Genomic DNA, 72,089 nt, shown 5'->3' with positions numbered 1-72,089 from the left:
CCCACTAACCCTAACTCTAAACATAATCCTTACCCTCAACCTAACCCTAACCCTAAACCTCACCCATCTCACCTAAGCCTTACCCTCACCCTCACCCTCACCCTCACCGTAACTCTAACCCTAACCCTAACAATAACCCTAACCATAACCCTAACCCTAACCATAAATCTCACCCTCAGCCTCACCCTCACTGCAAACTTAAACCTAACACTAACCATAACACTAACATTAACCCTTAGCCTAACCCTAACCCTAAACCTAACCCTAACTCTAACCCTAACCCTAAACCTAATCCTCACGCCCAAGCTCAGCCTCATTCTAACCCTAAGCCTAACCCTAACATTAACCCTAACTTTAACCCTAAACCTCACACTCACCCTAACCCTATCTCTAAACCTAACCCTAAACCTCAGCTTAACCCTAACCCTAACCCTACGTGCACCCTCACCCTCACCTTAACTGTAACCCTAACCCTAGCAATAACACTAACCCTAACCCTAACCATCACCTTAACCCTAATACTCACCCCCAGCCCCACCCTCAGCCTAACCCTAAGCCTAAGCCTAACCCTAACCTTCACCTTCACCCTCACCCTAATTCTAACCCTAACCCTATCCCTAAACCTCAAACTAACCCTCACCCTCACGCTAATGGTAACACTAAACCTAACCCTAACCCTCACCGTAACCCTCCCCCTCACCCTAACTCTAACACTAAACCTCACAAGCACCCTAAACCTAACCTTAACCCTAACTCTAAACCTCACCCTAAACCTCACCATAACCCTCACCCTCACTCTCACCATGACCGTAACTCTAACCCTAACCCTAACAATAATACTAACCCTAACCCAAACCCTAACACTAACCATAACCCTCACCCTGAGCCTCACCCTCACCGCAAACTTAACACTAACCATAACACTAACAATAACCCTAACCCTAACCCTAATGCTAAACTTAACCCTAACCCTAAACCAAACCCTAACCCTAAACCTAACCCTAAACCTAACCCTAATCGTAACCCTAAAACTAAACCTAACCCTAACCATAACAACAAACATCATCCTAACAGTCACCCTAAACCTAACCCTAACCCTCACTCTAACCCTAACCCTAACCATCACTCCCACGCTCGGCCTAAGCCTAAGCCTAAGCCTAAACCGAACTCTAAACCTCACCCTAACCCTCACCCTAACACTCACCCTAAACCTAACCCTAACACTAACCCTAACTCTAACCCTAAACCTCACCCTCACCCTAACCCTAACACTAACCCTCACCCTAACCCTAAACCTCACCCTCACTGTAACCCTAACCCTAACCCTCACCCTAACCATAACCCTAACCCTAATCCTAAACCTCACCATAATGCTAACCCTAACCCTCACCCTCACACTTGCCCTCATCCTAACCCTAATCCTAACCTTAACCTCATCCTAAACCTCACCCTAATCCTAAACCTAACCCTTACCCTCACCCTCAGACTAACCCTAACCCTAACCCTCACACTCAACCTCACCCTAACCCTAATCCTAACACTAACCCTAACCCTAACCCTCACCCTAACCCTCCCCCAACACTAACTCTAAGCCTAAACCTCACCCTCACCCCAACTCAAACTCTAACCCTAACCCTATACCTAAACCTCAACCTAAACCTAAACCTTACCTTCACCCTCACCCTCACCGTAACCTTAACCCTAACCCTAACCCTAAAAATAACCCTAAACCTAACACTTAACCCTAACCCTAACCATAATCCTCAACCCAACACTAACCCTAACCCTAACACTAACCCTCACTTTAACCCTAACGATCACCCAAAACCTAACACCTAACCCTAACCCTAACCATCATCCTCACCCTAAATCTCACACTAACCCCAAAAACGAATCCTCAATCTAAACCACACCCTAACCCTAACCCTAAACCTAACCCTCACCCTAGCCCTAACCCTCACCCTTACAGTAATCCTCACTCTCAGCCTAACCCTCACCTTTACCCTTACTGTCACCTTCACCCTAATCCTCACACTATCCCTAACCCTCATCCTAACCCTCACCCTGACCATAAACCTTAGCATCAACCTAATCCTAACCCTTACCCACAACCTAACCCTAACACTCACTCTCACACTAACCCTCACACTAACACTAACTCTAACCTTAAACCTCACACTAACCCGCACCCTAACGCTAACCCTAACCCTAACCCTAAACCTAAACCTAACCCTCACCCTAACCGTCACCCTAACCCTAACGTTCAACATTACCATAACACTCAACCTCAGCCTAACCCTCACCTTAACCCTTACTGTCCCCCTCACCCTTACCCTCACCCTAACTGTAACCCTAACCATCACCCTAACCCTAACCCTCACCCTCACCTTCAGCCTCAGCCTAACCCTAAGCTTAAGCCTAACCTTAACCCTAAACATCAACCTCATCCTAGCCCTCACCCTAACCCTAATCCTAACCCTAACCCTCATCCTAACCCTCAACCTAACACTAAGTCTCAACCTCACCCTAACCCTAACGCAAACCCTCAACTGAACCCTCACCCTCACACTCACCATAACACTCAACCTCACCCTAAACATCACCCTAACCCTAACACTCACACTAGCCCTAACCCTCAAACTAACCCTAAACCTCACCCTAACCTAACCCTCAACCTAACCCTTACCCTCACCATCACAATAAGCCTAAACCTAACATGAAACCTCACAGTAACCCTAAACCTCACCCTAACCCTAACCCTCACACTATCCCTAACCCTCACCCTTACCCTAACCCTAACCCTCACCCTAACCCTAACACTCACCCTCATCCTAGCCCTCACCCTAACCCTAATCCCAACCCTAACCCTCATCCTAACCCTCAACCTAACCATAACCCTAACCATCACTCAAAAGCTAATCCTCATCCCCAAACTCACCCTCAGCCTAACTCTAACCCTCAGCCTAACCCACACCCTAAACCTAACCCTAATCCTAACCCTCACCCTCAGCCTCACCCTCACTGTAAACTTAACCCTAACCATAAAACTAACAATAAACCTAACCCTAAACCTAATCCTAACCCTCACCCTCACCCTAACCCTAAAACTAACCCTCACACTAATCGTAACCCTCACCCTCAAAGTAATCCTAACCCTAACCCTAAACCTCAAACTAACGCTAACCCTAACACTCACCCTCATCCTAACCTACACCCTAAACCTAAAACCCTAATCCTCATCCTAACCCTAACCCTCTCCCTCACACTCATGGTCGGCCTAAGCGTAAGCCTAAGACTAAGTCTAACCGTAAACCGCACACTCACCTTAACCCTCACCCTAACCCTAACACTAACCCTCACCCTCACCCTAGTCTATAATCTAACCCTAAGTCTAAGCCTAACCCTCACCCTAACCCTCACCCTCACCCTAAGTCTAAACATAACCCTAACCCTCACACTCACCCTCACCCTAACCCTAACTGTAACAGTAACCCTAACCCTAAAACTAACCCTCGCCCTAATGCTAACTCTAACCCTAAACCTCATCCTCACCCTAACCCTAACCCTCACCCTCACCCTCAACCTCCACCTAACACTAAGATTATCCCTAAACCCAAACCTAACCCTAACACTAACCCTAAACCTATCCCTCACACTAACCCTCACCCTAACCATGACCCTAAACCTCACCCTCAACCTAGCCCATAACTTAACCCTAAGCCTAATCCTAACCCTCACCCTGACCCTCTCTAACCCTAACCCCAACCCTCACCCTAACCCTAACCCTCACCCTGACCCTCACCCTCAACCTTAACCTAAGCCTAACCCTAACCCTAACCCTAAACATCACACTCACCCTAACCCTAATCCTAACCCTAAACTTAACACTCACCCTCACCCTAACCCTATCTCTAACACTAAGCCTAACCCTAACCCTCACACTCAGCCTCACCCTAACCCTAACCCTCACCCTCAACCTCACCCTCAGCCTAACTCTAAGCCTAACTCCAAACCTAACCCTAAACCACGCCCTCACCCTCACCCTAAGCCTAAACCTAAACCTAACCCTAGCCCTAACACTCCTCCTATGTCTCACCATAACCCTAACCCTAACACTAATAGGAACACTAACCCTTAACCTCATCCTAAACCTAACCATACTCCTCACCCTCACCATTATTCTAACCCTAAACCTAATGATAACACTAACCCTAACCCTCACCCTCAGTTTCACCCTAACCCTAACCCTCACACTCAAACTCACCCTCAGCCTAACCCTAAGCCTAACCTCAACCCTAACCCTAAACCACACCCTCACACTCACCCTAACCCTAATCCTAACCCTAACCCTAACCCTAACCCTCCTGCTGACTCTCACCCTAGCACTAACCCTAACCCTAACTCTAACCCTAACCCTAACCCTAACCCTAACACTAATACTCACCCTCACGATTATTCTAACCCTAACCCTAACCATAACACTAACCCTAACACTAACCCTAACCCTCACCTTCACCATAACCCAAACCCTCCTCCTAACCCTAAACCTAACCTTAACCCTAAACGTCACCCTAACAATAAGCCTAACCCTCACCCTCAGCCTCACCCTCAACATAAGATTAATGCTAAACATAACACTAACAATAAACCTAACCATATCCCTAATCCTAACCCTCACCATCACCCTAACCCTAACCCTCAACCTCACCCTCAATGTAACCCTAACCCTAACCCTAACTTCACCCTAATGTTAACCCTAACCCTCACCCTCACTCTAGCCCGCACTGTAACCCTAATCTTAACCATAAACCTCATCCTAACCCTCACCCAAACCCTAACACCCTAACCCTCACCCTTACCCTAACCCTCACCCTCACCCTTAAGCTCGGCCTAAGCCTAAGCCTAAGCCTAAGACTAACCCTAACCCTCACACTCACCTTCAGCCTAACCCTAACCCTAACACTAACCCTAACCCTATCCCTCACACTAACCCTAACTGTAAAACTCACCCTCATGCTCGGCCTAAGCCTAAGCCTAAGACTAAGTCTAACCCTAACCCTCACCCTAACCCTCACCCTAACCCTAACACTAACACTAACTCTAACCCTAAACCTCACCATTACCCTAATACTAACTCTAACCCTATTCCTAAAGCTAAGCCTCACCCTATCCCTAACCCTAACCCTCACCCTCACAGTAACTTTCAACCTAACCCTAATCCTTAACCCTAACCCTAACGCTAACCTTCACCCTGTGCATAACCCTAAACCTAACCCTAACCCTAAACCTCACACTTAGGCTCAGCCTAAACTTAAGCCTAAGCCTAAGACTAACCCTTACCCTCACACTCACCCTCACCCTAACCCTAAGAGTAATACTCACCCTAACCCTAACCCTCACACTAACCCTCACCCTAATTCTAACACTAACCCTAAACCTCACCCGCACCCTAACAATAACCCTCACCCGCACACTAACCCTAACCCTAACCCTCACCCTCACCCTCCGCCTAACACTAATCCTATCCCTAACCCCAACCCTAAACTTAACACTAACCCGGAACCTAACCCTCATCCTAAACCTCAACCTCACCCTAGCCCATACCCTAACCCTAAGCCTAATCCTAACCCTAACCCTAACCCTAACACTAAACCTAACCCTAAACCTAACCATAAACCTCACCCTCAGGCTCACCCTCATTGTAAACTTAACACTAACCTAACACTAACAATAACCTTAACCCTAACCCTAACCCTCACTGTAACCCTAATCTTAACCTTTAGTCTTACCCTCACCATAACCCTCACAATAACCCTAACCCTCAACCTAACCCTAACCCTAAGCGTAACTCTCACCCTCACGCTCACCCTCAGCCTAACTTTAAACCTAACGCTACTCCTAACACTAACCTTCAACTTCACCCTCACACTAACCCTAACCCTAACCCTAAGCCTAACCCTCACACTCACCCTCACCCACACCCTAAGCCTCACTGTCACCGTCACACTCATCCTCACCCTAACCCTAACCCTAACACTAAACCTAACTCTAACCCTAAACCTCACCCTTACCCTAACCCTAACTCTAACCCTATCCCTAAACCTAAACTTCACCCTAACCCTAACCCTAACCCTCACCCTCACAGTAACTTTCAACCTAACCCTAATCCTACCAATAACCCTAACCCTAACGCTAACCCTCACCCTGTCCATAACCCTCACCCTAACCCTAACCCTCACCCTCACCCTTAGGCTCAGCCTAAACCTAAGCCTAAGCCTAAGACTAAACCTTACCCTCACACTCACCCTCACCCTAACCCTAACAGTAACACTGTCCCTAACCCTAACCCTCACCCTCACCTTCACCCTCCGCCTATCACTAAGCCTATCCCTAACCCCAACCCTAAACTTAACACTAACCCGAAACCTAACCCTCACCCTAACCCTCACCTTCACCATAGCCCATAACTTAACCCTAAGCCTAATCCTAACCCTAACCCTAACCCTAACCCTAAACCTAACCATAAACCTCACCCTAAGCCTCATCCTCACCATAAAATTAACACTAACCTAACACTAACAATAACCCTAACCCTAAACCTAACCCTCACTGTAACCCTAAACTTAACCTTTAGACTTACCCTCACCATAACCCTCACAATAACCCTAACCCTCAACCTAACCCTAACCCTAACCGTCACCCTCACCCTCATGCTCACCCTCAGTCTAAATTTAAACCTAACGCTACTCCAAACACTAACCCTCAACTTCACCCTCACACTAACCCTAAACCTAACCCTAACCCTAACCCTCACACTCACCCTCACCCACACCCTAAGCCTCACTGTCATCCTCATGCTCACCCTCACCCTAACCCTAACCCTCACCCTCACCTCAAACCTATCTCTCACCCTAACCATAAACCTCACAATCACCCTCACCCTCACCTCACCCTAACCATAAACCTAACCCTAACCCTCACACTAATCCTCACCCTAACCCTAATGCTAACTGTAAACCTCACACTCATCTTAAGCCTCATGTTAAACCTTACTCTCACCATAAATCTAACACTAACCCTAACCCTCACCCTGACCCTAAACCTCACCCTAACCCTAACCCTAAACATAACCTTCACCCGAACCCTGACCCTAACCCTAACCCTAAACCTAACCCTCATCCTAAACCTCACCCTAACCTAATCCTATCCCTATCCCTAACGTTAACCCTAACGCTCATCTTAACCATAACCGTACCCCTCAAACTAACTCTCATCCTAAAGTTAACCCTAACAAAAACTCTCACCCTAACCCTAACCATAAAACTCAACCTAACCCTAATCCTCACCCAAATCCTCAGACTCATCCTCAGCCTAAACCTAACCCTAACCCTAATCTTAAACTAATTCTCACCCTCATCATAACCCTAACCTTCACTCTAAACCTCACCCCCACCCTCATCCGAAACCTAACCCGAACCCTAACCCAAACCCGAACCCTAACCCTCAAACCTAACCCTCTCCCAAACCCTCATCCTTACCCTAAACCTAACCCTTACCATAACCCTAAATCTCACCCACACCCTAAACCTAACCCTAACCCTAACACTCACACTCACCATAACCCTCATCCTAAAACTTACCCTCACCCTAAACCTCATCCCAACCCTCACACTCTCCCTAACCCTAACCCTCAAGCTAACCCTTACACTCACTCTAACACTAAGCCTAACCCAAACAATAACTCTCACACCAACCCTCACCCTAAATATCACCCTATCATTAACCCTAACCCTAAAACTCACCGTAACCCTAACCCTCACCCTCACCCTCAGCCTAAACTTCAGCCTAAAGCCTAACCCTAACCCTAACCCTCAGAGTCACCCTCACCCTCACCCTAACCCTAAGCCTCACCCTCACCCTCAACCTCACCCTAAACCTAACACAAACACTCAAACTAACCCTTACCCTCACCATAAACATCACCGTAACCCTAACACTCACCCTAATCTGCACCATAATCCTCCACCTCACCCTAACGCTAACCCTCACCCTCACCCTAACCCTAACCCTCACCCTAAACCTAACCCTAACCCTCATCTAACCCTCACCCTAAACCAAACCCTAACCCTCACCCTAACCGTCAACCACACCCTCACCCTAAACCTAACCCTAATGCTCACACTCAACATAAGCCTAAACCTCTCACTCACCCCCACCCTCAGCTTAAATCTAAGCCTAACAATAAACCTAACCCTAACCCTCACACTCAACCTCACCCTAAACCTAATAGTAACCCTAAACCTAACACTCTCACTCACCCTCACCCTCAACCTAACCCTAACCCAAACCCTGAACCGAAAATTCACCCTCACACTAACCCTAACCCTCACCCTCAACCTAAACATCACCCTAAACCTAACACTCACCCTAACCCTTTGCTTAACCCTCACCCTAAACCTAACCCTCACCCTCACCCTCACTCTCAGGCTCAACTTAATCCTAATCCTAACCCTAACCCTCACCCTCACCCTCAACTTAACCCTACCCCTAACGCTAACCCTCACCCTAACATTAACCTCCAAACTAACCCTAACCCTAAACCGAAACCTAACCCTGACCCAAACCCTAACACTCACCCCAACCCTTACGCTCACCCTAACCCCAAACATAATGCTCAACATAACCCTAACCCTCAAGCTCACAGTCACCCTCAGCCTAACCCTAAACCTAAGCCTAACCCTATCCCTAAACCTCACACTCACCCTCACCCTAACCCTAATCATAAACCTATCCCTAACCCTAACCCTCCTCCTAACTCTCACCCTAACTCTAACCCTAATACTATCACTAACATTATCCTAAAACTCACCCTAACCCTAACCTAATCCTCACCCTCACCCTGATTCTAACTCTAACCCTAACGATAACACTAACACTCATCCTAACCCTAAACCTCACCCTCACCCTAAACCTATCCCTAAGTCTCAAGCTCACCCTAACCCTAACCCAAACCCTCAACTGAACCCTCACACTCACCGTCACCCTAACGCTCACCCTCCCACTAAACATCACCCTAACCCTAACCCTCACCCTTACCCTCACCCTAGCCCTAACCCTCATAGTAACCCTAAACCTCACCCTAACCTAATCCTCAACCTAACGCTTACCCTCACCATAACACTAGGGCTAAACATAACATGAATCCTCACAGTAACCCTAAACCTCAGCCTAACCCTAACCCTCACACTCTCCCTAACCTTCACCCTAACCCTAACACTCACCCTAACCCTAACTCTCACCCTCACCCTAACCCTCACCCTAAACCTCAACCACACCCTCACCCTAAACCTAACCCTAATGCTCACACTCAACATAACCCTAAACCTCACACTCACCCTCACCCTCAGCTTAAACCTAAGCCTAACAATAAACCTAACCCTAACCCTCACACTCACCCTCACCCTAAACCTAATCCTAACCCTAAACCTAACCCTCTCACGCACCCTCACCCTCAACCTAAACCTAACCCAAACCCTCAACCGAACCTTCACCCTCACCCTAACCCTAACCCTCACCCTCAACCTAAACATCACCCTATACCTAACACTCACCCTAACCCTTAGCCTAACCCACCCACTAAACCTAACCCTCACCCTCACCCTCACACTCAGGCTCACCTTAAACCTAATCCTAACCCTAATCCTCAACCTCACCCTCAACTTAACCATACCCCTAACGCTAACCAGCACCCTAACACTAACCTCCTACCTAAACCTAACCCTAAACCTAACGCTAACCCTCACCCAAACCCTAACACTCACCCCAACCCTTACGCTCACCCTAACCCCAAACTTAATGCTCACCATAACCCTAACACTCAAGCTCACAGTCACCCTCAGCCTAACCCTAAACCTAATCCTAACCCTATCCCTAAACTTCACACTCACCCTCACCCTAACCCTAATCGTAACACTAACCCTAACCCTAACCCTCCTCCTAACTCTCACCCTAACTCTAACCCTAATACTATCACTAACATTATCCTAAAACTCACCCTAACCCTAACCTAATCCTCACCCTCACCCTGATTCTAACTCTAACCCTAACGATAACACTAACCCTCACCCTAACCCTAAACCTCACCCTCACCCTAAACCTATCCCTAAGTCTCAAGCTCACCCTAACCCTAACCCAAACCCTCAACTGAACCCTCACACTCACCGTCACCCTAACGCTCACCCTCACACTAAACATCACCCTAACCCTAACCCTCACCCTTACCCTCACCCTAGCTCTAACCCTCATACTAACCCTAAACCTCACCCTAACCTAATCCTCAACCTAACGCTTACCCTCACCCTAACACTAAGGCTAAACATAACATGAACCCTCACAGTAACCCTAAACCTCAGCCAAACCCTCACCCTCACACTCTCCCTAACCCTCACCTTAAACCTAACCCTAACACTCACCCTAAGCCTAACTATCACCCTCATATAACACTCACCCTAACCCTCACCCTAACCCTCAACCACACCCTCACCCTAAAACTAACCCTAATGCTCACACTCAACATAAACCTAAACCTCACACTCACCCTCAACCTCAGCTTAAACCTAAGCCTAACAATAAACCTAACCCTAACCCTCACACTCACCCTCACCCTAAACCTAATCCTAACCCTAAACCTAACCCTCTCACGCACCCTCAACCTCAACCTAAAACTAACCCAAACCCTCAACCGAACCTTCACCCTCACCCTAACCCTAACCCTCACCCTCAACCTAAACATCACCCTATACCTAACACTCACCCTAACCCTTAGCCTAACCCACCTCCTAAACCTAACCCTCACCCTCACCTTCACCCTCAGGCTCACCTTAAACCTAATCCTAACCCTAATCCTCAACCTCACCCTCAACTTAACCATACCCCTAACGCTAACCAGCACCCTAACACTAACCTCCTACCTAAACTTAACGCTAAACCTAAAGCTAATACTCACCCAAACCCTAACACTCACCCCAACCCTTACCCTCACCCTAACCCCAAACTTAATGCTCAACATAACCCTAACACTCAAGCTCACAGTCACCCTCAGCCTAACCCTAAACCTAATCCTAATCCTATCCCTAAACCTCACACTCACCCTCACCCTAACCCTAATCGTAACCCTAACCCTAACCCTTCTCCTAACTCTCACCCTAAACCTAACCCTAACACTATCACTAACCTTAACCGTGAACCTCACCCTAACCCTAACCCTAATCCTCACATTCACCGTTATTCTAAACCTAAAACTAACGATAACACTAACCCTAACCTTTACCCTAACCCTCACCCTCACCCTAACCCTAACGCTAAGTCTCAACCTCACCCTAACCCTAACCCAAACCCACAACTGAACCCTCACCCTAACCCTAACCCTAAACCTCAACCTCACCCTAAACCTAACCCTAAGTCTCAAGCTAACCCTAACCGTAACCCAATCCCTGAACTGAACCCTCACCCTCACCATCACCCTAACCCTCACCCTCACCCTAAACATCACCATAACCATAACCCTCACCCTTACCCTCAACCTAGCCCTAACCCTCATACTAACCCTAAACCTCACCCTAACCTAACCCTCAACCTAACCCTTACCCTCACCCTAACTCTAAGGCTAAACCTAACAGGAACCCTCACATTAACCCTAAACCTCACCCTAACCCTAACCCTCACCCTCAACCTCACCCTCTGCCTAACACTAAGACTATCCCTAATCCCAACCCTAACCCTAACACTAACCCTAAACCTAAGCCTCACACTTATCCTCACCCTAAACCTGACCCTAACCCTCACCCTCACCCTAGCCCATACCTTAACCCTAAACCTAATCCTAACCCTCACCCTAACCCTCACCCTCAGCCTAAACTTAAGCCTAACCCTAACACTAACCCTAAACCTCAACTCACACTAACCCTAATCCTAACCCTAATCTTAACCCTCACCCTCACCCTAACTCTAACTCTAACACTAAGCCTAACCCTAACCCTCACCCTCAGCCTCACCCTAACCCTAACCGTCACCCTCAACCTCACCCTCAGCCTAACCCTAAGCCTAACCCCAATCCTAACCCTAAACCACACCCTCACCCTCACCCTATCCCTAATCCTAACCCTAACCCTCCTCCTAACTCTCACCCTAACCCTAACCCTAACCTTAACACTAACACTAACCCTTAACTTCATCCTAACCCTAACCCTAATCCTCACCCTCACTGTTATTCTAACCCTAACCCTAACGATAACACTAACCCTAACCCTAACCCTAACCCTCACCCTCACCATAAACCAAACCCTCCTCCTAACCCTAACACTAACCCTAACCCTAAACGTCACCCTAACCCTAACCCTAATGCTCACCCTCAGCCTCACCCTCAACATAAGCTTAACCCTAACCATAACACTAACAATAAACCTAACCATATCCCTAATTCTAACCCTCACCATCACCCTAACCCTAACCCTAACCCTCACCCTAACCCTAAAACTCATCCTCAATGTAACCCTAACCCTAACTTCACCCTAATGCTAACCCTAATCCTCATCCTCACACTAGCCCTCACCCGAACCCTAATCCTAACCCTGAACCTCATCCTAACCCTCACCCAAATCCTAACACCCAAACCCTAACCCTAACCCTAACTATCACCCTCACCCTCACCCTCTGCTTAACACTAAGACTATCCCTAACCCCAACCTTAACCCTAACACTAACCTTAAACCTAACCCTCACACTAAACCTCACCCTAACCCTAACCCTGACCCTAACCCTAACCCTCACCCTCACCCATAGGCTCGGCCTAAGCCTAAGCCTAAGACTAACCCTAAAACTCACACTCAATTTCACCCTAACCCTAACCCTCACACTAACCCTAACCCTAAAACTCTCCCTCATGCTAGGCCTAAGCCTAAGCCTAAGCCTAACCCTAAAACTCACACTAACCCTCACCCTAACCCTAACCCTAACACTAACCCTAAATCTAACCCTAAACCTCACCCTTACCCTAACCCTAACTCTAACCCTATCCCTAAACCTAAACCTCACACTATCCATATCCCTAACCCTCACCGTCACAGTAACTTTAAACCTAAACCTAATCTTACCAATAACCCTAACCTTAACGCTAACCCTCACCTTGTCCATAACCCTCACCCTAACCTTAACCTTCACCCTCACTCTTAGGCTCAGCTTAAACCTAAGCTTAAGCCTAAGACTAACCCTTACCCTTACACTCACCCTCACCCTAACCCTAACAGTAACACTCACATTAACCCTAACCCTTACACTAACCCTCACCCTAATGCTAACACTAAACCTAAACCTCACCCGCACCCTAACCCTAACCCTCACCTTCAACCTCACCCACCGCTTAACACTAAGCCTATCCCTCACACCAACCCTAAACCTAACACTAACCCTAAACCTAACCCTCACCCTAACCCTCAACCTCACCCTAGCCCATACCCTAACCGTAAGCCTAATCCTAACCATCAACCTAACGCTAACTCTAACCCTAACACCAACACTCACCCTAAACATAACCCTCACCCTCACCTGCATCATAACACTAATCTTAACCCTAACCCTAAACCTCACCTTAAACCTCACCATAACCTTAACCCTAACAATAAACCTAACCCTAAACCTAACCATAAACTTCACCCTCAGCCTCACCCTCACCGCAAATGTAACACTAACCTACCACTAACAATAACCCTAACCCTAACCCTAACCCTCACTCTAACCCTAAACTTAACCTTTAGCCTTACCCTCATCATAACCCTCACACTAACCCTAACCCTCAACCTAGCCCGAACCCTAACCCTAACCGTCACCCTCACCCTCACGCCCACCCGCAGCCTAAATTTAAACCTAACGCTACGCCTAAAACTAACCCTCAAGTTCACGCTTACACTAACCCTAACCCTAAACCTAACCCTCACACTCACCCTCACCCACACCCTAAGCCTCAGTGTCACCCTTACGCTCACACTCACTGTAACCCTAACCCTAACCCTCACGCTAAACCTATCTCTCACCCTAACCATAAACCTAACAATCACCCTCACCTTCACCTCACCCTAACCCTAAACCTCACCCTAACCCTCACCCTAAACCTCACCCTAAGCCTAATGCTAACTCTAACCCTCACACTCACCCTGAACCTCACGCTAACCCTTACTCTCACCATAAAGCTAACACTAACCCCAACCCTCACACTGACCCTAAACCTCACCCTAACCCTAACCCTAATCATAACCCTAACGCTAACCCTAACGCTCAGCTTAACCATAACCATACCCTTCAAACTAACTCTCATCCTAAACTTAACCCTAAGCCAAACCCTCACCCTAACCCTAACACTAACTTTCAACCTAACCCTAATCCTCACCCACATCCTCAGCCTCATCCTCAGCCTAAACCTAACCCTAACCCTAATCCTAACCCTAAACTTCACCCTCATCCTAACTCTAACCCTAACCTTCACTCTCACCCTCACTCCCACCCTCACCCTAACCCTAACACGAACCCTAAACCGAACCCTCAACCTAACCCTCATCCTAACCCTCTCCCTAACCCTCATCCTAACCCTAACCCTAGCCCTTATCATAACCCTAAACCTCACCCTCACCCTGACCCTAAACCTAACCCTAACCCTCACCATAACCCTAAACTGAACCCCAACCCGAACCCTCACCCTAACTCTGATCCTAAACCTCTCCCTAACCCTCATCCTAACCCTAACCTTAGCCCTTACATGACCCTAAACCTCACCCTCACCCTAACCCTAACCCTAACCTTCACACTCACCATAATCCTCACCCTAAACCTTACCCTCACCCTAACCCTCATCCCAACCCTCACACTATCCCTAACCCTAACCCTCAAGCTAACCCTTACACTCACTCTAACACTAAGCCTAACCCAAACAATAACTCTCACACCAACCCTCACCCTAAATATCACCCTATCATTAACCCTAACCCTAATAATCACCGTAACCCTAACCCTCACCCTCACCCTCAGCCTAACCCTCAGCCTAAAGCCTAACCCTAACCCTAACCCTCAGATTCACCCTCACCCTAACCCTAACCCTAAGCCTCACCCTCACCCTCAACCTCACCCTAAACCTAACGCAAACCCTCAAACCAACCCTCACCCTCACCATAAACATCACCGTATCCCTAACACTCACCCTAATCCGTACCATAACCCTCACCCTCACCCTAACGCTAACCCTCAACCTCACCCTAACCCAAACCCTTACCCTAACCCTAACCCTCACCCTCATCTAACCCTCACCCTAACCCAAACACTACCCTCACCCTTACCCTCAACCACACCCTCACCATAATCCTAACCCTAATTCTCACAATCAACATAACCCTAAACCTCACACTCACCCTCAACCTCAGCTTAAACCTAAGCCTAACAATAAACCTAACCCTAACACTCACACTCAACCTCACCCTAAACCGAATGATAACCCTAAACCTAACCCTCTCACTCACCCTCACCCTCAACCTAACCCTAACCCAAACCCTCAACCGAAACTTCACCCTATCCCTAACCCTAACCCTCACGCTCAACCTAAACATCACCCTAAACATAACCCTCACCCTAAACCTTAGGCTAACCCTCACTCTAAACCTAACCCTCACTCTCACCCTCACCCTCAGGCTCACCTTAAACCTAATCCTAACCCTAACCTTCACCCTCACCCTCAACTTAAACCTACCCCTAACGTTAACCCTCACCCTAACACTAACCTCCAAACTAACCCTAACCCTAAACCTAACGCTAACCCTCACCCAAACCCTAACACTCACACCAACCCTTACCCTCACCCTAATCCCAAATCCAATGCTCACCATAACCCTAACACTCAAGCTCACAGTCACCCTCAGCATAACCCTAAACATAAGCCTAACCCTATCCCTAAACCTCACACTCACCCTCACCCTAACCCTAATCCTAACCCTAACCCTAACCTTCCTCCTAACTCTCACCCTAACCCTAACCCTAACACAATCACTAACATTAAGCCTAAATCTCACCCTAACCCTAACCCTAATCCTCACCCTCAACGTTATTCTAACCCTAACCCTAACGATAACACTAACCCTAACACTCACCCTCACCCTCAACCTAACCATAAGCATCAACCTCACCCTAAACCTAACCCAAATATTCAACTGAACCCTCACCCTCACCTTCTCCCTCACCCAAACCCTCACCGTAAACATCACCCTAACCCTAACCCTCAACCTTACCCTCACCCTAGCCCTAACCCTCATACTAACCCTAAACCTCACCCTAACGTAACCCTCAACCTAACCCTTACCCTCACCCTAACACTAAGCCTAAACCTAACATGAGCCCTTACAGTAACCCTAAACCTCACCCTAAACTTAACCATCACACTATGCCTAACCCTCACCCTAACCCTAACCTAACCCTCATCCTAACCCTAATCATCATCCTCACCCTCACTCTCACCCTAACCCTCTGCCTTAAGCCTAACCCTAACCCTCACAATCACCCTCACCCTAACCCTAACCATAAGCGTCACCCTCACTCTCAACCTCACGCTAAACCTAACGCAAACCCTCAAACCAACTCTCACCCTCACCATAAACATCACCGTAAACCTAACACTCACCCTAATTGGCACCAAAACACTAACCCTCACCCTAACGATAACCCTCACCCTCACCCTCACCCTAACCCTCACCCTAATTCTAACCCTCACCGTCATCTAACCCTCACCCTAACCCAAACCCTAAAACTCTCCCTAACCCTCAACCTCAACCTCACCATAAAAGTAACCGTAATGCTCACACTCAACATAACCCTAACCCTCACACTCACCCTAACCCTAAGCTTAAACCTAAGCCAAACAATAACCCTAACCCTAACCCTCACACTCACCCACACCTTAAACCTAACCCTAACCCTAATCCTAACACTCTCACTCACCCTGAGACTCACCCTAACCCAAACCCAAACCCTCAACCTAAACATCACCCTAAACCTAACCCTAACCCTAACCCTTAGCCTAACCCTCACCCTAACCCTAACCCACACCCTCACCCTCTTCAACAGGCTCACACTAAACCTATTCCTAACCCTAAAACTCACTCTCATCCTCAACCTAACCCTACCCCTAATGCTAACCCTCACTCTAAACCTAACCTCCAACCTAACCCTAAACCTCACAATTAACGTAACCCTCAACCTAACCCTAAACCTCACCCTAACCCTAAAACTTATGCTCACAGTCACCCTCCGCCTAACACTAAACCTAAGCCTAACCCTAACCCAAACCCTCAACTTAACCCTCACCCTCACCCTGAACCCAACCCTAAGTCTCACCCTCACCCTAACATCACCATAACCCTAACCCTCACCCATACCCTCACCCTAGCCCTAACCCTCATACTAACCCTAAACCTCACCCTAAACCTAACACTCAACCTAACACTTACCCTCACCCTAACACTAAGCCTAAACCTAACATGAACCCTCACACTATCCCTAAAACTCACCCTAAGCCTAAACCTCACTTTAACCCTAACCCTCACACTAACCCTAACCCTATCCCTCACCCTAACCCTCACTCTAACCCTAACCCTGACCCTAACCCTCACCCTGTCCATAACCCTCATCCTAACCCTAACCCTGACCCTACCCCTAACCCTCACCCTCTCCCTTAGGCTTGGATTAAGCCTAAGCCTAACACTAAAACTAACCCTTACACTTACACTGACCCTCACCCTAACCCTAAAAGTAACAGTCACCCTAACCCTAACCCTCACACTAACTCTCACCGTAACACTAACACTAACCATAAACCTCACCCAAACCCCAACCCTAACCCTCACCCTCACCCTCACCCTCCGCCTAACACTAAGACTATCCCTAACCCCAACCCTAACCCTAAAACTAACCCTAAACCTAACCCTCACCCTAACCCTCACTCTAACCCTGACCCCAACCCTCACCCTAACCCTAACCCTCACCTCACCCTCACCATAACTCTAATCCTAACCTTAACCCTAACCCTAACCCTCACACTCACCCTCACCTTAACCCTAATCTTAATCCTAACCCTAACCCTAACACTCACCCCCACCCTAAACCTCACGCTAACCCTAACCCTAACACTAACCATAACCCTAACACTCACCCTACACTAACTCTAACCCTAAACCTCACCTTAACCCTAAACCTCACCCTAACACTTACCTTCACACTAAAACTCACCATAACCCGAACACTAACCCTCACACTAACCCTAACCATCAACCTAAACTTAAAACTCACCCTAACCCTAACCCTAAACTTCAACCTTGCCCTAACCCTAACCATTACCCTAACCCTATCACTCACCCTAACCGTAACCCCCACCCTCAACCTCAAGCTGGGCCTAAGCCTAAGCATAAGCCTAAGACTAACCAGAACCCGAACCCTCACCCTCACCCTAATCGTAACTGTAACTCTAACTGTAACCCTCAAACTAACCCTCACCCTAACGCTAACAGTAACCCTATCCCTAACCCTCACCTAACCCTCACCCTAACCCTTAACCTTCACCATTACCATAACACTCACCCTCAGACTAACCCTCACCTTTACCCTTACTGTCACCCTCACCCTAACCCTCACCCTAACCGTAATCATCATTCTAACACTCACCCTAACTGTAACCCTAACCATCACCCTAACCGTAACCCTCACCCTCACCTTCAGCCTAGGCCTATCCCTAAGCCTAAGCCTAACCCTAACCCTAAACATCACCCTCATCCTAGCCCTCACCCTAACCCTAATCCTAACCCTAACCCTCATCCTAACCCTCAACCTAACCATAACCCTATCCATCACTCAAAACGAATTCTCATCCCCATTATCACCCTCAGCCTAATCCTAAACCTAAGCCTAATCCTAACCCTAATCCACACACTCACCCTCACTGTAACCCTAATCCTAAACCTAACCCTAACCCTAAACCTAATCCTAAACCTCACCCTCACCCTAACCCTAACCCTAACGCTCACCCTAACACTAACCCTCACCCTCATCGTAACCCTAACCCTAAACCTCAACCTAACGCTAACCCTAACCCTCACCCTCACTGTAGCCCTCACTTAACCCTAATCCTAACCCTAAACCTCATCCTAACCCTCACCCTAACCCTAAAACCCTGACCTTCATCCTAACCCTAACACTCTCCCCCTCACACTCATGCTCGGCCTAAGCCTAAGTTTAAGACTAAGACTAACCATAACCCTCACACTCATCCTATCCCTCACCCCAAACCTAACACTAACCCTCACCCTCACCTTAGCCAATACTCGAAACCTAATCCTAACCCTAACCCTCACACTCACCCTCATCCTAAACCTAATTGTAACACTAACCCTAACCCTAACACTAACCCTCACCCTAATGCTAATTCTAACCCTAAACCTCATCCTTACCCAAACCCTAACCCTCACCCTCACCTTCACCTTCTGCTTATCACTAAGCCTATCCCTAACCCCAGCCCTAACCCTAACACTAACCCTAAACCTAACTCTCACACTAACCCTCAAACTAAAACTCACCCTAACCCTCAATCTCACCCTCACCCTAAACCTAACCCTAATTCTCACACTCAACATAACCATAACGGTCTCACTCACACTCACCCTCAGCTTAAACATAAGCCTAAAAATAACCCTAACCCTAAACCTCACACTCACCTTCACCCTAAACCTAAACCTAACCATAAACTTAACCCTCACACTCTCCCTCACCCTCACTCTAACCCTAACCGAAACCCTCAACCGAACCCTCACTCTCACCCTCAACCTAAACCTAACCCTCACCCTAACCCTCAACCTAACCCTACCCCTAATGCTAACACACATCCTAACCCTAATCTCCAACCTAATCCGATCCCTAACCCTAACGCTAACACTCACCCTAACCCTAACCTCCAACCTAACGCTAACGCTCACCCTAACCCTAACGTGAACCCTCACCCTAACCCTAACACTCAACCCAACCATTACCTTCACCCTAACCCTAAACCTCACCCTAACCCTAACTCTCACGCTCACAGTCACCCTCAGCCTAACCCTAAACTTAAGCCTAACGCCATCCCAAACCCTCACACACATCCTCACACTAAACCTAACCCTACGACTCACCCTCACCCTCAACCTCACCCTAACGCTAACCCAAACCCTCAAATTAACCCTCACCCTCACACTAACCCTAACCCTCACCCTCACCCTGAACATCACCCTAACCCTAATACTCACCCTTTCCCTCACCCTAGCCCTAACCCTCATACTAACCCTAAACCTCACCCTAACCCTAAACCTCAACCTAACCCTAACCCTAACCCTAACACTAAGACTAAACCTAACATAAACCCTCAAAGTAACCCTAAACCTCACCCTAACCCTAACCCTCACACTAACCCTAACCCTCACCCTAACCCTAACACTAAACCTACCCTTCACCCTACCCCTCACTCTAACCCTAAACCCAACCCTAACCCTCACACTCACCGTCACCCTAACACTCACCCAACCCTAACACTCAACCAAACCCTAACCCTCATACTCTCCCGAACCCTAAGCCTCACACTATCACTCACACTCATCCTCAACCTAAACCTCACTCTAACCCTAACCCTCACCCTAACCTCATCCTTACCCTCAACCTAACCCTCACCCTCAACCTAACACTAACCGTAACCCTAACACTAAACCTCACCCTAATCCTCACCCTAACCCTATGCCTAACCCTCACCATCACGCTAACCTTTAACATTACCCTCAGCCTAAACCTCACACAAACCCTAACACTCAACCTAACCCTAACTCTAACCGTCACCCTCACCCTCACGCTCACCCTCAGCCTAACTGTAAACCTAACCCTACTCCTAACACTAACATTCACCTTCACCCTCACACTAACCCTAATCCTAAACCTAACCCTAAGTCTAAGCCTCACACTCACCCTCACAGTCACCCTGACCCTAAGCCTCACTTTCACACTCACACTCACCCTCACCCTAACCTTAACCATAACTCTAAGCCTAAACCTCACCCTAACCCTAACCCTAACACTCACCCTCAATCTAACCTTTAACCTTACCCACACCCTAACCCTCACACTAACCCTAACCCTCACACTAACCCTAACCCTCACCCTAACCCTCACCCTCACCATAGACCTCACCCTAACCCTAATCCTAACCCTAAACCTCACCCTAAACCTAACCCTCAACCTAACCCTAACCCTCACCCTCATCTAACCCTCACCCTAACCCAACCCTAACCCTCACCTTAACCCTCACCTTAACCCTAACCCTGACACTAAACAAACCCTAACACTCATCCTAACCCTCACACTAACCCTAATGCTAACCCTAATCCTAACCATAACCCTCACCCTAAACCTAAAGCTCAACCTAACCCTAACCCTCACACTCATCTAACCCTCACCCTAACCCAACCCTAACCCTCATCCTAACCCTCACCCTAACCCTACCCCTCACCCTAACCTAACCCTAACACTCACCCTAACCCTCACACTAGACCTAATGCTAACCGTAACCTTCACCCTCACACTAACCCTTCAACCTAACCCTTAAACTCACAGTAACCCTAACCCTAACACTAACCCTCAACCTCACCCTAAACCTCAGCCAAACCCTAACCCTCACCCCAACACTTACCCTCACCCTAACTCTCATCCTAACGCTAACCCTAACGCTAAACCTCACTTCACCCGCAACCTCACCTTAACCGTAACCCTAACACTAAACCTAACAATAACCCTCACACTAACCCTAACCCTCACACTAACCTTCACCCTCAACCTCACCCTCAACCTCATCCTCATCTTAACGCTAACCATAACCCTAACCCTGAACCTCACCCTAACCCTCACCCTAACCCTAAACCTAACCCTCACCCTCTCCCTAACCTTTAGCCTTAACCTCACCCTAACCCTCACACTAAACCTAACCCTCACCCTAACCCTAACCCTAACCGTCACCCTCATCCTCACTCTCACCCTCAGCCTAAATTTAAACCTAACGCTACTCCTAACACTAACCCTCAACTTCACCCTCACACTAACCCTAACCCTAACCCTAAGCCTAACCCTCACACTCACCCTCACCCACAACCTAAGCCTCACTGTCACCCTCACGCTCATCCTCACCCTAACCCTAACCCTAACCCTCACGCTAAGCCTATCTCTCACCCTAACCATAAACCTCACAATCACCCTCACCCTCACCTCACCCTAACCCTAAACCTAAACCTAACCCTCACTCTAAACATCACCCTAACCCAAATGCTAACTCTAACCCTCACACTCACCCTAAACCTCACGCTAACCCTTACTCTCACCGTAAATCTAAACCTAACCCTAACCCTCACTCTGACCGTAACCCTCACCCTAAACCTAATCCTAACCCTAGCCCTCACCCTCACACTCAACCTAACCCTACCCCTAACGCTAACCCTCACCCTAAACCTAAACTCCAACCTAACCCTAACCCTAACCCTACCACTAAGCCTCACCCTAAACCTAACCCTCATCCTAACCCTAACCCTCAACCTCACAGTCACCCTCAGCCTAACCCTAAAGCTAAGCCTAACCCTATCCCCAATCCTCACACTCACCATCACCCTAAACCTAACCCTAAGTCTTACCCTCACCCTCAACCTCACCCTAACCCTAACCCAATCCCTCAACTGAACCCTTACCCTCACCCTAACACTCACCCTAACCCTAACTCTCACACTCACCATAACCCTCACCTTAAACCTTACCCTCACCCTAACCCTGATCCCAACCCTCACCCTATCCCTAATCCTAACCCTCAACCTAACACTTACACTCACTCTAACACTAAGCCTAACCCTAACACTAACTCTCACACTAACCCTCACCCTAAATATCACCCTATCATTAACCCTAACCCTATCCCTAACTCTCACCCTCACCCTCAGCCTAACCCTCAGCCTAAAGCCTATCCCTAACCCTGACCCTCAGAGTCACCCTCACACTAACCCTAACCCTAAGCATCACCCTCACCCTCAAACTCAACCTACACCTAACGCAAACCGTCAAACCAACCCTCACCCTCACCATAAACATCACCGTAACACTAACACTCACCCTAATCCGCACCATAAACCTAACCCTCACCCTAACGCTAACCGTCACCTTCACCCTAACACTAATCCTCAAACTAACCCTCAACCTCACCCTCACCCTAAACCTAACCCTAATGCTCACACTCAACATAACCCTAACCCTCACTCTCCCCCTCACCCTCAGCTTAACCTTAAGCCTAACAATAACCCAAACCCTAACCCTCACACTCACCCTCACCCTAAACCTAAGCCTAACCCTAATCCTAACCCTCTCACTCACCCTCACACTCACCCTAACCCTAACCCAAACTCTCAACCTAAACATCACCCTAAACCTAACCTTCACACTAACCCTTAGCCTAACCCTCACCCTAACCTTAACCCTCACCCTCACCCTCACCCACAGGATCACCCTTAACCTACTCCTAACCCTAGCCCTCCCTCTCCCCCTCAACATAACCCTACCCCTAACGCTAACCCTCACCCTAAACCTAACCTCCAACCTAACCCTAACCCTAACCCTAACGCTAACCCTCAACCTAACCCTAACACTCAACAAAACCCTAACCCTCACGCTCACAGTCACCTTCAGCCTAACTCTAAACCTAAGCCTAACCCTATCCCTAATCCTCACACTCACCATCACCCTAAACCTAACCCTGAGTCTCACCCTCACCCTCAACCTCACCCTAACCCTAACACAAACCCTCAACTGAATCCTCACCCTCACCCTCACCCTAACCCTAACCCTAACCCTCACACTCACCATAACCCTCACCCTAAACCTTACCCTCACCCTAACTGTCATCACAACCCTCACCCAATCCCTAACCCTAACCCTCAACCTAACCCTTACACTCACTCTAACACTAAGCCTAACCCTAACACTAACTCTCACACTAATCCTCACCCTAAATATCACCCTATCATTAACCCTAATCCTAAAACTAACCTTCACCCTCAACCTAACCAACAGCTTAAGCCTAACCCTAACCTTAACCCTCAGAGTCACCCTCAAACTTACCCTAACCCTAAGCCTCACCTTCACCCCCAACCTCAACCTAAAACTAATGCAAACCCCCAAACCAACCCTCACCCTCACCATAAACATCAGAGTAACCCTAACACTCACCCTAATCTGCACCATAACCCTAACCCTCACCCTAACACTAACCCTCACCGTCACCCTAACCCGAACCATCTCCACAACCCTAACCCTCACCCTCATCTAACCTTCACCCTAACCCAAACCCTAACCCTCAAACACACCCTCACCCTAAACCTAACCCTAATGCTCACACTCAACATAACCCTAACCCTCACACTCACCCTCATCCTCAGCTTAAACCTAAGCCTAACAATAACCCTAACCCTAACCCTCACACTCACCCTCACCCTAAACCTAATCCTAACCCTAAACCTAACCCTCTCACTCACCCTCACCCTCAACCTAACCATAACCCTCAACCTAAACATCACCTTAAACCTAACCCTCACCCTAACCCTTAGCCTAACCCTCACCCTAACCCTAAACCTCACCCTCACCCTCACCCTCAGGCTCACCTTAAACCTAATCCTAACCCTCACCCTCAATCTCAAGCTCAACCTAACCCTACCTCTAACGCTAACCCTCACCCTAACCTAACCTCCAACCTAACCCTAACCCTAAACCTAACGCTAACCCTCACCCAAACCCTAACACTCACCCCAACACTTACCTCACCCTAACCCCAACCCTAATGCTCACCATAATACTAACACTCAAGCTCACAGTCACCCTCAGCCTAACCCGAAACTAAGCCTAACCCTATCCCTAAACCTCACACTCAACCTCACCCTAACACTAATCCAAACCCTCAACTGAACCCTCACCCTCACCCTCACCCTAAGCCTCACCCTCACCCTAAACATCACCCTCAACCAAACCATCACCCTTACCCTCAACTTAGCCCTAAACCTCATACTAACCCTAAACCTCACCCTAAACCTGACCTTCAACCTAACCCTTACCCTCACCCTAACACTAAGTCTAAACCTAACATGAACCCTCACAGTAGCCCTAAACCTCACCCTAAACCTAACCCTCACACTATCCCTAACCCTCACCCCAACCCTAACCCTAACCCTCACCCTAACTCTAAACATCACCCTCACCCTCAACTTCAGCCTAACCCTCAGCCTAAAGCCTAACCCTAACCCTCACAGTCACCCTCACCCTTACCCTAACTCTAAGCCTCACCCTCACCATCAACCTCACCCTAAACCTAATGCAAACCCTCAAACCAAACTCACGCTTACCCTAAACATCACCCTCACCCTAACCCTCACCCTAATCTGCACCAGAACCCTAACCCTCACCATAACGCTAATCCTCACCCTCAACCTAACCCTAACCCTCACCCTAACCCTAACCCTCACCCTCATCTAACCCTCACCCTAACCCAAACCCTAACCCTCACCCTAACCCTCAACCTCACCCTCACCCTAAACCTAACCCTAATGCTCACACTCAACATAACCCTAACCCTCACACTCACCCTCACCCTCAGCTTAAACCTAAGCCTAACAATAACACGAAACCTAACCCTCCCACTCACCCTCACCCTAAAACTAACCCTGACACTAATCCTAACCCTCTCACTCACCCTCACACTCACCCTAACCCTAACCCAAACCCTCAACCTAAACATCACCCTAAACCTAACACTCACCCTAACCCTTAGCTTAACCCTCACCCTAACCCTAACCCTCACCCTCACCCTCACCCTCAGGCTCACCTTAAACCTAATCCTAACCCTCACCCTCACGCTCAACCTAACCCTTATCCTAAAGCTAACCCTCACCCTAACATTAACCTCCAACCTAACCCTAACCCTAAACCTAACGCTAACACTCACCCAAACCCTAACACTCACCCGAACACTTACCCTCACCCGAACCCCAACCCTAATGCTCACCATAACCCTAAACCTCAGGCTCATAGTCACCCTCAGCCTAACCCTAAACCTAAGCCTAACCCTATCCCTAAACCTCACACTCACCCTCACCCTAAACCTAACCCTAAGTCTCAATCTCACCCTAACCCTAACCAAAACCCTCAACCTAAACATCACCCTAAACCTAACCCTCACCCTAAACCTTAGCCTAACCCTCACCCTAACCCTAACCCTCACCCTCACCCTCACCCACAGGCTCACCCTAAACGTAATCCTAACCCTAACCCTCATCCTCAACCTAACCCTCACCCTAACTCTAACCCTCAACCGAAGCCTAACCCTCACGCTCACAGTCACCCTCAGCCTAACCCTAAACCTAAGCCTGACCCTATCCCTAATCCTCACATTCACCGTCACCCTAAACCTAACCCTAAGTCTCACCTTCACCCTCAACCTCACCCTAACCCAAACCCACAACTGAACCCTCTCCTTCACCCTCACCCTAATACTCACCCTCACCTTAAACATCACCCTAAACCTAACCCTCACCATTGCCCTCACCCTAGCCCTAACCCACATATTACCCCTAAACCTCACCATAAACCTAACCCTCAACCTAACCCTTATTCTTACCCTAACACTAAGCCTAAACCTAACATGAAACCTCACAGTAATAGTAAACCTCACCCTAACCCTAACCCTAACCCTTACCGTAACCCTAAACCTCATCCTAAACCTCACCCTAACCCTAAACCTATCCCTAACCCTAACGCTAACCCTAACGCTCACACTAACTGTAACCGTACCCCTCAACCTAACCCTCATCCTAAACTTAAGCCTAACCCAAACCCTCACGCTAACCTTAACCCTAACACTCACCCTAACTCTAATCCTCACCCACACCCTCACCATCACCCTCAGCCTTACCCTCAGCCTAAGCCTAAACCTAACCCTAACACTAACACTCACCCTCACACAAACCCTACCCTAAGCCTCACCATCACCCTCAACCTCACCCTTACCAAAACCCTAACCCTCACACTATCCCTAACCCTCACCCTAATGCTGACCCTCAACCTAAACCTTACACTCACCCTAACACTAAGCGAAACCCTAACACTAATTCTGACAATAACCCTCACCCTAAACATCACCCTATCCCTAACCCTAACCCTAACCCTCACCCTAACCCTAAACCTCACACTCACCCCCACCCTCAGCCTAACCCAAAGCCTAAGCCTAACCCTAACGCTAACCCTCAAACTCACCCTCACACTAACCCTAAGCCTAATTCTCACCCTCACACTCAACCTCACCCTAACTCTAACCCATACCCTCAAACCAACCCTCACCCTCAACCTCAGCCTAACCCTCACCCTAAACATCACCCTAACCCTAAACCTCACCCTAATCCTCACCCTTACCCTAACCATCACCCTAACCCTAACCCTCACCCTAAACGTAAACCTCAATCTAAACATTACCCTCAACCTAACACTAAGCCTAACCCTAACACTAACCCTCACTAACCCTAAACCTCACCCTAACCCTAATCCTCACCCTAACATAACCCTAACACTCACCCTAACCCTCAACCTATCCCTTAATCGCACCCTAAACCTAACCCTAACACTAACCCTCAACCTCACCCTCAACCTCACCCTAACCCTAACCCTCACCCCAACACTTACCTTCACCAAAACCCTCACTCTAACGCTAACCGTAACGCTTAACCTCACCTCACCCGCAACCTCACCTTAACCGTAAACCTAACCCTAACCCTAACAATTACCCTAACCCTAACCCTAAACCTAATCCTTACCCTAACCCACACCATCACCCTCACCTTCACCCTAAACCGAACCCTAATCCTCTCCATAAACCTAAACCTATCCCTAAACCTAACCCTCACACTCACCCTAACCCTCACCCTAAAACTTACCCTCACCCTAACCCTCAGCCTAACCCTAAACCTAACTCTAACCCTCACCTTATCCTTCACCCTAAACCCAACCGTAACGTTAACCCTCAAACTAACCCTGAACCTCACCATAACCCTAACCCTGCCCCTCATCGTAACCATCATCCTAACCCTCACCCTAACCCTAAATCTAACCCTAAAACTTACCCGCACCCTAACACTCACCCTCACACTCACCCTAAGCCTCACCCTCACACCCACCCTAACCATCACCCTATCCCTAACCCTCACCCTAACCCTAAGATTAACACTCACCCTAATCATAACCCTCACCCTCACCCTCACCCTCAGCCTAAACCTAACCCTAATCCTAACCCTAAATCTAACCCTCACCCTAACACTTACCCTAACAATCACCCTAACCCTAACCCTAATGCTCACACTCAACATAACGCTAAGCCTCATACTCACCCTCACCCTTAGCTTAATCCTAAGCCTAACAATAAAGCTAACTCTAACCCTTACACTCACCCTCACCCTAAAACTAATCCTAACCCTAAACCTAACCCTTAAGCTCACCCGCACCATAACACTCACCCTAACCCTCACCTTAACACTCACCCTCACCCTAACCATCAACCTATCCCCAACGGTCACCCTCACCCTAAGCCTAAGCCTCAGAGTAACCCTAACCCTCACCCTCACCCTCACCCTCAGCCTAACCCGAACCCTAATCCTAACCCTAACCCTCACCTTAACCCTCACCCTAACTCTAAACCTAAAACTCACACTCACCCTAACCCTAACTCTCACACTCACCCTCACCCTCAGCCTAAACCTAAGCCTAATATTTACACTAACCCTAACCCTCACACTCACCCTCACCCTGAACCTATCCCAAACCTTCAACCAAAACCTCACCCTCACTCTCACCCTAAACATCACCCTCACCCTAAACATCACACTAAACCTAAGCCTCACCGTAAGCCTTAGTCTAACCCTCACCCTAACCCTCACAGTCACCCTCAGGCTCACCCTAACCCCAATCCTAATCCTAACCCTCACACTCAACCTTATCCTCACCCTCACCCGAACTTTAACCCTAAAAATAACCCTAACCCTAACCCTGAACCTAACCCTCAACCTAACCATAAACCTCACGCTAACCCTCACCCTCACCCTCACCCTCGTCTTAAACCTAAGCCTAACCCTAACCCTCACCCTTACACTCACCTTAACACTAGTCCTAACCCTAAACCTCACCCTAACAGTAAACCTAACCCTCACCCTTTCTTTATCCTCACCCTAAACCTAACCCTCACATTAACCTTTATGCTCACCCTAACCCTCACCCTAATTCTAACCTTAACCACTAACCTAACCCTCACTCTAACCCTAACCCTAACCCTCACTCTCACCCTAACTCTCACCTAATCCTCACCCTAACCCTAACCTCTACCTAACCAAGACCCTCACCCTCAACCTCGCCCTCATCTTTAACCTAACACTCACCCTCACACTACCCCTCACCCTAACCCTACCCCTAATCCTAAACCTCAAATTCACCCTCACCCTCACCCGCAGCCTAACCCTAACTCTAAAGCTAATACTAAACATAACCCTAACCCTCACCCTAAACCCTTACCCTCACCCTCACCCTAACCCTAACTGTAACCCTCACAATAAACCTAACCCTCACCCTAAACCTAACCCTAACCCTCACCCTAACCCTAATCATCATCCTAATCTAGCCATCACCCTAACCCTCACCCACACCCTAAACCTGACCCTAACCCCACCCTCAAATTAACACTAAGGCTAACTCTCACCCTAAACCTAACCCTTACCCTAAAATTAACCCTCACCCTATCCCTCAACCTAACCCTAACCCTAAGCATCACCCTCACTCTCACCTTAAACAGAACCCTAATCCTAACCCTCAACCTAAACCTAACCCTCACCCTAACCCTAACCCTCACCCTAAAAGTTACAATCACCCTAACAGTAACCCTAACCCTAACACTAAACCTCACACTAACCCTAACAATCACCCTAAGCCTAACATTAACCCTAACCCTAATCCTCACCCTCACCCGAAACCTAACCCTAACCCTAACCCACACCCTCACCCTCACCCTCATCCTCACCCTCACCCTAAATCTGACCCTAAAAATAACCCTAACCCTAACCCTAAACCTAACCCTCACCCTAACCCTAACCCTCACTCTAACCCTCATCCTCACCATCACCCTAACCTTAACCCTAAGCCTAACCCTCACCCTCACCCTCACCCTCACTTAATACTCAGCCTAACCCTAACCATTATCTAAAAAGGCCCTCACCCTCACCTTCACCCTAACCCTCACCCTCACCCTAGCACTCACCCTAAACGTAACCCTACCCGTAAACCTCACCCGCACTATCACCTTCATGCTCAGCCTTACCCTAACCCTACCCCTAATCCTAACCCTAACCATCAACCCATCATAACCCTCACCATAACTCTTACCCCCACCCTCACCATATGCCTAACTGTAACGCTCTCACGAAACCTAAAACTAACCCTAAACCTAACCCTACCCCTCACCCCAAACCTCAACCTAAACCTAACCCTGACCCTCACCCTAATGCTAACCCTAACCCTCACCTTAGCCCTCACCCTAATCCTAACCATCATCCTAAACCTCACGCTCACACCACCCACAAACTAACCCTAACCTTAAACCTCACCCTAAGCCTAACCCTCACCCTAACCCTAACCCGCACCCTAGCCCTCACCCTAAACTTAACCCTAACCCTCCCCGTCACCCTAACCCTAAACCTAACCCTAACCCTCACCCTAACCCTCACCCTAACACTAACCCTAACCCTAACCCTCACCTTTACCTTAACCCTCACCCTAACCCTTAACCTCATCCTCACCCTAAACCTCACACTAAACCTAACCCTCACCCTAACTCTAACCCTAACCGTCACCCTCACCCTCACTCTCAGGCTAACCCTAACCCTAACCCTCACCCTCACCCTCACCCTCACCCAAACCCTACTAATAACTCTAACACTCACCCTAACCCTCACGCTATCACTTAAACACACCATAAACCTAAACCTGACCCTAACCCTCACCCTCACCATAAACCTCACCTTAACCCTAACAGTAACCCAAACACGAAACCCTTAACCTAACCCTAAACTGAACCCGAACCCTCACCAGAAACCTTAAACCTAAACCTAAACCAAACCCTCAAGCTAACAGTCACCCTAAACCTAACCCTATCCCTAACCCTACCCCTCAATCTAAACCGCACCCTAAACCATATACTCACCCTCACCCTGACCCTAACCCTAACGCTAACCCTCACAATAAATCTAACCTCACTCTAAACCTAAACTTTCCCCTCACCCTAAGCCTCATCCTAACCCTAAACCAAACCCAAAACCTCTCCCTAACCCTAACTCTCAACTTCACCCTCACCCTCAGCCTAACCCTAACCCTCACACTAAACCTCACCGTCAAGCCAACCGTCAACCTAATCCTCACACTAACCCTAACCCTAACCTGTACACTAACCCTAAACCTAAACCTCAACAAAACCCACAGTTACCCTAAACCTAGACCTTACCTTAATCCTTACCCTCACCCTAACCCTAACCCTCACCCTCAACCTAACTCTAACCCTCACCCTAAACCTAACCCTCACCTTAATACTAAGCCTAAACCTAACACCAACACTCACACTAATCCTAACCCTCAGCCTAAACCTAACCCTCAACCTAAACCTAACCCTAACCCAAATCCTCACCCTCACCTTATCCCTCACACTAACCCTTTTCCTAACCCTAACTCTAACCCTCACACTAACACTAACCCTCTCCCGTTCCTTAACCCTCACCCTCACCAAAAACCTCACCTTTACCCTTAACTTACCCTCACCCTAAACCTCACACTAACCCTAACCCTCACCCTCACCCTCACCCTCAACGTAACCATAAACCTAACCCTAAACCTAAAAATAACCCTATTCCTAGCCCTTATCCTAACCCTCACCTTCACCCTTATCCTAACCCTCACCTTCACCCTCACCCTAACCCTAACCCTCAACCTTAACCTAACCATCAACCTCACCGTAACCCTAAACCTAACCCTAAAACTTAGTCTCATATTAACACTAACCCTAAACCTAAAACTAGCCATTACACTAACCCTAATCCTCAGCCTAACCCTAACCCTCAACCTATCCCTATCCCTAACCCTAACACTCACCCTCACCCTAGCCCTCACCCTAAACCTAATCCTAATCCTAACCCTCACCCTAAACCTAACCCTCACCCTATTCCCAACCCTCAATCTCACCCTCACCCTAACCCTAACCCCAAACCAAACACTCACCCTAACCCTCACCCTTATTGTAAACCTAAACCTAACCCTCACCCTAACCCACAAGCTTACCATAATCCTAACCCTCACACTTAACATTACCCTGACCCTCAACCTAACCCTCACCCTAACCCTAACCCTCACACTAACCTTACGCTAACCCTCACACTAACCATAATGCTAACCCTAACTCTCACTCTGACCCTAAACCTCACCATAACCCGAAACCTCACCCTAAACCTATCCTTATCCCTAACCCTCAACCTAACCTTTACCCTCAAACTAACACTAACACTAAGCCTCACACTAACAATAAACCTCACCCTAACTCTAACCTCACCCTAACCCTAACCCTCACCCTAACAGTAACCCTAACCCTCACCCTCACCCTAACCTTTAACCTTACCCTCACCCTAATCCTCACAACAACCCTAACCCTAAGACTAACCGTTACCCTCTCCCTCACGCTCACACTCAGCCTAAATTTAAACCTAACCCTACTCTTAACCCTAACCCTCACCTTCACCCTCACACTAACCCTAACCCTAAAGCTAACTCTAAGCCTAACCCTCACAATCACCCTCACCCTCACCCTAAGCCTCACTGTCACCCTCACGCTCACCCACACCCTAAACCAAAGCCTAACCCTCACCCTAAACCTATCGCTCACCCTAACCATAAACCTCACAATGACCCTCACCCTCACCTCACCCTAACCATAAACCTAACCCTAACACTCACCCTAAACCTCACCCTAACCCTAATGCTAACTCTAACCCTCACACTCACCCTAAACCTCATGCTAACCCTTACGCTCACCGTAAAGCTAACCCTGACCCTACCCCTCACCCTAATCCTAACCCTAACCCTAATCCTAACCCTCATCCTAAACCTCACCCTAAACCTAAACCTATCACTAACCCTAACGCTAACCCTAACGCTCACCCTAACCCTAACCCTAACCTAATCCTAACACGAACCCTCACCCTAAACCTCACCCTTAACCTTAAACTAACCCTCATACAAACCATCACCCTAATTCTAACCCTCACCTTAACCTACCCCTAAACCTCACCCTAAAACTCACCTTCACCCTATCCCTATTCCTCACCCTAACCCTCACACTCACACTCAACCCCACCCTATTCCTAACCCTAAACCTCACCCTCACCCACACCCTAAACCTCACCCTCACCCTCACACGAACCCTAACCGTAACCAACACCCTAACCCTAACGCTAAACCTAGCCCTCACCCGAACCCTAAACCTAACCCTCACCCTCACACTCACCCTAACCCTAAACCTAAACCTAACCCTCACGCTAACTCTAACCCTAACCCTAATGGTAACCATAACCCTCACCCTCACCCTAACCCTCACCTTAACACTTTCCCTCTCCCTAACCCTCATCTTAACCCTCCCCCGAACCCTAACCCTAACCATCACCCTAAACATAATCCTCAACCCCACCCTCACCCTAAGCCTAACTCTAAGACTAAGACTAACCCTAACCCTACCCCTCAGCCTAATGCTCACCCTAACCCTAATCCTAACTCTAATACTCACCCTATCCCTAACCCTAACCATAACCCTCACCCTCACCCTAGACCTGACCCTAACCCCAAACCTAACCCTCACCATAACCCTAACACTAATGCTAACCATAAACCTCACCATCAATCTAACCCTCACCCTAACCCTTACCGTCCGCCTAACCCTAACACTCACCCTCACCCTAACCCTCACACTAATCCTTACCCTCAACCTAACCCTAAACCTAACCCTCATACTAACCCTTACCCTCACCTAACCCTACACTTAATCCTCAGCCTAAACCTCTCCCTCACCCTAAACCAAATCCTCACCCTAACCCTCACCCTAACCCTAACCCTAAAACTCACACTCACCCTCACCCTCACCATCACCCTCAGCATAACACTAACCATAACCCTAATCCTAACCCTAAACCTCACCCTTACCCTAAAAGTCACCCTAATTCTTACCTTCACATTAATCCTAACCCTAACCTTAACCCTAACACTCACACTAAACCTAACCCTCACCCTAATCATAACCCTACCCCTTACCCTAACCCTCACCCTAAACCTAAACCTATCCCTAACCCTAACCTTCACCCTAACCCTCACCCTCACGCTAACCCTAACCCTAACACTCAACCTTACCCTAAAGCTCACCCTAAGCCTTAACCTCATCCTCACCCTAAACCTCACAGAAAACCAAACCCTCAACCTTACTCTAACCCTAACAGTTACCCTCACCCTTACCCTCACACGAACACTAACCCTAACCCTCACCCTAACCCTAAAACTCACCCTAAACCTAACCCTAACCCTCACCCTCAAGATCACCTTAAACCTAACCCTAACCTTCACCCTAAACTTCACTCTAACCCTAATGCTAAATCTAACACTCACCCTAACACTCACACTATCACTTACCAACACGATAAACCTAAACCTAATCCTAACCCTCACCCTCACCGTAACCCTCAACCTAACCCTAACCCTAACCCGAAACCCTCACCCTAACCCTCACCCTAACTCTAACACTAATCCTAACCCTAACCCTAACCCTAATGCAAACCATTACCCTAACCCTAACCTAACACTCAGCCTACCCCTAAACCTAACCCTGACCCTCACCCTAACCCTTAACTTCACCCTAACCCTAACCCTCACCCTAAGCCTTACCCTCACCCTAACACTAAGCCTAACCCTAACACCAACCCTCCCAATAACCCTACCCTCAGCCTAAGCCTAAGCCTCACCCTAAACCTAACCCTACCCCTAAACCTCACCCTCACCTTAGCCCTCACACTAACCCTATTGCTAACATTAACCCTCACCCTAACACTAACCCTCACAATAAACTTCCTCCTAACACTAACCCTGAGCCGAACACTGAGCCTCACCATAACCATAACCCTAACACTAATCCTAAACTCCACCCCAACCCTAACCTTCACCCTAACCCTAACCCTAAACCTCACCCTAACCCTCACCCTCACCTTAACCCTAACCAAAACCCTAACCCTCAACCTAACCCTAACCCTAACCCTCACCCTAACCGTCACACTAACCCTATCCCTCACCCTAACCCTAACCCTACCCCTCACCCTAAACTTCCTCCTAACACTAACCCTAACCCTAAACATAAACCTCACCCTAATCGTAACCATATCCCTCACCTTCAACCTCACCCTAAACTGAACTGTAACCCTAACAATAACCCTAACCCTAACACTAATCTTAACCCTCACCCTCACCCTAAAACTAGCCCTAACCCAAACCCTCACCCTCACCCTAACTCTCAGCCTCACCCTCAACCTCACCTTCACCTTAACCCTCACCCTCACCCTAGCCCTCACCCTAACTCTAACCCTAACCCTAAACCTCACCCGCATCATCACCCTAACCCTCAGTCTAAACCTAACCCTATCCCTAATCATAACCCTCACCCTCACCCTCAACCTAACGCTCACCCTAACCCTTACCCTCACCCTCACCCTAACCTTAACCGTAAACCTCAAATTAAAGCTAACCCTCACCCTAACCCCCACCCTAAACATAACCCTAACCCTCAACATAACCCTAAAGTTCACCCTCAACCTAGCCCTCACCCTAACCCCAAGCCTCACCCTAAAACTCACCCTCACACCAGCCTCAAACTAAACCTAACCCTAACCCTCACCCTATCCCTAACCCTCACCCTAACCCTAACCCTCAGCCTAGCCTTCACCCTAACCCTAAATAACCCTCACCATCACCCTCATCCTCACCCTCAGCATAACACTAATCCTATCCATATTCCTAAATCTAAACCTCACCCTCACCCTAACCACCAAGATAATTCTTACCCACAAACTAATCCTAACCCTAACCCTAACCCTAACTCTCACACTAAACCTAACCCTCACCCTAACTGTAACCCTACACGTTACCCTAACTGTCACCTTAACCCTAACCCTAAACCTCAACCTAAACCTCACCCTAAACCTCACAGTCACCCTAAACCTGACCCTAACCCTAATGCTAACCCTAACCATAACCCTCACCCTCACCCTAACCCTCACCCTACACCTCACTCTAATCCTAACCCTAACCCTCAGCCTAACCCACACCCTAACAATAAACAAAACCCTCACCATAAACCTCAAACTAACCCTAATACTAACGTCCACCCTAACCCTAACGTTCACCCTAACCCTAACCCTAACCCTAACCCTCACGCTCACCCTCACCCTCTCTGTAACCCTAAGCCTAACCCAAACCCTCACCTTAACCCTAACCCTAACCCTAATACTAACCTCCACCCTAACCCTAAAGTTCACCCTAACCCTAATCCTAACCCTAAGCCTCACGCTCACACTCACCCTCTCCTTAACCCTAAGCCTAACCCTAACCGTCACCCTAACCCTCCCCTTAACACTAAACCTAACCCTAAACCTCACTCTAATAGTAACCCTAAACCTCACCATCACCCTAACTCTCAACCTTACTTTATCCTCACCCTAACCCTAACCCTCACATTAACCCTAATACTCACCCTAACCTTAACCCTACCCCTAACCCTAACCCTCACCCTAACTTTTAGCCTAACCCTAACCCGCTCCTAACCCTCACCCTCACCTAACCCGGTTATGGTTAATAACCCTCAACCTCATCCTAACCCTCACCATCACCTGAACCTGCACCCTCACCCTAACCCTCACCCAATCCTCACCCTAACCCTAACATTACCTAACCAAGACCCTCACCCTCACACTCACCTTCACCCTAACCCTCACCCTCACCCTAGCCCTCACCCTAACCGTAACCCTAACCCAAAAATTCACCCGCACCCTCATCCTCACCCTCAGCCTAACCCTAACACTATCCCTATTCCTATCCCTAACCCTCGCCCTCACCCTAACCTTCACCATAACCCCTAACCTCACCCTCACCCTAACCCTAACAGTAACCCTCACACTAAACCTAACCTCACCCTAAACCTAACCCTACCCCTCATCATAACACTTACACTAAACCTAACTCAAACCCTCACCCTAACCCTAACCCTCACACTCACCCAGGCCCTCAATCTAACCCTTTCCCTCACCCTAAACCTCACCCTCATACCACCCTCAAATTAACCCTAACCCTAAACCTCACCCTAACCCTAAATCTCACCCTAACCCTAATCCTCACCCTAACCCTCAACCTAACCCTAACCCTAAAACTCACCCTCACCCTCACCCTCACCATCACCCTCAGAGTAACACTAACAATAACCCTAATCCTAACCCTAAACCTCACCCTCACCCTAAACGTCACCCTAATTCTTACCTTCACACTAATCCTAACCTTAACCATAACCCTAATACTTACACTAAACCTAACCCTCACCCTAACCATAACCATACCCATTACCCTAACCCTCACCCTAACCATAACCCTATCCCTATCCCTAACCCTAACCCTCACCCTAACACTAACGCTAACCCTCACCCTTACCCTAAACCTCAAAATAAGCCTTAACCTCATCCTCACCCTAAACCTCATACTAAACCTAACCCTCAGCCTAACTCTAACCCTAACCGTCACCCTCACCCTTACCCTTGCCCTCACGCTAACACTAACCCTAACCCTCACCCTAACCCTAAAACCAACCCTAACCCTAACCGTAACCCTCACCCTCAAGCTCACCTTAACCCTAACCATATCCCTCACCCTAAACTTCACTCTAACCCTAATGCTAACTCTAACACTCACCCTAACACTCACACTATCACTTACCCACACGATAAACCTAAAACTAACCCTAACCGTCACCCTCACCTTAACCTTCAACCTAACCCTAACACTAACCCTAACCCGAAAGCCTCACCCTAACCCTAACCATAACTCTTACACTAATCCTAAACCTAACCCTCACCCTAACGCTAACCCTTACCCTAACCCTAACCCTAACTCTCACCTAAACCTCAGCCTAACCATAACCCTAACCCTGACCCTCACCCTAACCCTAACCCTCACCTGAAACCTAACCCTCACTCTAACCCTTATCCTCAACCTAACACTAAGCCTAACCCTAACACCAACCCTCCCACTAACCCTAACCCTCAGCCTAAGCCTAAACCTCACCCTAAACCTAACCCTAACCCTAACCCTCACCCTCACCTTAGCCCTCACACCAATCCCATTGCTAAACCTATCCCTCACCCTAACTCTAACCTTAACCCTAAACTTCAACCTAAGCCGAACCCTCACTTTAACCCTAACCAATACCCTAACCCTCACCCTATCCCTAACCCTACCCCTCACCCTAAACTTCCTCCTAACACTAACCTAACCCTAGCCCTAAACCTCACCCTAACCGTAAACATATCCCTCACGTTCACCCTCACCCTAAACTGAACTGTAACCCTCACTCTAACCCTAACAATAACTCTAACCCTAACCCTAATCTTAACCCTCACCCTCACCCTAACACTAACCCTAACCCAAATCCTCAACCTCACCCTAACCCTCAGCCTCACCCTCAACCTCACCTTCAACCTAAACCTCACCCTCACACTAGCGCTCATCCTAACCCTAACCCTAACACTAAACCTCACCTGCACCCTCACCCTCACCCTCAGCCTAAACCTAACCCTATCTCTAATCATAACCCTAACCCTCACCCTCACCCTAACCCACACCATAACACTTACCCTAACACTCACCCTAACCTTAACCGTAAACCTTACACTAAAGCTAACCCTCACCCTAACCCTCACCCTAAACATAACCCTAACCCTCATCATAACCCTAAAGTTCACCCTCAACCTAGCCCTCACCCTAACCACAAGCCTCAGCCTAAACCTCACCCTCAGACCAGCCCCAAACTAAACCTAACCCTAACTCTCACCCTAACCCTAACCCTAAACCTAACTCTCACCCTCACCCTCATCCTCACCCTCAGCGTAACTCTAATCCTATCCATATTCCTAAACCTAAACCTCACCCTCACCCTAAACATCACCCTAATTCTTACCCTCACACAAATCCTAACACTAACCCTAACCATAACTCTCACAGTAAACCTAACCCTCACACTAACTGTAACCCTAACCCTCACCTTAACCCTAAAACTAATCCTCACCCTAAACCTCACAGTCACCCTAAACCTGACCCTAACCCTAATCCTAACGCTAACCCTCACCCTAACCCTAACCCTCACTCTGACCCTAACCCTCACCCTAAACCTCATCCTAATCCTAACACTATCCCTCAGCCTATCCCACACCCTAACACTAACCCTAAACCTAACCCTCACCCTAAAAATCATCCTTACCCTAATCCTAACCCTCACCCTAAACCTAACCCTAACACTCACACAAAAACTCAACCTCACCCACACTCTAACCCTAACCCTCACCCTAACCCTCACCATCACCATAACCTTCACTCTTACTGTAACCCTCAATCTCACCCTAACACTCGCCCTTACCCTTATTCTTCCTCTCACCCTAACCCTCACCCTAACCCTAACCCTCACCCTAACCTAACCTGAACCCTCACCCTAGCCCTCAACCTAAAGCTAATGCTAACCCTAACACTCACCCTAACCGTAACCCTTAACCTCACCCTAAACCTAACCCTAAAACTAACCCTCACTCTCACCCTAAACCTCACCCTAAGCCTAACCCTCACCCAAACACTTACCCTCACCCTAACAGTAACCCTGACGCTAAACCTCACCTCACCCGCAAACTCACCGTAACCGTAACCCTAAACCTAACCCTAACAATAACACTAACCCTCACCCTAACCTTAACCTCACACTCACCCTAACCCTCACCCTAAAACCTATCTTCACCCTAACCCTCACCCTAACTCTAAACCTAACCCTAAACCTCACCCTAACCCGAACACTAACCGTAACCATTAAACTAACCCTGAACTTCACCCTAACCCTAACCCTGCCCCTCATCCTAACCATCATCCTAACCCTAACTCTAAACCCTCACCCTGACCCTAAACTTAATCCTAAACCTCACCAACACCCTAAGAGTCACGCTCACCGTCACCCTCACCCTAACCCTCAATCTCACCCTAAACATCAACCTATACCTAACCCTCACCCTAACCCTAAGCCTAACACTCACCCTAACCCTAACCCCCACGCGCATCTAACCCTCAGCCTATCCCTAACCCTAACCCTAACGCTCACACTCACCCTAACCCTAACCCTCAAACTCACCCTCACCCTCAGCTTAAACCTAAGCCTAACAATAACCCTAACCATAACCCTCACAATCACCCTCATCCTAAGCCTAAGCCTAACCCTAAACCTAACACTCAAACTTACCCTCACCCTAACCCTAACCCAAACCCTCAACCGAACCCTCACCCTCAACCTAAACATCACCCTAAACCTAACCCTCAAACTAACCTTTAGCTTAACCCTCAATCTAACCTTAACCCTCACACTCAACCTCACCCTCAGGCTCACCCTAACCCTAATCCTCACCCTAACCCTAACCCTCACCCTCAACCTCAACCTAAACCTATTTCTAACCCTCACCCTCACCCTATCCCTAACCCTAACCCTAACCCTCACATAACCCTAACCCTAACCTTCAACGTCACCCTAACCCTCACCATTACCCGAACCTGAACCCTAACCCTAAACCTCACACACACCCTAACGCTCAAGCTCACCCTCACCCTAAACCTCAACTAATCGTCACACTAACCCTCACCCTAATCCTAACCCTAAACCTCACCCTAACCCTAAGCTTAACCATAAACCTAACCCTCACCCTAACACTCACCCTAAACCTAACCCTCACCCTAACCCTAAAACTCACCCTAATCCTCACCCTAACCCTCACTCTCACACTCACCCTCACCCTAACCCTCACCCTAACCCTAATGCTAACTCTAACACTCACCCTAACCCTCATGCTATCACTTACCCACACCCCAAACCTAAGCCTAACCTTAAACCTCACCCTCACACTAAACCTCACCCTAACCCTAAACCTAATCCTAACCGTCACCCTCACCCTATCCCTAACCCTAACCCTCACATAACCCTAACCCTAACCTTCAACATCACCCTAACCCTCACCATTACCCGAACCCGAACCCTAACCCTAACCCTCACCCACACCCTAACGCTCAAGCTCACCCTCACCCTAAACCTCATCTAATCGTCACCCTAACCTAACCATTACCTAACCAAGACCCTCAGCCTAACCCTCAACTTCACCCTAACCCTCACCCTCACCCTAGACCTCACCCTAACCATAAACAAAACCCTAACCCTAAACCTTACCCTCACCCTCAGGCTCACCCTCAGCCTAAACCTAACCCTATCCCTAATCATAACCCTAACCCTCACCCTCAATCTAAGCCTCACCATAACCTTTACCCCCACCCTCACCCTCACCCTAAAGGTAACCCTCACACTAAACCTAAACCTCATCCTAAACTTAACCCTACCCCTCACCCTAAACATAACCCTAACCCTAAAGCTCACCCTCACACTAGACCTCACCCTAACCCTAATACTAACCCTAACCCTTATCCTCACCCTAAACCTCACACTAGCCCTAACCCAAATCCTCAGTCTAACCCTAACCCTAACCCTTACCCTAACCCTCAAATTCAGGCTAACCCTCACCGTTACTCTTACCGTCATTCTCATCCTAACCCTCACCCTAAACCTAACCTAATCCATCACTATAACCCTAACCCCCACCCTCACCATCACCCTCATCGTAACCCTATGCCTAAGCCTAACCCTAACCCTTTCCCTCACCCTCACCCTAGCCCTCACCCGAACCCTAATCCTAACCCTAACCCTAACCCTAACTCTTACCCTAACCCTAAGGCTAAACATCACCCTAAGCCTAATCCTCTCCCCAACGATCACCCTCAACCTTACCCTAAGCCTAAGCCTAATACTAATCCTAACCCTCACACTCACCCTCTCCCTAAACCTAATCCTAACCCTAACCCTACCCTAAACCTCAACCTAACCCTCACCCTAAACCTAACGCTAACACTAACACTAGCACTAACCCTAACAGTGACCATATCCCTCAGCCTCAACCTAACTCTAACTCTAAACCTCACCCTCACCCTATCCCTAATCCTAACCTTATCCTTAAACCTCACAATAACCCTAACCCTAAATCTCACCCTCACCCTCACCCAAACCGTAACTCTAACCCTAACCCTAACATTAACACTAATCCTAACCCTAAAACTAACCCTAACCCTAACGCTAAACTTTACCCTCAGCCTCACCCTAATTGCAAATGTAAACCTAACCATAACACTTACAATGATCCTAACCCTGATCCTAACCATCACCCTCACCCTAACCCTAATCCTCACCCTAACCCAGACCCTAACCATAACCCTGACCCTCACTGTAACCCTCACCATCATCTTAAGCCTCACCCTCACCCTAACCCTTAACCTCACCCTAATTCTAACACTAAGCCTAAACAAAAACTCACCCTAACCCTCACCCTCAACCTAACTGTAACCCAAAACCTAACGATCAACCTAACCCTCACCCTAACCCTAACCCTAAACCTAACCCTAAACCTTACATTAACCCTAACTCTCACCCTAACCCTAACCCTGACACTTATCTTAACCCTCAGCCTCAGCCTAACCCTAATCCTCATCCTCACCCTAAACCTCACACTAACCCTAACACTAATCCTCAATCTAACCCTCACCCTAACCATAACCCGAACCCTTACCCTAAACCTCACCCTAACCATAACCCTAACACTAACTCTAACTCTAAAACTAATCCTAAATCTAAACCTCATCCTAACCCTAACCCTAACCCTCAGCCTCACCATCACCCTCTGCCTAACCCTCAGCCTAATGCTAACCCTAACCCTAACCCTCATAATCACCCGCACCCTCACCCTCACCATAACTCTAAACCTAACCCTGTCCCTAAACCTAACCCTAAACCTCAACCTAAACCTCACCCTCACCCTAACGCTAACACTAACCCTAACCCTAAACCTCACAGTAACCATCCCCCTAACCCTAACCCTAACAATAACACTAACCCTAACACTAACCCTATTCCTAACCCTAAGCATAACTTAACTGTAACCATAACACTAACAATCACCCTGACCCTAACCCTAACCCTAACCCTAACCCTCAACTCACCCTCACCGTAACCCAAATCATAAACCTAACCCTATCCCTAACACTAAACCTCAACCTAACCCTCAGCCTAGCCCTCACCCTAAACCTAATCCTAACCTTAAACCTCATCCTAACACTCACACTAACCCTAACCCTAATCTGAACCCTAACCTGAACCCTAACACTGACCCTCATGCTCGGCCTAAGCCCAAGCCTAAGCCTAATCCTACCCCTAAACCTAACCCTCACCCTAACACAAACCCTAACACTACCCCTAATCTCACCCTCACCATAACCCTAACTCAAACCCTAACCCTAAACTGAACCTCATCCTAACCATAACTCTAACACTCAACCTCACACTAACCATAAACCTCACCCTAACCCTAACATTTAACCTCACCCTAACACTAACGGAAACGCTAACACTAACGCTCACACTAACCCAAACATCACCCTAACCCCAAACCTCACCCTAACACTAACCCTAATCCTCAACCTCACCCTAGCCCTCACCCGGACCCTAAACCTAATTCTCACCATAAACTTCACACTAACCCTAACTCTAATACTCAATCTAACTCTCAACCTCAACCTAACCCTAATCCTAACCCTCACCATTACCGTAAACCTCACCCTAAGCCTAATCCTCAACTTTACCCTTAGCATCACACCCACCATAACCCTCACCCTAAACTTAACCCTCATCCTAACCCTAACTCAACCCCTAAACCTCACCCTCACCTTAATCCTAATTCCAACCCTAACCCTAACGCTAAACCTAACCCTCACCTTCCCCCTAACCATAACCCTCACCCTAAACCTAACCCTCACCCTAACATTTACCCTCACCCTAACCCTAACCCTCACACTAATCCAAACCCTCACCCTAATCCTAAACCTCACCCTAACCCTAACTCTAACCCTCAACCTCACACTAGCCCTCACCCTAACCCTAATTCTAACCCTCAACCTCACCATAACCATAAACCTCATCCTCACCATAAACCTCACACTAACCCTAACCCTAACCCTAATCCTCAGTCTAACCCTAAACCTAAATCTAACACTAACACTTACCCTAACCCTAACCCTAAACATAACCCTCACCCTTATCTTAACCCTCACCCTCAGCCTAAACCTCACCTTTACACTTACCATCATCCTCACCGAAACCCTCACCCTAAACATAAACCTCATCCTAACACTCACCCTAACCGAAAACCTAACGATCACACTAACTCTAACCCTCACCCTCAACCTCACAGTCAGCCAGAACCCTAAGCCTAAGCTTAAACCTCACCCTAAATCTCACCCTCACCCTAGCCCTCACCCTAACCCTAATCCTAACCCTAACCCTCATCCTAACCCTCACCCTAACCCTAACCCTAACCATAACCCTAACCCTAATCCTCACCCCCACCCTCCCGCTCAACCTAAACCTAAGCCTAAGCTTAACCCTAACCCTAACCCTCACACTCACCCTCACCCTAAACCTAATCCTAACTCTTACCCTAACCCTAATCATAAACCTCAAACTAACCTGCACCCTAATCTTAACCCTAACACTAACCCTAACCCTAACCCTAACCCTGGACATAAATCTACCCCAAACCCTAAATCTAACCCTAAAACTAACGGTCACCCTAACCCAAATCCTAACCCTAACCCTCAACCTAACCCTAACCCTCACCCTCACTGTAAATATAACACTCATCCTAACCCTCACCCAAACTCTAACCCTAACCCTAAACCTAACCCAAACACTAACAATAACCCTCACCCTCACCCTAGCTCTCACAATAACACTAATCCTAACCCTAATCCTCATACTAACCCTGACCCTAATCCTAAACCTAACCCTCACACTAATCCTAAGCCTAACCCTAACCCTCAACCAAAACCTAACACTCATGCTCACCATAACCCTAACCCTAAAACTCACCTTAACCCTAAACCTACCCCGAACCCTAATTCTCACCCAGACCCTAACCCTAACCCTAACCCTAAACCTAAACCTAACCCTAATCCTAACCCTACCCCTAACTCTAACACTAACCCTAACCTTAACCCTCATCCTCAGCCTCACCCTAAAACTAACCCTAACACTAACTCTTACACTAACCCTAACCCTAAGTCTCACCATAAATCTAACACTAAAAACCTAACCCTAAATCTAACACTAACCCTCACCCTCACCCTCTCAGTAACCGTAACCCTAACCCTCACCCTAACAATAACCTTAACCCTAACCCTATTCCTAACTCTCACCCTCACCCTAAACCTAATCCTAACACTAACCCTCACCCTAACCCTAATCCTCACCCTTACCATAACACTAACCCTTATCCTAACCCTCACCCTAAACCTAAACCTCACCCTAACACTAACCCTGACCCTCAACCTAACCCTAGCCCCCACCCTAACCCTAATCTTAACCCTAATCCTCATCCTAAACCTCACCCTAACCCTAACCCTAAACCTCACCCTAATCCTAAGCCTAACCCTAACCCTCAACCTAACCCTAACCCTCAGCTCAACTTAACCCTAACCCTAACCCTCACCCTAACCCTAAATTTAACCTGAACACTAACTCTCACCCTAATCCTAACCCTAACCCTCACCCTAACCCTTAAACTCACCCCAGTGTAACCCTCAGCCTAACCCTAAACCTTATGCTAACCATCACACTCACCCTAAACCTTACACTAATACTATTCCTAAAGCTAACCCTAAACCTCACCCTCAGCGTCAAATTAACCCTAACTCTTACCCTAAACCTCACCCAAACCCTAACACTAAACCTAACCCTAACCATAAACCACACCCTAAACCTCACCCTAAACATAACCCTCAACCTAGCCCTCACCCTAACCCTAATCCTAACCCTAAACTCAATCTAACCCTCACCATAACCCTAACACTAACCCTCACCCTAACCCTAACCCTCACCCTCAGCCTAACCCTAAGCCTAACCCTAAACCTAAACCTAACCCTCACACTCACCCGCACACTCACCCTAAATCTAAACTTAACCCTAACCCTAACCCTCACCCTAAAGTTCCCCTAACCCTATATCTAACCCTAAACCTCACCCTCACCCTAAACCAAACCCTAACCGTAACCCTAAACCCCACCCTAACCCTAACCCTAACCCTAACCCTAACCATCACCCTAAACCTAATCCTCACCCAACCCACACCCTCAGCCTAACCCTAAGCCTAAGCCTAACTCTAACCCTAACCCTCACACTCACCCTCACCTTAACCCTTAATCTAACCCTAACACAATCCCTAAACCTCACCCTAACCCTAACCCTAACCCTCACCCTCACACTCACAGTAACCTTAACCATGAACCTAACCGTAAAAATAAGCCTAACCCTAATCCAAACCCTCACCCTAACCATAACCCTCAACCTAAACCATTCCCTCACCCTAACACTTACCCTCACACTAACAGTAACCCTAACCCTAACCCTCACACTAACCCTAACCCTAACCTTAAACCTCAATCTAAACCTCACTCTCAACCTAACAGTAACACTAACCCTAAGCCTCACCCTAACCCTAATCCTCACCCTAACCTTAACTCTACTCCTAAACCTCACCCTCACTCTACCCCTAACTCTAACCCTAACCCTAACACTGAACCTCACCCTAAACCTAACCCTAACCCTCACCCTGAACCTCATGCTCAGCCTAAGCCTAAGCCTAAGCCTAACACTTACCCCACCCCTCACCCTCACCCTAGCCCTCACCCTAACTCTAATCCTAAGCCTAACCCTCATCCTAAACCTCTCTGTAACCCTAACCCTAACCATCACCCTAACCCTAACCCTCACACTCACCCTCCCCTAACCCTAATCCTAATCTTAAGCCTAACCCTAACCTTAAACCTCAACCTAAACCTCATCCTAACCTTAACCTTAACACTAACTCTAAACCTAACCCTCTACCTAACCCTCCAAATAACCCTAAATCGAACCCTAAACCTCACCCTCACCCTAACCCTAATCCTAACCTGAACCCTAAATTTCACCATAACCATAATCCTAACCCTCACACTCACCCTCACCATAACTCTAATCCTAACCCTAAAAATAACGCTAATCCTAACCCTAAACTTAACCCTAACACTAACCCTAAAACTAATGCTAGCACTCACCCTCACCCTAATACTAATCCTAACCCTCACCCTCACTCTACCACTAACCCTCACCCTGATCATTACCTTAACCCTCATCCTAACCCTCACCCTAACCCTAACCCTAAACCTTATCCTAACAATAACCCTAACCCTCAACTTCAACCTCAGCCTCACCCTTACCCTAACTCTAAAACTAAACCTCACCCTCACCCTAAACCTTACCCTAATCCTAATCCTAACCCTAAGCCTAGCCCTAACATTCACCCTAACCCTAAACTTCACCCTCACCTTCATGCTCAGTGTAATCCTTATCCTAAACCTAACCCTAACCCTAGCCCTCACACTCACCCTAACCTTTACAGTAATCCTAATCCTAATCCTAATCTTAAACCTAAGCCTAAACCTCACCCACTCAGCCTCACCCTAACCCTAACCCTCACCCTCAACCTCACCCTCAGCCTAACTCTAAGCCTAACACCAAACCTAACCCTAAACCACGCCCTCACCCTCACCCTAACCCTAAACCTAAACCTAACCCTAGCCCTAACCCTCCTCCTATGTCTCACCATAACCCTAACCCTAACACTAATAGGAACACTAACCCTTAACCTCATCCTAAACCTAACCATACTCCTCACCCTCACCATTATTCTAACCCTAAACCTAATGATAACACTAACCCTAACCCTCACCCTCAGTTTCACCCTAACCCTAACCCTCACACTCAAACTCACCCTCAGCCTAACCCTAAGCCTAACCTCAACCCTAACCCTAAACCACACCCTCACACTCACCCTAACCCTAATCCTAACCCTAACCCTAACCCTAACCCTCCTGCTGACTCTCACCCTAGCACTAACCCTAACCCTAACCCTAACCCTAACCCTAACACTCACCCTAACCCTAATTCTAACCCTAACCATAACACTAAAAACCTCACCCTAACCATCATCCTCACCCTCACTGTAACCCTAACCCTAACCCTAACAATAACATTAACACTAACCCTAATCCTACCCCTCTCCTTCACCCTCACCGTAACCATAACCCTAACCCTAACAACAACATTAACCCTAATCCTAATCCTAAACCTCACTCTCACCCTAAACCTAATCCTAACCCTAACCCTCAACTTAACTCTAACCATAACCCTTACCGTAACCCTAACCCTCATCCGAACCCTCATGCTAAACCTAAACCTAACCTGAAACCTCACCCTATAACTAACCCTAACCCTCACCCTCACCCTAGCCCTCACCCTAACTCCAATCCTAATCCTCACCCTAACCCTAACCCTCACCCTAACCCTAATCCTAAACCTCACCCTAACCCTAAGCCTAACCCTAACCCTCAACCTAACCCTAACCCTAAACCTCAACCTAAACCTAACCCTATACCTCACCCTAACACTAAACTTAAACTGAACCCTAACTCTCACCATAAAACTAACCCTAACCCTCACCCAAACCCTAACTCACAACCTCACCCTCACCTTCAGTGTAACCCTAAGCCAAGCCCTAATCTTAACCCTAACCCTCACACTCACCCTAACCCTTACCCTAATCCTAAGCCTAACCCTAACTCTAACCCTCACCCTCAGCCTCACCTTAACCCTAACTCTAAACCTATACCTCAACCTCCCCTAAACCTAATCCTAAACCTCACCCTAACCCTAAGCCTAAACCTCACTCTCACCCTAGCCCTCACCCTAACCCTAATCCTAACACTAACCCTCATCTTAACCCTCCACATAACCCTAACCCTAACCCTCACCCTAAACCTAATCCTCACCCACACCATTACCCTCAGACTAACTCTAATCCTATCCCTAACCCTAACACTCACACTAACCCTAAACCTAAACCTCACTCTAACCCTAAAACTCTCATTCACCCTCACCCTCAGCCGAACTCTAAGCCTAATCCTTACTCAAACCCTAACCCTCACACTCACCCTAAGCCTAACCCTATCCATAACCCTAACCCTAACCCTAAACCTTACCCTAACACTAACCCTAACCCTCAAACACACCCTCACTCTAAACCTACCCTTCACCCTACCCCTCACTCTAACCCTGACCCCAACCCTCACCCTAACCCTAACCCTCACCTCACCCTCACCATAACTCTAATCCTAACCTTAACCCTAACCTTCACCATCAGTCTAATCCTAAGCCTAAGCCTAAAACTAACACTAACCCTCACACTCACCTTAACCTTTACCGTAATCCTAATCCTAATCCTAAGCCTAACACTCACCCTCACCCTAACCCTCTCCCTCACCCTCACTCTCACCCTAACCTAACACTAACACTAACCCTAACCCTCACCCTGAGCCTCACCCTAACCCTAACTAAAACTAAACCTTAAGCCTAAGCATAACATTCACCCTAACCCTAAACTTCACCCTCACCTTCACCATCAGTCTAATCCTAAGCCTAAGCCTAACCCTAACACTAACCCTCACACTCACCCTAACCTTTACCTTAATCCTAATCCTAATCCTAAACCTAACCCTTACCCTCACCCTAACCCTCTCCCTCACCCTCACTCTCACCCTAACCTTACACTAACACTAACCCTTACCCTCACCCTCAGCCTCACCCTAACCCTAACTAAAATTAACCTTAACCTCACCCTAACCCAAACCCTAAACATAACCCTAAACCTCACCCTAACCCTAAACCTAAACCTCACCCTCACCCTAGCCCTTACCCTAACACTAATCCTATCCCTAATCCTCATCCTTACCCTCCCCCTAACCCTAACGCTAACCCTCACTCTAACCCTAATTCTAACCCTAACCCTAACACTAAAAACCTCACTCTAACCCTAACCTTAACCCTCATCCTCACCCTCACCATAACTGTAACCCTAACGCTAACAATAACATTAACCCTAACCTTAATCCTAACACTCACACTCACCCTCACCTTAACCGGTACCATAACCCTAACAATAACATTAACCCTAATCCACATACTAAACCTCACCGTCACCCTAACTCTAATCCTAACCCTAACCCTCACTTTAACCCTAACCATTACCCTTACTGTAACCCTAACACTCATCCTAATCCTCACCCTAAACCTAACCCTAAACCTCACCCTAACCCTAACCCTAAAGCAAAATGTAACCCTAACCCTAACCCTCACCCTAACCCTAAACTTAACCTGAACCCTAACTCTCACCCTAAATGTAACCCTAACCCTCACTCAAACACTAACCCTTACCCTCATCCTCACCCTCAGTGTAACCCTAAGCCGAACGCTAAACCTAACCCTAACCCTCACACTCACCCTAACCCTTACCCTAATCCTAATCCTAACCCTAACTCTAAGCCTCACACTCAGCCTCACCTTAAACCTAACTCTAAACCTAAACCTCAACCTCACCCTAACCCTAACCCAAAACCTCACCCTATCCCTAACCCGAAACCTCACCCTCACCTAGCCCTCACCCTAACCCTAATCCTAACCCTAACCATCATCCTAACTCTCCCCATAACCCTAACGATAACGCTCACCCTAAACCGAACCCTCACCCACACCATCAGCCTCAGCCTAACCCTAATCCTATCCCTAACCCTAACCCTCACAATCAACCTAACCATAAACCTAAACCATACTCTAACCCTAACCCTCACCCTCACCCTCATCCTCAGCCGAAGACTTAACCTAATCCTAATCCTAACCGTAACCCTCTCACTCACCCTAACACTTACCCTAATCCTAATCCTAACCCTAATCCTAACCATCACCCTCAACCTAACCCTCAACTTAAGCCTAACACTAACATTAATCCTAACCCCAACCCTCGACCTAACCCTCCAACAAACCCTAAATATAACCCTTAACCTCACCCTCACCCTAACCCTAAACCTAACCCTAACCCTAAACCTCACCCTAACCCTAACCCTAACCCTCACCCTCACCGTCACCGTCACCATAACTCAAACGCTAACCCTAAAAATAACACTAATCCTAACCCTAAACCTAACCCTAACCCTAATGCTAACACTCACCCTCACCCTAACCCTAATCCTAACCCTCACCTTAATGTAACCCTCAACCTCACTATAACCCTAACCCTCATCCTAACCCTCACCCTAACCCTAAACCTAACCCTAAACCTTACCCTAACACTAAACCTAATCCTCACCCTAGCACTCACCCTAACCCTAATCTTAAACCTAATCCTCATCCTAACCCTCACCCTAACCCTAACGCTAAACCTCAACCTAACTCTAACGCTCACGCTCACCGTAACCCTAACCGTAACTTTCACCCTAACCTTAAACTTAACAGAACCCTAACTCTCACACTAACCCTATCACTTACCCTCACCCTAACCCTAACCCTCACCCTCAGCCTAACCATAAGCTGAACCCTAACCCTAACCCTAACCCTCACATTCACCCTAACCCTTACCCTAATCCTAATCCTAACCCTAAGCATAACCCTCACCATCACCCTAAACCTCACCCTTACCCTAGCAATAACACTAACCTTAACCCTAACCCTCAACCTCAGCCTCACCCTTACCCTAACTCTAACCTTAAATCTCACCCTCACCCTAACCCTATCCCTAACCCTAAACCTCACAATAACCCTAACACTAAACCTCACCCTCACTCTAGGCCTCACCCTAACCCTAATCCTAACCCTCATCCTAAACCTCACCCTAACACTAACCCTAACACTCACCCTAACCCTAATCCTAACCCTATCCTTCACTCTACCCCTAACCCTCACCCTGACCGTAATCCTAACCCTCATCCTAACCCTCACCCTAACCCTAACCCTAAACCTTACCCTAACACTAACCCTAATCCTCACCTTCAACCTCAGCCTCCCCCTTAACTTAATTCTAAAACTAAACCTCACGCTCACCATAACCCTTACCCTAATCCTAATCCTAACCCTAAGCCTAACCCTAACACTCACCCTAACCCCAAACTACAACCTCACCTTCACCCTCAGTCTAATCCTAAGCCTAAGCCTAACCCTAACCCTAACCTTCACACTCATCCTAACCTTTACCATAATCCTAATCCTAACCCTAAGCCTAAAACTCAACCTCACCCTAAACCTCACCCTCACCCTAACCCTAACACTAACCTTAACCCTAACCCTCACCCTCAGCCTCATGCTAAAACTAACTCTAACACTAAACCTTACTCTCACCCTAACCCAAACCCTAAACTTAACCCTAAACCTCACCCTAACCCTAACCCTAAACCTCACCCTCAACCTAGCCCTTACCCTAACCATATTCCTAATCCTCATCCTATCCCTCCCCTTAACCCTAACCCTAACCATCAGCCTAACCCTAATTCTAACCCTAACCCTAACATTAAAAACCTCACCCTAACCCTAACCCTAACCCTCATCCTCACCCTCACCGTAACCGTAACCCTAACTCAAACAATAACACTAACACTAACCCTAATCCTAACCCTACTCTTCACCTTAACACTCATCTTAAACTTAACCCTAACCCTAACCCTCACCCTCACGCTAGCCCTCACCCTAACCCTAATTCTAACCCTAACCCTCATTCTCAATCTAAACCTCACACTATCCCTAAACCTAATCCTCAATCTAACCCTAACCCTAACTCTTACCCTAACACTCACCCTAGCCCTAAGCCTAACCCTTACCATAACCCTCACCCTCAGTCTCACCCTCACCTTTGCTCTTACCGTCACTCTCATCCTAAACCTCACCCTAAACCGAACCCTCATCCTAACCCTCACCCTAATCCTAACCCTATCCATCACCATAACCTTAAGCCCCACCCTCAGCATCACCCTAATCCTAACCATATGCCTAAGCCTAACCCTAACCCTAACCCTCACCCTAAACCTAGCCCTCACCATCACAGTAACCCTAACCCTAACCCTAAGCCTCACCCTAAACCTAAACCTAACGTTAACCCTGACACTAACACTCCCCCTAATCCTTAACCTCACCTTAACCCTAAGCCTAACCTTCACACTAAACCTAATCCTCACCCTAAACCTAACCATACCCCTCAGCCTAACCCTCATCCTAACCCTAAACCTAAGCCAAACCCTCAACCTAAGCCTAACCTTAACCCTAACCCTAAACCTCATACTAACCCTAACACTCACCCTCAACCTCACCCTCACCCTCACCCTAACCCTAACCCTCACACTAACCCTCACCCTCACATTAAACCTAACCCTAACCCACACCCTCACCCTCACGCTAATCCTAACCCTAACACTATACCTAAACCTAACGGTAACCCTCACCCTCACCCTAAACCTAACCCTAACACTAACCCTAACCCTAACAATAACCCTGACCCTAACTCTAATCCTAACACAAACCCACACCTTAACCCTAACCCTAACCCTAAACCTCACCCTAAACCTAACCCTCACCCTCACTATAACACTAACCCTAACCGTAACCCTCACCCTCACCCTAACCCTAACCCTAATCCTAATCCTAAAACTCACCCTCACCTTAACCCTTACTCTAAACCAAACCCTCACCATAACCCTAACCCTCACCCTCAGCGTAAACCTAACCCTAACCCTAAACCTAACTCTCAACCTAACCATAACCCTAACCTTAATCCTAAACTCCATCCTAACCCTAACCCTCACCCTTACCCTAAACCTCATCCTAACCCTCACCCTCACCTTAACACTAACCAAAACCCTAACGCTCAACCTAACCCTCACCTTAACCCTAACCCTAACCTCACTCTAACCGTCACACTAACCCTAACCCTCACCTTAACCCTAACCCTACCACTCACCATAAACTTCATCTTAACACTAACCCTAACCCTAAACCTAAACCTCACCCTAACCCTAACCATAACCCTAACGTTCACCCTCACCCTAAACTGAACTGTAACCCTCACTCTAACCCTAACAATAACCCTAAACCTAATCTTAAACCTCAACCTCACCCTAAGCCTAACCCTAAACCAAACCCTCACCCTCACCCTAACGCTCAGCCTCATCCTCAACCTCACCTTCACCCTAACCCTGACCCTCACCCTAGCCCTCACCCTCACCCTAACCCTAACCCTAACCCTAAACCTCACCCGCACCCTCACTCTCACCCTCAGCCTAAACCTAACCCTATCTCTCGTCATAACCCTAAACTTCACCTTCACCCGAAACCTCACCATAACCCTTACCCGCAACCTCAACCTAACCTTAACCGTAAACCTCACACTAAACCTAACCCTCACCCTAAACCTAACGCTAACCCTCATCATAACCCTAAAGTTCACCCTCAACCTAGCCCTCACCCTAACCCAAAGCCTCACCCTAAACCTCACCCTCACACCACCCTCAAACTAAACCTAACCCTTACCCTCACCCTAACCCTAGCCCTCACCCTAACCGTTAATAACCCTCACCCTAGCCCTCACCCTAACCCTAAACCTAACGCTCACCCTCACCCTCATCCTCACCCTCAGTGTAACATTAACCCTATCCCTATTCCTAAACCTAAACCTCACCATCACCCTAACCATCACCCTAATTCTTTCCCTCACTCTAATCCTAACCCTAACCCTAACCTTTACTCTCACACTAAACCTAAACCTCACCCTAACCGTAACCCTACCCCTTACCCTAGCCCTCACCTTCACCCTAAACATAACCCTCACTCTAAACTTCACCCTAAACCTCACAGTCACCCTAACTATGACCCTAACCCTAATCCTAACCCTAAGTCTCACTCTAAACCTAACCCTCCCCCTCCCCCTAACCCTCACCCTAAACCTCACCCTAATCTTAACCTTAACCTTCAGCCTAACCCAAAACCTAACCCTCACCCTAACCCTAATCCTAACCTCCACTCTAACCCTAACATTCACCCTAACCCTAAACCTAACCTTAAACCTCACACTCACCCTCACCCTCTCCTTAACCATAAGCCTAACCCTAACCCTCACCCTCAACCTTACCTTAACACTAAACCAAACCCTAACCCTCACTCAAACAGTAACCATAAACCTCACCCTCACCCTAACCCTAACCCTTACTTTATCCTCACCCTAACCCTAACCCACACATTAACCCTAATACTAACCATAACCGTAACACTACCAGTAACCCTAAACCTCACCCTAATTTTAACCCTAACCCTAACCCTCACCCTAAACCTCACCCTCATACCACCCTCAAACTCACCCTAAACCTAACCATAACTCTAAACTTAACCCTCACCCTAACCCTATACCTCACCCTAACCTTAACCCTCATCCTCGCCCTCACCCTAACCCTAACCCTAAAACTCACCCTCACCCTCACCCTCACCATCACCCTCAGCGTAACACTAACGATAACCCAAATCCTAACACTAAACCTCACCCTCACCCTAACCATCACCCTAATTCTTACCTTCACACTAATCCTAAACCTAACCCTAAACCTAACACTCACACTAAACCTAACCCTCACCATAACCTTCACCCTAACCCTAATGCTAACTCTAACACTCACCCTAACCCTCACACTGTCACTCACCCACATGATTAACCTAAACCTAACCCTAAACCTCACCCTCACCATAACCCTCACCCTAAACTTAACACTAACTCTAACACTAATGCTAACCATAACCCTCACCCTAACGCTAACCCTTACCCTAACCCTAATCATAACCCTCACCGAAATCCTCAAACTAACCCTAACCCTAACCCTAACCCGAAACCCTCATCCTTACCCTAACCCTAACTCTAACACTAATCCTAACCCTCAACCTAACCCTAACCCTAACCCTAACCCTCCCCCTAACCTTAACATTACCACTCATCCTAAACCTCATCCTAACCCTAACCCTAAACCTAACCCTAATGCTAAACCTCACCATAACCTTAACCCTCAACCTCAACATAACCATAAACATAAACATAATTCTAAAAATAACCCTAACCCTAAACTTTATCCTAACCCTCACCCTCACCTTAACCCTAACCTAACACTAACCCTCACCCTAAACCTAACCCTCACCCTCACCGTAAACCTAAACCTAACCGTAACATTTACCCTCACCCTAACACTAACCATAACCCTAAACCTCACACTCACTCTAACCCTCACCCTAAAACTTACCCTCACCCTAACCCTCATCCTAACCCTCACCCTATCTCTAACCGTAACCCTCAAACTAACCCTTACCCTCACCCTAACCTTAACCCTACCACTTACCCTAAACCTCATGCTAACCCTAACCCTAAAACTAACCCTAATCCTAAACCTCACCCTAACCATAACCCTCACCGTCAACGTAATCATAAACCTAAACCTAAACCTAAAAATAACCCTAACCCTAAACTTTATACTAACCCTCACCCTCACCCTAACCCTAACCCTAACCCTCACCCGAAACCTATCCTTCACCCTCACCGTAAACCTATACAAAACCCTAACACTTACCCTCACCCTAACACTAACCCTAACCCTAAACCTCACACTCACTCTAACCCTCACCCTAAACCTAACCCTAACCCTCAACCTTATCTTACCCTCACCCTAACCCTAACCCTTACCCTCACCCTAACCCTCAATCTCACCCTCACCCTAATCCTAAACCTCAACCTAAACCTCACCCTCATCATAACCTTCACTCTTACTGTAACCCTCAAACTCACCCTAACCCTCACCCTTACCCTTATTCTTACCCTCACCCTAATGCTCACCCTAACCCTAACCCTCAGCCTAACCTAACCCTATCCCTCACCCTAGTCCTCAAGGTAAACCTAATGCTAACCCTAACCCTCAACCTAACCCTAACCCTAACCCTTAACCTCACCTAACCCTAACTCACACCCCAACACTTACCCTCACCCTAACCCTCACCCTAACGCTAACCCTAACGCTAAACCTCACCTCACCAGCAACCTCACTGTAATCGTAACCCTAACCCTAACAATAACACTAACCCTAACCCTAAAACTAATCCCTAACCCACACTCTCACCCTCAACTTCATCCTAAATCTAACCCTAAACCACTCCATAACCTAACCCTAACCTCACACTCACCCTAACCCTCACCCTAAAACTTACCCTCACCCTAACCCTCACCTTAACACTAAACCTAACCCTAACCCTCACCTTAAACCTCCCCCTAACCCTAACCCTAACGGTAACCCTTAATCTAACCCTGAAGCTCACCCTAACCCTAACCCTACCTCTCATCCTAACCATCATCCTAACACTAACACTAAACCCTCACCCTAACCCTAAACCTAACCCTAAACCTCACCTGCACCCTAACAGTCACGCTCACCCTCACCCTCACCCTTACTCTAAACCTCACCCTAACCATCAAACTATCCCTAACCCTCACACTAACCCTAAGCCTAACACTCGCCCTAACCCTAAGCCTCACCCTCATCTAACCCTCAGCCTATCCCTAACCCTAACCCTAACGCTAACACTCACCCTAACCCTAACACTCACACTCACCCTCAGCTTTAACCTAAGCCTAAAAATAACCCTAACCCTAACCCTCACAATCACCCTCACCCTAAGCCTAACCCTAACTCTAAACCTAACCCTCACGCTCACCTTCACCCTCACCACCCTAACCCAAACCCTCAACCGAAACCTCACCCTCAACCTCACCCTAACCCTCACCCTCAACCTAAACATCACCCTAAACCTAAACCTCACTCTAACCCTTAGCCTAACCCTACCGTAACACTAACCCTCAACTTAACCCTCAACCTCAGGCTCACCTTAACCCTAATCCTAACCCTAACCCTCATCCTCACCCTCAAACTAAACCTATCCCTAACCCTAACCCTCACCCTAACCGTAACCTCCAACCTAACCCTAACCTTCACCATAACCCTAACCCTAACCCTAAACCTCAGCCTCACCCTCACCCTCAGCCTAAGACTAACCTTATCCGTAACCCTCACACACAACCTTACCCTAAGCCTCACCCTCACCCTCAACCCCATCCTAACCCTAACCCAAACACTCAACCCAACCTTCACCTTCACCCTCACCCTAAACCTCACCCTCACCCTAAACATCACCCTAACCCTAACCCTCACCCTAACCTCACCCTAAACCTAACACTCACATTAACCCTAACCTTCAACCTAACCCTAACCCTCAACCCAACCCTTACCCTCACCCTAACACTAAGCCTAACCCTAACTTGAACCCTCACAGTAACCCTAAAACTCATCTTAACGCTAACCCTCACAGTAACCCTAACTCTCACCCTAAACCTAACCCTACCCCTCACCCTACCCCTCATTGTAACTCTAATCCCAACCCTAACACTCACCCTCACCATCACCCTAACACTCACACTAACCCTAACCATCACCCAAACCCTAACCCTCACACTCTCCAGAACCCTCATCCTCACTCTAACACTCACCCTCACCCCAACCCTCACCCTTAGCTAATCCTCACCCTAAACCTAACCCTCACACTAACCCTAAACTTAACTTTAACCCTACTCCTCACCCTACCCCTCTCCCTAACTCTAACCGTAACCCTAACACTAACCCTCACCCTAATCCTAACCCTTACCCTCACCCTCAACCTAAACCTTACCCTTACCTTAAATCTCACCCTAACCCTAACCCTCATTCTACACATCACCCTAACCATAACCCTCACTCTAACCCTAACCCTATCACTCACACGAAACCTGACACTCACCCTAACCCTCAACCTAACCCTAACCTCCAACCTAACATTAACCCTCACCCTAACCCTAACGCTAACCCTCACCCTACCCTAACCCTCACCCTAACCTTTATCCTCACTCTAAACCTATCCCTCACAGTAACCCTAATCCACACATTAACCCTAACTCTACCCCTCACCCTAACACTCACTCTAACCCTAACCCCAACCCTCACCCTCACCCTCACCGTCACCCTAACACTCAGCCTAATCCTCAACCTTATCCTCACCCTAACCCTAACCCTAAGCCTAACCCTCACCCTAACCCTCATCCTAAACCTTAACCTCACCCTCGCCCTAAACCTAAACCTCACCCTAACCCTAAACCTAACCCTAAACCTCACCCTAGCCCTCACCCTAACCCTAATTCTAACCCTAACCCTCAACCTAATCCTAAACCTAGCCCTAACCCTTACTCTATCTCTAACCCTCACCCTCACCCTAGCCCTCACCCTAACCCTAATAGTAACCCTCACCCTCACCCTAACCCTAACCCTCATCCTCACATTAACCCTAACCCTAATAATCAGTCTAACCCTCACCCTAACTCTAACCCGAACCCTTACCCTAACCCTCACCCTAACACTAAAACTCACGCTTATATTAAACCTCATCCTCAGCCTAACCCTCACCTTTACCCTTACCATCACCCTCACCCTAACACTCACCCTATCCCTAACCCGCACCCTAGCCCTCACCCTAAACCTAACCCTAACCCTCACCCTCACCTTCACCCTCACCCTCAGCCTAACACTAACCCTATCACTATTCCTAACCCTAAACCTCACCCTCACCCTAACCATCACCCTAATTCTTACCCTCACACTAATCCTAACCCTAACCCTAAATCTAACTCTCACACTAAACCTAACCCTCACCATAAACTTAACCCTACCCCTTATACTAACACTCACCTTAACCCTAACCCTAAACCTCACCCCAACCCTCAGCCTAAACCTCCCCGTCAACCTAAAGCTGACTCTAACCCTAATAATAATCCTAAACCTCACCAGAATTCTAACCTTCACCCTCACCCTAACCCTCACCCTAATCCTAAGCCTAAACCTCAGCCTAAACCTCAGCCTAACCCTCACCCTAACCCTAAGGATAACCCTAATCCTAACACACACCCTAACCCTCACCCTCACCCTAACCCTAAACCTCACCCTAATCCTCACCCTAACCCTCACTCTCACCTGCATCCTCACCCTCACCCTCACCCTAGCCCTAATGCTAATTCTAACCCTCACCCTAACCCTCATGCTATCACTTACCCACACCACAAACCTATCCCTAACCTTAAAACTCACCCTCACCCTAAACCTCACCCTAACCCTAAACCTAATCCTAACCCTCACCCTAACACTTACCCTCACCCTAACACTAACCCTCATACTAACCCTAAGACTTACTATAACCCTAAACCTCACCCTCACCATAACCCTAACCCTAACCCTAACCCTAACACTCACCCAAACCCTAAACCTAACACTAACCCTAACACTAACCATCACCCTAACCCTAACTCTAAACCTAAACCTCAACCTCAACCTAACCCTAACCCTAACCCTAAACCTCACCCTAAACCTAACCCTAAACCTCACCTTCATCCTAACCCTCATCCTAACCCTCACCCTAACCCTAATCCTAAACATCACCCTAACCCTAATCCTCAAGCTCAACCTCACCCTCAGCATAACCCTAACCCTAAACCTAAACCTAACCCTAACCCACACAATCACCCTCACCCTAACCTTAACCCTAAGCATAACCTATCCCTAACACTAACCCTCACCCTAACACTTCCCCTCACCCTAACACTAACCCTAACTCTAACACTAACCCTCACACTAACCCTCTCTCACCTTAACCCTAAACCTCACCCTAACCCTAAAGCTAAACTTCACCCTCACCCAAGCCCTCACTGTAACCTTAATTCTAAACCTAACCCTCAACCTAATCATAACCCTCATCCTCACCCCAAACCTCACACTAACCCTAACCTAATCCTCAATCTAACCCTCACCCTATCCCTAACCCTTAACCTAACCCTCACCCTAACCCTATCCCTCACCCTTATCTTAACTCTCATCCTCAGTCTAACCCTCAATTTTATCCTTACAATCACCCTCACACTAATCCTCACCCATACCCTAACCCAAACCATAGCCCTCACCCAACCCTAAACAAAACTCTCACCCTCACCCTCACCCTCAGCGTAACATCAACCCTATCACTATTCCTAACCCTAAACCTCACCCACACCCTAATTCTTAACCTCACATTAATCCTAACCCTAAACCTATCCATAACCCTACCCCTTATCCTAATCCTCACATTAACCCTAACTCTAACCCTCACCCTAAACCTCACCGTCACCCTAAACCTAACCCTAACCCTAATAATAACCGTAACCCTCACCCTAATACTAACCCTCAACCTCACCCTAACCCTCAACCTAACCCTCACACGAATCCTAATCCTAACCCTCAGCATAACCCTCAAACTAACCCTAAGCATAACCCAAACCCTAACCCTAAATCTAAACCTCACCCTAAACCAAACCCTAACCCTAACCCTCACACGCAGCCTAACCCTCACACTAACCCTTAACCTCATACTCACCCTAAACCTCACACTTAATCGAACCCTCACCATAACTCTAACCCTAACCGTCACCCTCACCGTCACCCTCACGCTAACTCTAACCCTAACACTCACCCTAACCCTAAAACTCACTCTAATCCTCAACTTAATCCAAACTCTCACCCTCACCCTCACCCAAACACTAAACTTAACCCTCACCCTAACCCTAATGCAAACTCTAACACTCACCCTAACCCTCATGCTATCACCCACACCACAAACCTAACCCGAACCTGAACCCTCAACCTCACCCTAAACCTCACCCTAACCCTAAACCTAATCATAACCCTAACTCCCACCCTCAACCTAACCCTCACCATAACCCTTACCCTCACCCTCACCCTCACACTAAACCTAACCCTCACCCTAAACCTAACCCTACACCTCACCCTAACCCTCACCCTAAACTTAGCCCTAACCCTAACCCTCACCCTCATGCTAGCCCTCACCCTAACCCTAATTCTAACCCTAACCCTCATCCTCACACTAACCCTAACCCTAATCCTCAATCTAACCCTAACCTTAACACTTACCCTAACCCTCACCCTAACACTAACCCTCACCCTTACTGTAACCCTCACGTTCAGTCTAACCCTCAACTTTACTCTTACCATCACGCTCATACTAACCCTCACCCTAACACGAACCCTCATCCTAAACCTCCCCCTAACAATAAAAATATCCATCACCATAACCCTAACCCTCAACCTCACCATCACCCTCAGCCTAAACCTATGCCTAAACCTAACACTAACCCTAACCCTCACCCTCACCCTAGCCCTCACCCTAACCCTAATCCTATCCCTAACCCTCATGCTAACCCTCACACTAACCCTAAGGATAAACATCACAAAAAGCCTAATACTCATATCCACCCTCACCCTCAGCCTAACCCTAAGCCTAAGCCTAATCCTAACCCTAAACCTCACACTCACCCTCACCCTAACCTAATCCCAAACCTAACCCTAAACCTCAACCTAACCCTCACCCTATACCTAATGCTAACCCTAACACTCACCCTAACCCTGACCCTCACCCTAACCCTTCCCCTCAACCTAAATCTAACCCTAAACCTCACCCTGACCCTATCCCTAATCCTAACCCTAAGCCTCAACCTCACCCTAACCCTAAAATTAACCCTCACCCTCACCCTCACCCTCACCCAAACCGAAAGTCAAACCCTAACCCTAACATTAACACTAATCCTAACCCTAAAACTAACCCTAACCCTAAAACTAACCCTAACCCTAACCCTAACCTTCACCCTCAGCCTCACCCTCACTGGAAATGTAACAGTAACCATAACACTTACAACAACCCTAACCGTAATCCTAACCATCACCCACTCCCTAACCCTAATCCTAACCCTAACCGTCACGCTAACATTAACCCTCACCCTCACTGAAACCCTAACCCTCATCTTAACTCTCACCCTAACCCTAAGCCCAACCCTCACCCTAACCCTTAACCTCATCTTACTCCTAACACTAAGCCTAACCTAAATCTCACCCTAATCCTCACCCTCAGCCTAATCCTAACCCAAACCCCAACCCTCAACCTAACCCTCACCCTAACCCTAACCATAACCCTAAACCTCACATTAACCCCAAAACTCACCCTAACCATAACCCAAACCCTCACCCTAACCCTGATGCTAACTCTAACCCTCACCGTTACCAGAACCCTAAACCTAACCATAAACCTCACCTTAAGGCTAACTCTAACCCTAAACCTAACCCTAACCCTCACCCTAACCCTAACCCTCACCTTCACCATCACCCTCAGCTTAATTCTAAGCCTAAACTTAGCACTAACCCTAACCCTCACACTCACCCTCACCTTAACCCTAATCCTAAACTTACCCTATCCGTCCACCTAACCCTCACCCTAACCCTCACCCTAAGCCTAACCCTAACACTAACCCTAACCCTAACACTCACCCTAACCCTCACCCTAACCCTAAATCTAACCCTAAACCTCAACTTCACCCTAACCCTAAATCTAACCCTAACCCTAACCCTAAATCTCACCCTAACCCTAACCCTAAACCTCACCCTCACCCTCAACCTCACCATAAATATAAACCTAACCCTAACCCTAACAATAACCCTAACCCTAACCCTAAACCTCACCCTAACCATAACCCTCACCCTAACGCTAAACCTCACCCTAACATTTACCCTCACCCTAACACTAACCCTCACACTAAACCTAACCCTCACCATAAACATAAACATCACCCTAACCCTAACCCTAACCCTAACCCTCACCCTAACCCTAATTCTAACACTAACCCTCACCCTAACCCTAACCCTAATCCTCAATCTAACCCTAACCCTAACCCTTACACTAACCCTCAACCTAAACCTAACCCTCACCCTTACTGTAACCCTCAGGCTCATACTAACCCTCACCCTAACACGAACCCTCATCCTAACCCTCACCCTAAACCTAACCATATCCATCACCATAACACTAACCTCACCCTCACCATCACCCTCAGCCTAAACCTATGCCTAAGCCTAAGCCTAACCCTAACACTCACTGTCACCCTAGCCCTCACCCAAACCCTAATCCTTCTGCTAAACCTCATCCTAACCCTCCCCCTAACCCTAATGCTAACCATCACCCTAAGCCTAACACTCACCCCCACCCTCACCCTCACCCTAACCCTAAGCCTAACACTCACCCTAACCCTAACCCTCACCCTCATCTAGCCCTCATCCTATCCCTAACCTTAACCCTAATGCTCACAGTCAACCTAACCCTAACCCTCAAACTCACCTCAACCTCAGCTTAAACCTAAGCCTAACCATAACCCTAACCATAAAACTCACAATCACCCTCACCCTAAGCCTAACCCTAACCCTAAACCTAACCCTCACCCTCACCTTCACCCTCACCTTAACCCTAAACCAAACCCTCAACCTAAACCTCACACTCAATCTCACCCTAACCCTCACCCTCAAACTAAACATCACCCTAAACCTAACGCTCACCTTAACCCTTAGCCTAACCCTCACCCTAACCCTAAACCTCACACTCACCCTCACCCTCAGGCTCACCCTGACCCTAATCCTAACCCTAACCCTCACCCTCATCCTCAACCTAAACCTATCCCTAAACCTAACCCTCACCCTAACCGTAACCTCTAACCTAACCCTAAGCCTCAACATAACCCTAACACTAACCCTAAACCTAACACTAACCCTAACCCTCACCCTCACCCTTAGCCTAAGCCTAAGCCTATCCCTAACCCTCACACTTAGCCTTACCCTAAAACTAACCCTAAGCCTCACCCTCACCCTCAACCTCTACCTAAACCTAACCCAAACACTCATCCGAACCTTCACACTCACACTCACACTAACCCTCAACCTCACCCTAAGCATCACCCTAACCCTAACCCTCACCCTAACCCTAACCCTCACATTAACCCTAACCCTCACTCTAACCCTAACCCTCAACCTAACCCTTACCCTCACCCTAAAACTAAGCCTAATCCTAACTGGAACCCTCACAGTAACCCTAAACCTCACCCTAACCCTAACACTCACAGTAAACGTAACACTCACCCTAACCCTAACCCTACACCTCACCCTACCCCTCATTCTGACCCTAACCCCAACCCTAACCTCACCCTCAACGTCACCCTAACACTCACCCTAACCCTAACCCTCACCCAAACCCTAACTCTCACACTCTCAAGAACACTCATCCTAACTCAAACACTCACCCTCAAAATAAACATAACCCTAAGCCTAACCCTCACCCTAACCGTATCCCTAACCCTCACACTAACAGTAACCCTAAACCTCACCCTCACTCCAACCCTCACGCTTACCTTCTCTTCACCCTAACCCTAACCCTCACACTAACCCTAACCTTAACTCTTTCCCTACCCCTCACCATACCTCTAAACCTCACCCTCACCATAAACCTAACCCTTACCCTCACCCTCACCCTAACACTCACTGTAGCATTAACCCTCACCCTAACACTAACCCTCATCAATACCTTAACCTTCACTGTCACCCTCACCCTAAGCCTCACCCTCATTCTACACATGACCCTAAACATAACCCTCACCCTAACCCTAAACCTATCACTTAACTTAACCCTAACACTCACCCTAACCCTCACCCTAACCCTAACTTCCAACCTAACACTAAACCTAACCCTAACACTAAACCTCACACTAACCCTAACCATCACCCTAACCCTAAACCACACCCTAACACTAACAATAACCCTCACCCTCAACCTCGCCCTCACCCTAACCCTAACCCTCATCCTCACCCTAAACCTCACACTAACCCTAACATTAATACTCAATCTAACCCTCACCCTCACCATAACACTTTCCCTAACCCTCACCATAACCCTAACCCTCACCCTTACCGTAACCCTCACCTTCGGCCTAACTCTCACCTTTAACCTTACCGTCACCCCCACCATAAACCTTTCTCTAAACCTAACCCTCACACTAACCCCCAACCGAAACATAACTCTACCCCTAAACCTCATCCTCACACTAACCCTAACTCTAACCATAACCCTAACACTAAACGTCACCCTAGCCCTAACCCCCACACTCACCCTCACAGTAACGGTAAGCCTAACCCTAACCCTAACAATAACACCTCACCCTAACCCTTAACCTCATCCTCACCCGAAACCTCAAACTTAACTGAACCCTCACCGTAACTCTAACCCTAATCGTCACCCTCACCGCTTCCCTCACACTAACCCTAACCCTAACCCTCACCCTAACCCTAAACCACACCCTAATCCTGACCTTAAACCTCACTCTCACCTGCAACCTCACCCTAAACCTAAACCTAACCCTCACCCTAACCCTAATGCTAAATGTAACACTCACGCTAACCCTCAGGCTATCACTTACCGACACCATAAACCTAACCCTAACCTTAACCCTAAACCTCATCCTAAACTTCACCCTAACCCTAAACCTAATCCTAACGCTCAACCTCACCCTAAACCTCACCCTCACCCTAACCCTCACAATAACCCTTACCCTCACCCTCACCCTCACCCTAACCGTAACCCTCACCCTCAACCTAACCCTCACCCTAAACCTAACCCTATCCCTCACCCTAACCCTCAAACTAAACTTAACCCTAACCCTAACCCTCAGCCTCATGCTAGCCCTCACCCTAACCCTAATTCTAACCCTAAACCTCACCCTAACCCTCATCGTCACCCTAAACCTCACACTACCCCTAAACCTAATCCTCAATCTAACCCTAACCCTAACCCTTACACTAACCCTCAACCTAAACCTAACCCTCACCCTTACTGTAACCCTCAGGCTCATACTAACCCTCACCCTAACACGAACCCTCATCCTAACCCTCACCCTAAACCTAACCATATCTATCACCATAACACTAACCCTCACCCTCACCATCACCCTCAGCCTAAACCTATGCCTAAGCCTAACCCTAACCCTAACCCTAACCCTCACATTAACCCTAACCCTCAGTCTAACCCTAACCCTCAACCTAACACTTACCCTCACCCTAACACTAAGCCTAATCCTAACTTGAACTCTAACAGTAACCCTAAACCTCACCCTAACCCTAACCCTCACAGTAAACCTAACTCTCACCCTAACCCTAACCCAAACCTCACCCTACTTCTCACTCTAACCCTAATTCCAACCCTAACCCTCACCCTCACCATCACCCTAACACTCACCCTAACCCTAACCTTCACCCAAACCCTAACTCTCACACTCTCAAAAACACTCATCCTAACTCAAACACTCACCCTCAAAATAAACATAACCCTAAGCCTAAACCTCACCCTAACAGTAACCGTAAACCTCACCCTCACTCCAACCCTCACGCTTACCTTATCCTTACCCAAACCCTAACCCTCACACTAACCGTAACCTTAACTCTTTCCCTACCCCTCACCCTACCCCTCACCCTAACTCTAACCCTAACCCTCACCATAAACCTAACCCTTACCCTCACCGTCACCCTAACCCTCACCGTAATATTAACCCTTACCCTAACACTAACCCGCATCCATACCTTAACCTTCATTGTCACCCTCACCATAACCCTCAACCTCATTCTACACATCACCCTAAACATAACCCTCACCCTAACCCTAACCCAATCACTTACCTTAACCCTAACACTCACCCTAACACTCACCCTAACCCTGACTTCCAACCTAACATTAAACCTGACCATAACCCTAATGCTAACCCTCACCCTAACCTTAAACCTTACCTGACCTTAACCCTCACTCAAACCCTAACACTCACACTATCCCTAATCCTCACCCTTAACCTAACACTACCCCTCAACCTAACCTTCACTCTAACCCTAACCCCAACCCTAACCCTCACCCTCACCGTCACCCTAACACTCACCTTAACCCTCAACCTTACCCTCACCCTAACCCTAACCCTAACCCTAACCCTCACCCCCACACTAACCCTCACCCTAAACCTTAAACTCACCCTCACCCTAACCTTAAACCCTACCCTAACCCTAACCCTAAACCTAAACCTCACCCTAGCCCTCACCCTAACCCTAATTCTAACCCTAATCCTCAACCTAACCCTAAACCTCATCCTCACCCTAAACCTCATATTAACCCTAAACCTAATCCTCAATCTAACCCTCACCCTAACCCTAACCCTACCCCTTATCCTAACCCTCACCTTAACCCTAACCCTAACCCTCACCCCAACCCTCACCCTAAACCTCACCGTCACCCTAAACCTGTCCCTAACCCTAATAATAACACCAACCCTCACCAGAACCCTAACCTTCACCCTCACCCTAACCCTCACCCTAATCCTAACCGTAACCCTCAGCCTAACCCTCACCCTAACCCTAAGGATAACCCTAACGCTAACCATCACCCTAACACTCACCCTAACACTAACCCTCACCATAACCCTAAAACTCACTCTAATCCTAACCCTAAACCTCATCCTAACCCTCACCCTCACCCTAGCCCTCAACCCTTATCCTAACCTTCACCCTAATCCTAACCATCACCCTTATGGGAACATTCACCCTCAGCCTAACCCTCACATTTACTCTTACCGTCACACTCACCCTAACCCTAACCCTATCCATCACCCAAACATTAACCCTCACCCTTACTCTAACCATCAGCCTAACCCTAAGCCTAAGCCTAATCCTAACACTAAACCTCACCCTCACCCTAGACCTAAACCTAAAACTAATCCTAACTCTAATCCTCATCTTAACCCTCACCCTAACCCTAACCCTATCCACCACCCAAAACCTATTTCTCACCTCCAACCTCACCCTCAGCCTAACCCTAAGCCTAAGCCTAACCCTAACCCTAACCCTCATACTCACCCTAGCCCGCACCCTAACCCTAATCCAAACCATAAGCCTCATCCTAACCCTCATCCTAAACCTAACCCTAAACCTCAACCTAACGCTAACCCTAACCCTCAGCCTAACCCTAAACTTAACCCGAACCCTAACTCTCACCCTATCCCTAATCCTATCACTCAACCTAAACCAAATCCTCACCCTCACCCTCACCCTCAGCAAAACACTAAGCCTAACCCTATCCCTAAACCTAACCCTCACACTCACCCTTATCCTAATCCTAATCCTAAACCTAAGCTTAACCATCACCCTCACCCTAACCCTCACCCTATCCCTAACTCTAACACTAACCCTAACCCTAACCCTCACCCTCAGCCTCACCCTAACCCTAACTCTAACCCTAAAACCAACCATAAAACTAACAATAACCCTAACCTTCCCCCTAACCCTAAGTCTAACCATGAACCTCACTCTCACCATAACCCTAATCATAACCCTAATCCTAAACCTAACCCTAACCCAAAACCGAACCCTAACACACACACTCACCCTCACCCTAACTCTAATCCTGACCCTAACCCTACCCCTGAACGTCACCCTAACTCTCACACTAACACTAACCCTAACAGTAATCCTAACCCTTAACCTCAACCTAATCTTCACCCTAACCCTAACTCTCACCCTAACCCTAACTCTCACCCTCACCTTCACTGTAACCGTAACCCTAACCCTAACCCTAACAATAACCCTAACACAAACCCTCACCTTCACCATAAAAATTACGCTCACCCTAACAATTACCCTCACCCTAACACTAACCCTAAACCTAACTCTAACACTCACACTAACCCTAACCCTCACCCTAATCCTAAACCTCACCCTAACACTAAATCTAACCCTCACCCTCACTCTAACCCTAACCCTCATACTCACCCTAAACCTCACACTAACCCTAACCCTAATCCTCAATCTAACACTCATCCTAACCCTAACCCTCATCCTTACCCTAAACCTAAATCTAACCCTTACCCTCATCCTAAACTTAATCCTCACCCACAGACTAAACCTCACATTTACCCTTACCATAAACCTCATCCTAATGCTAACCCTAAACGTAAACCTAACCATCACCCTAACCCTAACCCTCACCCTCAACTTCACACTCAGCCTATCCCTAAGCGTAAGCCTAAGCCTGAACCTCACCGTCACCCTCACCTTAAATCTAACCCTAAGCCTAACAATAACACTAATCCTAAACCTAAACCTAACCCTAACCCCAAACCTAACCTAACCCTAACCCTCACACTTACCTTAACCCTAAACCTCATCCTAACCCTCACCCTAACCATAACCCTAACCCTAAACCTCACCCTAACACTAACTCTAACCCTCACCCTCACCGAAGCCTTCACCCTAATCTTAATCCTAACCCTAATCCTCATCCTAACCATCACCCTAAACCAAACCCTAACCCTCACCCTAACCTTAACAATAGCCCTCAATCTTAGCCTAAACCTCACGTTCACCATAACCCCAACCCTATACCTCAACCTAACCCTAAACGTAACTCTCATCCTCATGCTCTCTGTAACTCTAACCCTAACCCTGACAATAACACTAATCCTAAACCTAAACCTAACCTTAACCCTAACCCTAACCCTAATCCTAACACTCACCCTCACCCTAACCCTAACCCTAACCCTCACACTAAACCTTACCCTCACCCTCATTGTAACCCTAACCTTCATCCAAAACCTCACCCTAACCCTAAACCTAACCCAAAACCAAACCCTAACACACACACTCACCATCACCCTAACTCTAATCCAAACCCTAACCCTATAACCCTGAACGTCCCCGTAACTCTCACACTAACCCTAACCCTAACACTAACCCTAACCCTAACACTCAACCTAACCCTCACCCTAGCCCTAACTCTAACCCTAACCCTAAACCTCACCCTCACCTTCACTGTAACTGTAACCGTAACCCTAACCCTAACATTAAACCTAACACAAACGCTAACCCTCACACTAACCATAAGCCTCACCCTAACCCTAAATCTCACCCTAACCCTAATCCTAACTCTAACCCTTACCCTCGACCTAGACCTCACCCTAATTCTAACCCAGACCCTCACCCTAACCCTAACCCTTACCAGAAGCCTAAACCTAACCCTAACCCTCAACTTTATCCTAACCCTCACCCTAAGCCTTAACCTAACCATTACCCTTAACATAAACCTCACCCTAACCCTCACCCTAAACCTAAACCTCATTCTAACCATCAACCTAAGCATCACCCTAAACCTAACCCTCAACCTCAAACACACACTCAGAATAAGCCTAAGTCAAATCCTCAGACTTACCCTAATCCTCACCCTAGCCCTCACCGTAACCCTAACCCTAACCCTAACCCACAAACAAACCCTCACCTTAACACTAACCGTAACCATCACCGTAGCCCTAATCCTCACCCCCAACCTCACCCTCAGCCTAACCCTAAGCCTAAGCCTAACCTATCACTAACCCTCACACTCACCCTCACCTTAATCCTAATCCTAACCCTAACCCTAACCCTAATCCTAAACATCA

Source organism: Dipodomys merriami, unplaced genomic scaffold, assembly GCF_024711535.1.
Source record: "Dipodomys merriami isolate MVZ:Mamm:240054 unplaced genomic scaffold, mDipMer1.0.p SCAF_79, whole genome shotgun sequence".
Classification (NCBI taxonomy): domain Eukaryota; kingdom Metazoa; phylum Chordata; class Mammalia; order Rodentia; family Heteromyidae; genus Dipodomys; species Dipodomys merriami.
Note: the sequence above shows the minus strand (reverse complement) of the source record.